We start from the raw sequence: 72,089 nt of genomic DNA, 5'->3' as shown, positions 1-72,089 counted from the left end.
ATTCGTGGCGTTTGCAAGCAGATATGAATATTTGCATGCACCTGCAAGTGATAATTACATCCTGCTGCCTTGCAATCTGCTCTAGCCGAATCAGCGCATGCTGCCGCCAGCCACATGCCACATGCCGTATATATTTACATTCTTTATTTTTTTTTTTGGCCGTTGCATGTTTGTTCTCTTCTTCGAGCATAAGTTGTGCATTAAAATAATTTAGTCACTTTTGCACAAATTGCGCAGGTGTAGCTTAACCCTACAGCAAGGATACCGTTGCCCATGCTGCTGCTTGGCCTTATATTTGTTGGCAAAAATATTCGACTTAGCCACTCATATTACTCAGACCTAGAGGCACATGCCTACAAAATCTACCAGGTATATATAGGTGGCTATAATATAAGGCTAAAAGTTGCCAATTTCCTTTAATTTTACAAATTGTAAATTTATTTTTCTTTACACTTAAAATTCACTGAAAACCTGCTACTATCTGTTTTCTGAACTACTCCACGATTTGTGAGAAAAACTGGTTGATATATGTGCAGGTTCTAAATTACTATCCTAATCAGCTGATTATCATATGGAAAAACAATCTCAAAAAAGTATTTTCGTATTTTGTCAATAGATGTCTTTAAAAATGGTAACAGGACACGAAAAGTGGATCGAATATGGCAATAATGTGCGTAAAATATCACGGTTCAAGCATGGTGAAGCTCAACAAATGGTTGCAAAGGCAGGATTGGCGCCTTGGTACACATCTTGGATGATTCGGAAAAACTTTGAAAGCTTCGCTGGGAAGTTTTTAAGCACCCACTATAAAGCTCAGACCTTGCACCATCGGACTACCATTTGTTGCGATTAATGCAAAACTCAATTAACTACTACACAAAGGTAGTCGCAGTTTTTCGCTGAGAGACCAGAAAAGTTTTACACTGACGAAATAATCTCTCCAGCGGAAAAATTGTAATAGTGGGTACATATTTGGTTCATTAAAGTTCTTTATAAATATAAAAAATAAGTTGAAGTTTGACTAGAAATACGAAAAGACTTTTTCAACTACCCAGAATAATCCTAATACTTAGAGCATATAATCCTAAATCGACAAACTTGATACTTATGTCTATCCGTAAATAAATGCACAATCTTGAGCAACGAAAATTAGCTGTACATCTGGTGTCAATGGAGATGTTGGACCGATCAGTACCCAAAGTTTGACTCTTCAGAGAAGCACAATAAAAACATAGAAAATGAAGCAAAAATAGATATATATATATATTATTATTATTATTTTTTTTTTTTTTTTTTGAATAAAAGGCGATAACTTTATTGTAGTAGTATTATATTCATAAGATAGACAAAAGAAATTTCACATTAAATAAAAATATATCAAAGATTAAACACATTTTTTCAAAGTTATAACAACATTTTTGGAAAAATTACAATTTTTTTTATATAACAATCAGCTTCACCAAGAGATGCTCCAAATTCATTAAATTATCTGAAAATACGTTTCTTACAAAGTAGTCCATCAGAGTGGACATTGTTTTTATACTCTTGAAGAATGTTGCTACAGAGTATCATAGTTCCTTGGTACCAAATATTTGGACAACAGTGCCCACAGTTGGCTTTTTCTCGCAAATATCGGTTAATGTATGTGATATACACATATTTGAAATGTGGCTCATGTAGTTTTTTGCAATGCCTAGGTCTGCCTTTCAACACGACATCGTTAAATTTTGTTACGGCTTTGTGATTGTGAAAAAAAAGTGTTTTCCAAAGCAGGGCTGCGTGCCGCAATTCAATATACACGATGATAAATTGCATGAATTAGGCTTCGAATTACTCACCATCCACCGTATTATCTTAATAAGACAATATGTCCTCAGGTCTCAACAGAATACTCGCTGACAAAAAATTTAGCAACAATAAATAAATGACCTCCGAAACTAAATCAATATTAAAACAGAAGCAAATCGTACTACAGAAATTTTAGCCTAACCTTTTTAAAGCATAGATCCCATATACCACATATGCTCCCTTGGTAGACAATTTTTAACTAAAAATATTATACAGTGGCAACTCTGCTACAGATGTAAATATGTGAATAAAATATAACTAAAATATATGTAAGCAAACCCTTCACAACATTTTGGTACACAACCAGCCCTGGACTTTCGCATGGCAAAGGGAGAAGCACGAAAGACGGAAATGTGCGCGAAATGCTTAAATTACCATTATGAATGGCAAAGGATTTCGGTTGGAAATTATGTTGACTACTATGAATACAGTAGCGTAAAAATAGCTTTCATAAAAACTGCGCTTTTCTCCTCACCTCTTCCGTCGCTCTGCCACTTGCCGACCACAGTACAGCTTAACTTAACTTGGGTGTAAGTTGCTTTACATTGCAGGAAACTTGGTCGTGTTGGTTCTGGTTGCCTCTTTATGCTCTTTCTTAACGCTCTTTACCACTATTATTTAGTTATTTTGTTTTTGTTTTTGTTGTGAGCGGAAGTGGCGGCATGTTGCAATATAATGAGTATTGTGGGCCATTCATAAACCGGGCAATGTGGTCTCTTGCACAAAAAAACAATAACAATTGCTTAAATGATAACATATATAGGCGAAAAATATGTATACAACATTATTCTATGTTAAACCAGCGGCATGTTTATTGTGGCAGCAATGTAATTGCACAGCTTTCTATTCACGCCGTCGCACGGCGAATAGCAGAAGTGACAAAATTATAAGCAATCTAAATTCTTAGATAATTTACGCATAGGGACAGATAGATAGAGATAGTTTTAAGTAATTTTAAGTGTACATTATTAAATTATTATGCTAACAAGTAGGTTGTTTTTCCTCTCCTGATTTCAAGACTTTCATTTTATAATATCCTAAGAACAAATGTTCGCACATCGTTAAAAAATATTCTCATACACGCTTTCTACTGTATCCCACGAATTTATGCGGGTAACGTAGCTACCTGTACAAGATTGGCAGATAATAAAGGGAACTTGAAAATGAATGATTTTTTTTAAATTAAAAATTTTCGACTCGCTTGTCACCGTTGATTTTTTTTTCAAACTTGGCATAAATATTACTTGAGTATCTTCCTCTTTAAAGAACTACCAAAAACCGGAAATTTCTAACAATTAAAGTTTGAAAACCATAAATTATGAAAAAAGTATTATCATTTAGTAACCACAATTTTGTAATTTCATTATCTATATTATAATCTTAGGGCTTTCGATTATCCAACTGACTACCATGAGAATACCTATTTTGTCTTAATGTATCGTCTAGCAGGTTGAACGATTACATGAGTTAACTAATGAGATGTATGAAAAAGAGGTTTGAGATTGAACTACTTGTAGAGAGTTCAAGTCCAACAGTCCAAGTAGAAATATTTTTTTTCCATAACCGACTCATGAGTCGTGTCTATTATTTTTTTCAGAATTGTTTGGCATTTCATCATAGAAAGACTTACGCCTAAAGAACTTTACAAATCTATCAACGTTATTACAAAAAATCGCACGCTTCACTGAACTAAAGGTCAACGTAACTGGCATAGTAAGGGAACCATTCGCAACACCATCACCCATCTTGAGAGCCAGCATTAAATATTGGATAAAATTAGAACGAATCGACCACGTCCATCAGGCAGTGAAGAAAATACAGCTGAGAGTGTACACGAAGATCGTGGCGAACCGATTTGACGCCGTTCGCAACAACTCGGACTGACCTATGGAACGACTTTGAGCATTTTACGTCGTACAAAATACAGTTTGTGCAAGAACTGAAGTCGCTCGACCTTCCCAAGCGACATTGTATCGCTCTGTGGGCTCTTGAAATGTTCCAAGAAGATCCGTTTTCGTGAGAAATTTTGTTCAACGATCAAAAGCATTTCTTGCTGAATAGGTTTGCAAAGAAGCAATAGCTGCGGTTTCAACCAAAAAACGGTTTGGTGTGGCTTATGAGCCGGGGGAATCATTGGTCAATTAACGGTGCAAACGTCACTGTCATAAACGATCGTTATGGCACCATGATAACCAACTATTTGATGCCTGAAATTGAAACTCGTGACCTCGGCGAAATTTAGTTTCAATAAGACTACATTTCGCCGAAATCAATCAATGGATTTGTGGAAAAGATACTTTGGTGAGCAGACGCTGGTCGATTGGTTACCAAAACATTGCACTGTTAAACATGTTTGTAAACTATAAAGTGGAAAATACCGCTCCGATTCAGGCCTTAGAGCAAAACATCACGTGAAATACTCGGTCGAGTCAATTAAAAGTGGACTCAACGGTTGGAACATCTGAGACGTAGCCGCGACCAACATTTGAAAAATTTAATCTTCAAAAAATAAATGCCAAAAACTGTTCTTTCGGATATTAATAGGAATCGAATCTGAAGTTTCTGTGTTTTTTCTTCAAATAAGTGAGGAACCTTCATATGTCCCATTATGCAGTTGGTTGATTTAAATTAATCCATAGTTTTGTGAGAGCATGATTCTTGACTCTAGCTCTCTAGTGTTGAGAATATTCAATGAGACGCATAACTATACCAGCTCATAACTCAAAGAAACAACTGTCACTGCGGTGGTTGCCTCTATTTTCGTTAGAAGTAGCTACAGCCTTATTGTCAATTATCTTGAGAGTAGTCAAAAGTATAACGCATTTTTTCCCAGATTCAATCATTCATTTATCCTAATAAAGTTCTTACTTAGTAACAAAAATGGTAAGTCAAGAGTATGTAGTGAATTCTCATCTGCCTTAAGCCACTATAAATTTCTGAGGAAATTAATCAATTAAACAATTACCAAACATTTCCTGTGTTCTTTCCTTCTGACTACTAATTTGGATTTTGTGAGTACGCACACACTTAAGCAATCTTCAGCCGCACAAGCCATTATCGCATTCGAGACAATGTCAAATAATATAATCACTTGAATAACTTCAACTAAGTGTGTGACTATACTTACTACATAATTTCAGTACAAAAAAGTTTCCTGAAGCAATTGCCCAGGATAAATGTTGTGAAACGAAGATATGTGCTGTGCCAGCCAAGAAAAAAATACATCATATCCACTATGGCTATGTGTTTCTTTGTCGGCTGCCAGACACAAATAACATAAAGAATGAACTTAGACTAATTGCTGTAAATTTAATTTCTCCAACATTCAGCACAAAGCGAACAACAACAACGCAAACCATAAAATGTTGCTTAAGTACACGGAAATGTGCTGTGGAGGTATGTGGTAGGCTTTATGAAGTCGCCATTGACAGTGGTGTTGACAATAACAGTTGTCACTTGCCGTTGACAATGCGTAGGCGGTGTGTACCCCCACCAAATCATATGCAAACACAACCAGGCACACGTGCCTTACGCACGTGCGGTAGCATTAACAAATTATTACCTTAAATTATGAGCATAATTAGGGACTCATTTCAAATGATAGCAGCTCATCGGACAAACAAACAGTAAACTGGCACAATCTAATTGAGTGAGCACGTATACAGGGATGCCAATTAAAAACATTTCAAATTCATTTTTAAGAACCGTATCAAAGTCCGTTCAGTGTATAAGAAAATTCTGCTAATTAATATTTGATAAATATAATATTTAAAATTGTTTCTGTAAATATTTCCAGAAGTAATAGCAAATTCAGCTGATACTAATCAAATTATAGTTAAATGGCAGCCCTAATACTTTAGCTTTTACATATAGAAATGAATCTACCGTTAGGCTGGTGCAACAATTAACTGTAAGTGTGCTGGTCATTAACTTTGCGGCTAAACTAATTTAATGTGATTAACTTCATAAATAACGTATTAAGGACCAGCTTTGACGATGTGCGCATATAACAATTATATAGGCTTACGTTTTAATATACGAATTGTATGTGCGCTTAGAACTGTTTACATACCTGTCGCTGATTTCTTATTATATAGACTCTTACAATTAGAGTAAAAATGCATGTTTAGGTTGGTCCACTTATTAGTTCTTCCTCTAATCCGATTCCTCAGATTTTCATCCTACTGAAAATTTTGATAAAAAATTTACTTTCAGCACTATATTCCATAAACTTAAAAAATTAACCAGATACTGCTAGTTTATCAAGATTCTTATCAAGAAAGTGGCTTTTCGGTATTCTGTGGCAATCTTGATGAAAAATAAAACTTCCTAATCCAGCGATTTTGATTACATTTTCATGAACAAAACAAAATGGACACATTTTTGTTCATTCAAGGCTGCTAGAACTCTTATAGAAATTAATATTTTTTGGTTATCTTGTGGGAAAAGTTGATCAATGGTAGCAACGGCATATTCCACGGGTCAGACGAAAAATTTTCATAAGTGAATTGTCTAGCGCTCCACACAAATATATCTCTGTCATCTCCTGAACTTCTTAAGTAATACATGCGATCCCTAGTTATATAATTTTCATCTTCATCTAAGAAAAATAATAAAGGTAAAATATTTTCTGTTCTAAAAAAAAGATTTTCGGAAAACACACTTAAAATAAAACCGATGTTTTATTTGTATAAAAAGCATGGACAGGAGCCTTTACCATCTTGTCAATTCATCAAAAGAAATACACACAGTTATTCTTGTTAAATTGTCAATCTTGTCAAATGCACAGAATAACAGGTATTAATTATAGTTACTTCTACTTTTAAGTGAACAGCCTCAAACTGTAAAAATTTAGTGAGTATATTGAAACAAAAAAGTCAGGTCTGCTGAAAAAGCATGGTAAGCCATTTTTATGTGCCCAGAAATATGTAGAAGCATAGACTCAGACCTCAAGCCCTCTTTTTATACTCTTACAACTTGTTGCTACAGAGTAAAATAGTTTTGTACACCTAATTGTTGTAAACTTCACCTAAAAGTAAACGAGTTATATACCACTATGAGCAAGCTTGGCCAGTCGAAAGGAATACGGAGTGCTTCACACCTCGATAATCGAAGAAAGCTGTCATAGACTTGATTTTTTACCTCCTTTGACGTGGTTTTTTTTCGGTTCAACTCACCTTTGCCTCGATATTCGGATCGTAAGCATAGAACCAAGAATCATGGCTAGTAATGATATGTTTCATGATATCCTGGTAGTCGGAAAGCTTTGTCACACAGACAAAATTATGTTAAACACTTATGATTAGTTTGATGTCACATAAGGCGACATCTGATCTTAAATTGCGAACTAAATTTGAAATATGATTAAAACGTACATACCTAGTCAATACCTTATATAGTCTAGTTGATCAAAATTTGCTCCCGTTTCATAGTTATATTATACATAACCTATAAAATAACTCATACATATCTCCTTTGCTACATATTGCGATGAGAGCGATGTTATTATAGCGTTGAATATTTTTTTTATATTCCAAAATGAGATGTCATACATTAAAAATCTCTACAAATTACACATTTTAGTCAACTGCTAAGTATAGCATTTTGTTACTGTCGACAAAATGTGGAAGTTTCGCGAAAACATTTTACAAACGATGGGATTACTGTCTCCACTGTTTCATGCAAACTGTTCTTCATTATTAATCAAAGAGATTTAGTCGGTTTGCGAAATAGCTGAAGGCGCATCTGTTGCCAACCAAATGATCAGGCAATGCCTCGGCAGATAAAATCAACTAATGCCTGCGAATACAGTTGCGTTCAAAATTTTACGTGTGAATCTTATATACATAATATTACACAATATAAAAGATACATTTTTAACTCAATATAATGATTTTATTTCAATAACGGTCGTGTTTCGGCAGTCAATATCCAAGTTGTATTCCTGCTATGAAAGAGCTACTCATAAAATCTATAAACACTTTAGAAAGTAAAGCGCTAGGAAATATATCAAATATCATTAACATATTTTCCCATGCCCTCCTTATGCACTTTATAGTATAAAAATAAAATAATCTTCTATTCATCGAGTTTGGTATGAATCTGAAATTACTTAGCCATATGATATCAAATTCCTGGTGAGAGAAATTTCATATGCACCGTGTTATTACAAAATTTTGCGTAACTCCGTCATTAGTTCAAAACATGAATACAAGGTGCGTTCCAAAGTAAACAGGAACTTAAAAAAAAAAACAGAATAAATGGTTTTTCGGAAAAAACAATTTATTTTATTCAAATCTTCTTCTTTTCGCACGGTCCAAAAGCATGTCGAATGAGTGGTTTAGCTCGTTGCCCGTTACTGCCGCCAGTATGACAATACAAGCCTTTTGAATGGCCTCTACGTCTGCATAACGCTTTCCTTTCATGGGCAAATGCATTTTTCCGAAAAGAAAGAAGTCGCACGGTGCCATATCAGGTGAATACGGGAGTGGTTAATGGTTAAAATGTGATTTTTGATCAAATAATCGAATACAAGCGTCGATAGATGCTGAGAAATTTTTGGTCGTCAGTCAATTTGTGCGGAACAAACCGTGGTGTGTACCAAAATGTTCGGTCAAAATGCGATAAATCGATGTTTTGGAGATGTTCATTGCATTTCCATGAATTTCAATGATGATTTCGGCTGATTTTTGATGAATTCACGCACAGTTTCGATGGAATTTCCGATTATCACGGATTTTGATTGGCCCACATGTTGATCGTCATTTATGTCCTCACGACTACTTTGAAAACGTTAAAACCACTCGTGCACTCTGCCACGAGAAAGGCCAAAAACTTGTTTCATCAATTGAAACGTTTCGGTAAAAGTTTTACCATTTTTAAAACAAAATATGAAGTTGTCGCTTTGTTCGAAACTCATTTTCGCACCGATAACACAAACATACTGATATGTAAAACGCAATAACTTCACTTGCAATCAATAAAATTCTCACTGAAAAATCGATGAAAATTGCAGATTCTAACCCACCAGTCGACATATAGTTGCACTAGATTCTAAAAGTCCTATTTATGTTGGAAAGCGCCTTTATATCTGTGATTTGGACACTAATTTGTGCGACTTCATTTCTAACAAAAGTATTATTTTATACGTTCTGACCTCTAAAACCTTTAAGTAGAAATTTTAAGTAGATTTGTGTAAAATTTTCGCTTTATGATTATTATTATATTATATTTAAATAAATACATTAAACGAAATAACTGTTTAGTTAAATATTGGAATAATTTTCTGAGTCACTGTGAAGAGAACGCCTTCATTAAGCAGCTTCTTGCTACAAATGTACATACATGGGCATAAAAACCATTGTAACGTTCACCAATTAATTTGGCTTTTTAATTTTCAAAACTAATTAATTTTGTTTTGGCATATTTTATACGCGGAAAACAAATGTGCTTAATTTGTGTACATAAATATTTATGATTACAGCTTTGTGGTAATATATTTGTTGTTATTTTTGTAATCAAGCTTTTGCTAATGCGCTGCTCATTTAACTTTTTTAGGATACATCAAGAAATTGCATTTGCTCTGGTATTTTTGTTTTACTGATTTATCAATGTGGTTTTCTCAATAATAAATAATTGGTTTGTTATTGTGGTTATAGGCATCATCATCGTTAGCCAATTAGTATAATTATATGTAAGACGGGACAAAAATTTTATATACAGATATGGGAAAGAACTTAATTGGTACTAACAGCCAGATGGTTATTACAATTTGAAAAGTAGCTTCAAGTTGCAAAATTTTAAATTTTGAACCTCTATGAGGTTCCAGCGCTCACAGTTAAATATGAGTACGAAATACAAGACGATATTGACGGTATAATTTCTGATTGCTTGAGTGTCTGAAGCGTTTCTTTCGTCAGACGAAAGAAAAATACTGTATTTTGGAATTACGATCCGGGAGGATACACAAAATGTAACAATCTCAATATTTTAATACCACACATATTGTGCTTTGCTTCAAAATTAGGGCAATGTTAAAAGGTCTGCTCGTTTGGTGTTTTAAAAACTTCTTTTATGCTTAACTAGTTCAAAGGGCGAAGTTTATTGCATTTATGTTGACGAACCACATGATGCCAACCTTCATATTCCTTTCGAGCCTATTATAATATAGTTTAAATCCTGACTGATAGATTCGTATAAAGTCAATAGTTAAGCCATTGATTCACATTATCGATTTATTGAGACTAGGAAATAGACTGATATAGACTTTTTTTGAGTACACATTCTTAAGAACAGTACTCTTGGTAATTCTAATAAAATTTCCTTACAAATGATCGAATTATTCATTGGATAAGTAATCAAGTAAGTGGTTGGTGCCTACAATATAATTCCTTAGTCATGGAAATTTAAAAATAATGTACAATCATACACTAAAACGGGACAATTCTTTTTAGAATAAAAAGAAAAAGGAAACATTTATTTTCATTTCATTACACCTGAAGTTGGACTCGTTAATTTGTAAATCACCGGTACTGGAACTATTTCCAGAAACGCTTTATTTCAGAGAGCTTTGATGATAGTAGGACCACAAATAAAACAATAACAGCAGCGGATTGCACAGTACACCTCGTCGTATGAATCACACTCCGAACTTCTAACATACTATATAATCATATTTTTCATCGCTTCAACAAATTGTCAACTGTTATTCTAAACAACGTTGCAAACAAGTCTCTTTAAGCTCAACTACTTATGAGATTTATATGCATAATACTTTAAACAAGAAATAATTTACTTTAATTAATTTTTTCATAGAGTATTATAAATTTTATATATTTAGCGTAACGCTGCAATTCTACAAGGGGCACAAAAGATTCTACAATGAATAAATACATATTTTTCTGTTATACACCTGAGTCTTTTGCAAGGCTACATATTCAAGTCTGCTTGCCACTTATTAGCTTTTCTTGTAGGTTAGTTCGGAGAGAAAATAAAAAGCGCAGACATTTTATTGTCTACAATCATATCTACTTAACGACAACCCAGTCAATATCATTCTCAACAACAACAGCCAGACATCGAGTAAAAGAAAATTAAGTCATGTTTGTATTGAAATAACCGAAGGCGCGGCAAATGCTATATCTGTTAAATTGACTGAATTCCTTGTGTGTAAATTCAAATGTCGACGCCAAATAATTCCAAGGCAGTGGGAATTGCATTATAGGCTATTACTGGAATTTATGATGGTGTAAGTGGTGTTACGGCTGACTGTGGCTTATGTATGAAAAATAATGAAATAAAATTATGGATTTGCTTTCAAATCATATCGGATAGAAAATAGTTTTATAAAAGTACAAGCAACAAATGGGCTTGCCGCGTATATATAATGTTCTAAGGAACAACACAAAATAATTCTTATAAATCATGTCGTGTTAGTTTTGTTTAGTATTGTTTGGCATTCCATCACGTAATGATTTACGTCTGAACAACGTTTACAAATCATTCAAATTTATTACGAAAATTAAAGTTCGCCCAACTTATGGTCAACATAATCGGCCTACTAAGCCAACTATTCGCAACACCATCATCCATCTTGAGACCCAGCATTCATTACCGGGTAAAATTAGACGCAATGGACCAGGTTCAGGATGCAGTGAAGAAAATATAGCAACCGTGGAGAATCTATTCGGTGCCGTTCGCAGCCTTTTGAATTGACGCATGGAAGGACGAGGCGCGTTTAACGTCGAAGGTATGCAGCTTGTGCAAGAAGCGACATCGCAACGCTCTATGAGCTCTTGAAAAGTCACTAGAAAATCCAACGTATTCGAGCAAAACCATCAAAATCAAAACCTTTTCCACCAATTGTTAGAATCCGTAATAAACTATGGATATGTTGCAGAATACAAGCTATTATACGCTGACTGTCGAGCACCAACTTACACAGCTAAAGCGATAATATCAAAGGTACAACTTACATATTAGTGTACTACAATATATATAACCATTGCTATGAATGAAAGATCGAACTATGAATTTAGTTTATTTCTTTTTTTACACTCCCTTTCCTAACTATTTTCTGGTATGTTGATAATTATTTTGTACTAATGTTAATTTATGGTAATCGAAAAAGCCATTTCGTATTTCTAATCAAATTTCAACTTATTTTTTTATATTTATACTAATAAATGCATAAACAAATATGCACCACTTCGGCCTACCACATTTTGCCATTTTTTCTCTTAGGACATTATTCCATCAGTGTAAATCGAATTTTCGAAATTGCTACACGAACTGATACAGCTTCGTCTCCGTAAACAAATTTCATTGGTGGCTTGAGTGGCATTTTTAACTTTTTTATACAAAAATTTCAAAATATGTGACCTGGTCTACGAAAAGGGAGCTAACGTGCGAAAACTAGTTTTCTGGGAAACAGGTGTTAAAAATCTCATCTTCCATCCGAATTAACTAAAATGTGAAAGTTGATTTTTTGGATTTTTTGACACCTAAGCCCCCTTTCCGTAGACCAGCGAATTTCTTCATTATTTCATTAATTTCACTTCATTTGCGCTCATTTATGAACAGCTGGGACAGTCAAAGAACCCAAATTTAATTTCTTTTGGTTAAATAAATCGATTTTTGTACTGTGTGGCTTAAAATCTAATACTATATGTTATGACACAATTTAATGCGTTTCACTGGAAATATACGACTGCAGCGAGATCTACTGGCAAAACACGAAAAGACTTTTTCGACTACCAATCTTATTGCTTCGAGTCATTCTTCTTTTCTTTGAAAAAGTCCAGACCGTGTTGCATAGTCCTAGTTTATTGTAGATGGCTCTTGACTCTAAAACAAGAACTATTTCGAGATAAAAACTATCTTTTAATTTATTCATAATTTTGTGTTTCTGGATGTTTTTATTTAATTTTTCGAGTGATCTGTTTTAAGAATTTGAAATCTCGTACCTATGTGGCGGGGTCCATTTAACCCTTACCGTTTCTGGGGCTGTAAAGAGCAAATATTTAATTGTAATTTGTTTCTATTCGTGGAAATAGATCAGATGTTGCTTAGAAACGGCATTGCATTGGTGTCTCACTACTCAATGTCTTTCCTACTTCGTTCCAATGTTTCTCTACTTTATGACTCGATATTCTTATTATTCAAGATGCACAATCGCAATTTGTTTAAGTACTTTTAAGACCTAGGTAAAAAGTAATTTGGAGAATGGTCAATCAGGCCGATCGGTAAAACTCTTAACTCATACCCGAATTGAATGTACCACACAGGTTTTATACAAAAATATTTCGCACCCATCATCTGTCTTGTAAACTTTAGTTTTTATTTTATAAATAAGTGATTAAAGCCACTGTAACTGTGCGTCCGAGCCGGGAGACGAGCACTCAGAAGGAACGTGGTGGTCATGGTGTCGTTGACAATATGCTAAAGCGGTGGTGTTACAGCAAAATACCGCGTAGCGACGACCCTTCTAAAATACCAAAATAACAAAAAAAAAAAAAAAAAAATACATTGAACAGCCAACGAGCAGGGAGTGGCACTTGGAGTGTGCTAATGCTTAGATGCGCACAAACAAATAACTTTGGCAACAAGAAGGCCCTAGCATTACAAAAACAATGATAGCCAAGACAACAACAAGGAGCACTACTGGCAGTAGTACTTAGATTCAATTGTGCCCTGCAATGGCAAAGAAAACAAACAATTTCGTCAGAGCGCAATAGGGAATTTTGTGGAATATAATTGGAATTTGAAGCTTTCGCCGCGCTTTCTGCATTTTACTACATCACACATACATACGAATAGCGATATACACTAACGCCGTGGTCCTGGTTTTTTCCGCTTCTTACTGACACTTTTCGCTGACTGCTTTTTGGGTTAACTTCGTATCGTTAGTCTTACGAATTGATTGTATGTTTTTATTTATTTGCTGCCATATTTGTTTGTTCGTCCACTTGCAATGCCTTTCCATTTACTTGCATACATATACAGGGTGATCGACCCATTGCTTTCTAATTTCGTAGTTAAGCATTCTCGTATACTAAATATGAAGCAATGAAGCTCTTTTGAGACCCTTTAAGATCTTAATGACGAACTATACAGGTGTAGTATAATTACATTGCATCTACTTATTAGCATCGGTGACACCATTTGTAATAAGATGTGGGACATAAAAGTTAGATTGCGGCATGAAATATTTGAAACGGTGCATTCCACTGAGATCTAAAATCATCAAGTTCAAACTGCAGATTTTCGGATATAAAAATTCATCTTTCATATCTCCACATAGCTAGTAGAAAAACATAATGACTTTTTCTGCGGTATTTACAGTTACATTTTGGCCAGTGATATTTTCCGACACCAAAATGTTACTCTCGTATTTCCAGAAGCAGACTTTTAACGAATCCTATATCTATATCTGTATCTATAAGTTAAAATTGATATTCTGGTAAACAATTTTAGGCAAAATCCTTAATAAAGCCACTTTATGGACCACCCTTTATTGCGCACGACAATCAAACTCGGCAGCCTCAGCAAAGCACAGTTTAGTTCGCGATAGTGGGCCACACGCGGGGACAATTGGACGAAAGCGTGCGGTGATAGCGGTGTAGTACCGAGAGTTTCAATGACCACATAAGCTGATTTGGTGGAATTTGTAACTGTTGTTTTGTCATCCACAATAACATAACTGAACTGGGTTGAACTAAACAAAGTGAGCTAACCTATGTACACTGAATGCTGAGGTTGGGCTGATCCGGTGGTGGCACAACACGCTGGCACATCAATAGCCCAGAATCAACAGCGATACGGTTATTGTTAGTTTCAGTGGTCATTGCATGAGTGTTAGAGGTTTGCAGCGCTATCCATGGAGTTTTAGCTTATCGTTCTCTTTCTCTATCTCTTTGTTTCTCCTTTAACGCAAGTTTAATTTCTATTTACGCTCTGTAGTGGGCGCGTTTGTTTGCAAACTTTCTTCTTTTTTGTATGTACGAAAATGGTTGAGAATAAAAAAGTGCAGAACGCAAATCTTTACAAGTCCCCTTGGGAGTTGATAAATTGAAATTGTCAAATGTACTTGTACTTAAAAATAATTGCAACTCAAATGTCGCATTACCAACTGTAATCGATTTTATATGACGTTGATAAATTAAAGCCAGCAACGAATGGTTAAGACAAAAAGTTACGTAGTGGAATTTCGACACAGAAGAACTGCAGTTAAGACGCAAAATGCTAACAGCAGCAAAGGAAATAGTGGGGGCGCAACAACCGTGGCATGGTCAAGAATGGCGCATACTAAACGGATTACATGGATCGTTGGCTCTGCAGGATCGTGTGCGAACTGACTGCTAACACGTTGTAGCTACAAAGCTTTATTGCCGAAGCCGTGGAGTGTCTTACTTACACTAACTTTTGTGGAGCGAAGAATTCGCTGTCAGTTTTACTTGTTTGTTTTTAGCTGCTTGTAATGAAATAAAGACGAAGAAGTGTATGCTTTTTGTTCACCATTCGTGGATTTCACTTGATTTACTCAGTTTCTATTAAACAATATTAGGGACATCAACAGCATTTCCATGACATTATACTATGTAATATTAAGCTGCTAATATATGCTATCGTCGATTTATTTTAGAACTTTGTGTACATATAAGTAGCGACCTTTTTCTAGACGTGTGGTTTTCTTTGACGAAATACTTTCTTGGAGTTAGTCTTTTTAACAGCTGTTACCTGAATTATACTCAGGATAGTTTGTTATTTTGTAATAAGCAGACCTACTCCAGAACAAAGCACAATTCGTGCACATTTATTACCAAAATAATGGTTATACTGACAACAAAGCAATCAATTTGATGGATTTGAAGCAAACTTTTGCTGAGCGCGTACCGTGGCCTCCAATATCGTGCAAATTAAAACGCGGCTAGAAAATCTTTTATGCGGTTATGTGAAGTCGCTTATTCACGCGGATAAGTTCGAGACGATTGACACCTTGGAAGTGAATATTCGGACCGTTGTGGCTATATGGTCGAAAATTCTGCCTCTCGGCTAGAATTTTTTGGAACCATTCTAAACGACTCTCCAGAAATAATGTTAAATTTTTAGCCATTACATTAAACCATATGCTATTTACATCTACTTGAAAACCACACGTCTAAAAAAAAACACCCTTTAAACCTTAAAGACATTTCACTTATATATGATACTTAGTACTTCTCTCTTTTTAGTCCCAAAAGGAAAAACATACTTAATTCACCTCGAATATTACGAAAGAGTAGATGATCTCCTCAATACCACCTTGTATCATAGCTAAGGTTACACCGCCGGCTGAATTTTCGTAGTTAGCAAGGGCGCTGATTCAGTCTTGCTTATTCATCCTCCTCAAATTAATGAATACCGATATTGGAGATATTTCAATAGGACGAGTAGCATTTATGGGTGTTGTTCCCCAATTCAACCAAATTGCTTAATTGAAAGTGGGTATGGTTAAAAATATTTCGAGGGCACGAGGTTATTAGTTGAGCCTTGAACATGAACTGTTATTAATTTTCAACTTCTATTGCTGCTGGTTGTAGCCCCATTTTTATCAAATAGCTTATTGATGTTGAGCTTAAATTATTCACAAAATATGCTCTGTACGAATATTAGATATTATGTTTTATAAACTATAAACAGCGGTGGTCTCGGTTGCCAAACGAATGCCGAACAAGTCGATGAGCTTGTCACACACCTCTGTAACACGTTTACTTTCAGCGAGATCAAGCAATGCAGAAATCAGCGAATCTTTGAAGGTTGCTTGTCAGATGCTATTTACAGAAATACTATATACGCTAAAGAAAAATATATACTATCACTATACTATAACGGGTAGTCAGGAAACATAATCAGCATGATTGCCAAGCTCTTTAACGTATGCTCAGACTATGCTGCTGTGGTTCCCAATGAAAATGTGCAAACATTTTCAAAAAGGTTTCATTATCGACCGATTAGTCTGCTAGTAATTATTTCGAAAATATATTTGAAAGAAGACTTTTAGTTCTGCAGAACGAGAAATAAATCATTTCGCATCGCGAGTTCGGATATCAAAAATTTTGAAAATTAAATCATGGCACAATTGAATAATACAACATCTGAAAATAGCGGCTTCGCTGGCTAGATCATGTTATCTAGATGAAAGTGAACACTCCAGCTTTGAAGATTTTTGATTCAGTACCCTCCGGTGGAAGATGAAGAAGAGGATGACTATAACCCCGTAAGCGGTGACTTGTAAAGAATAGTCCATGTTTTACTACCAGATGTTAAAGTCATACTTGACCGATTACGTTCTTCGTCAGATGTCGTAGAGCTGAGTCTCAAAAGAAAAACCTATATGTATATAATTGTCGCGCCTATGTTCTATATTCTTTACTCAGAGTACTGAATAGTGATAAACTCTGACTCCACAGTTATGGCAACATATGCAGATGACAATGCACTGCTGGCACGGAAAGACAATTCAACCGCTTTCTCCAAAAAAACTGTAAACGCAATGGTATATTGGCATTAGCTGACAAGTGACTACTGTAATCAAAGGAAATGGGAATTTTGTTCATTTCATTTCCTTCAAAATAATATACTCCCGCTGCAATACACTTATGCCAACGAATTTTCCAGTCATCATATCACTTGGAAAAATCATCCGTCGTGGTCAGATCAGAGCCTTCCTCGATTCAGCTTTTATATCCTCAACTGAATCAAAACTGAGTCCACGGAGTGTTCATGTGGATTTGCTGAATAGCCAAAAGTTACACAAGGTAAATCAGGTGAATTTCGGCACGATATTAGTTGAAAATGTGGCAAAATGATCTCGAATAACCAATGATCAATATGTGATGGCGTATTATTGCATTTCTTTGTTCAATAAATTCAGACATAGTAAAAACTCGAAGAATTCACTTTTAGACCCTGAAAAATGATACGTGTCTCAAATATTAATGAATATTTTGACGTTACATTTAACCTTTCCAATTTGATAAATTTGATCACAGTAGAATACCTTCTGGTGCGAAATAGTATGTGAACGAGTGACCTTAGAGAGTCAGTTGCTAACAACATGCACAAGCGCAAAATATCATGAACTTACATTGGACTAGAGACGTTATCGGGTTATCCGCCCTCAGTCTGAAAAACCAGCTGCTCATCTATAGGACAATACTTATAGCGATCTACTTGTAGTCATATGACATTCAAATCTAGGGCAATTCAGCTGAATCAAACTAAACGTGGCCCTCTCTTACAAGTTTAATGTACATGTCTCCTAAACCACTTAAGCTGCGACAGCCAAATTTTTTGAGTACAAATCTTATAAGAACTTCTACCGACAGTGTAAAAGTGGATGAATTCGGAAGATAAACCTGCTCAGTTCCCATATATCAGTACAGTTAAAAACTACTAAAATACCAGGTACATGAGATGATATGAGAAAGCTTTATAGGAGCCAGTGTAAAAATTTAACCATGGACGTGCACCGCCTACATTTTGGTAAAATCCCACATCTCGGGACCCGACCAACCGCTTTCGACAAATTTAGTACGTGACATTCTTCTTACATTCTTATGTCACAAGAATGGTCGAAATCTAACAACAACCACGATTACTTCCTATATAGTACAATTATAAATTCTCTTGATTCGTTCAGTTTCCAGTATAGAAATCAAGAAGCAGTTAATATAATGGAATAAAACTTTGAACGAATAGTATATCCAGTATGTTTCATCTTATGAACAAAAATTTTTTAAATCCAATAAATGGTTTTGAAAATAAATGATATGATGTACATACCTCGAATAACTTCTATCTATTGTCATCTAAAATTGTTTTGTAGACTTCTTTGATGTTTTCGTCGTTAACAACCTCTTTTGGAAATCCACTGTATTCGAAGTTTCTGTGCTCATTTTACCACCTCTAAACTTAGAGCCACTAGTCACCAAGCCAAGTTTTTGCTTCAACGGTGTTTTATCCCTTCTAAAAGCAATATTTTATCCACACGCGAAAGTTTTTTTAATCCACTTTTTACACAATAACCAAAGTTGTTTCGCTCAAAATGGTTTAATTCACAAACTAATAACCCGACTGTCAAATTTATCCACATGCCTTTTAAAAATTTGGGCTAACTAAACATTATATGGATTTAATTCAAGTAGCGTCATCTATGGTATGTGTGTCAGGTCAGGAATTTTACAATTGACCTGTTACAAATATTCCAATTCCTATTGGATGTAAAAGAGAACAGTTGACTTAAAATTGGTAGCAATAAGGTTTCAGCTTCAAAATGTTCAACAATTCTTACCACACCTAAATTGGAAAGAAAGAGGAACAGTGTAGTGAGCATGAGTTAAATTGAATTGTTAAAAGTCACAAACGGCTTCCTCAATTGTAATTCGAACACTTATTCAAACAGTACAGCAAACACTTAGAGCTGCAAAGCACTTCAGAAAAATCTTGATTAGCAGCTCACATTGAGTTTCCTGTTTCCTACACCACTTAGACACTTGAGATTGGCAAATACACTAATGTTCTTAGAAAGGCACTCACCACTGATCCCTAGCATACATTCTAATAAAAATGTGACTTGGGATTTGTTATTTACAGGCGTTTATGTCCATTTGCATTTGTTTGAAAAACATTTTTGCACTCATTCAAAGGAGCGAAAGGCCAATGCATACTGCTAGTGGGTTGTTCAACTCAGTCAAAGGTCCCAAGATATTGAGACACACTTGGACTGAATCAATTCTGCAGCAGTGTTGTTTTACGCCTTACATGTAAGGCAAGTCACTTGAATATACACTTGTAAGCTTGCTGCGCCACACGCTTTTTACCCATACAACTTTTGCTGATTTTTTCGCTTCGTCCTTATTTAACTGAAGAGCGGAAAGTGTAAATAATAAAAAGCAAATACACAAATACAAGCAGCATAAAAGCTAAGCGCAAAGGGCATACACTCCAGGCGGAACGGTATTACCACTTTTACAAGCACTTGTGCCTTTCTGCATAAATATTGTGAATATGTGTGTTTATGTGGTTGTGTTGGCGTGTCGAGACTCGGACGTGTAACATATTTGCTAAACAAATGTGTGCTTGTTGGGCAACACTTAAGTGTCTAAGTTGTAGCCCTCGGCCAATGCAAGCCGGAAACAATGCCCCGAAGGCTACAAATAAATATTTGTTATATGTATTTGAGTATGTAATATAGACAGCACATAAATATATATATGTATAACTATGTACGATATTTATAATATATAAATATACAAAGGGAAGGGTTTATTGCAAATATTTGTTATTGCTGTATATACATAAGTGCTATCTTAGGATGATTTTTATTTGTTTCAAAGCTTTTTTCTATAAGTTTTCTTTGATAACACCTTTTATACAAATATGCATGTATGGATGAGTTAGCTATACAGTGCTGGTACTTGAGGAAATGCTTACGTCTGCTAAAACTACTTGAACATTTACAGAGCATGAAGCATGAGAAGATGTGTTAGACCTGATGTAATATGGAATATCTTTTTCTTAAAAGAAATTGTATCATTTTCAGAGAGAAATAAAAAATCTAAGGAATGAATATGGAAAGTTTTATTCGCTAAGATAACATTTTATTTCAACTTATAGTATTAGCATAAAAAAGGATGTCCACTAAACTTCGTTCCCCTTCTTCTTAGTAAGGCTTTACTAAGACCGCAACTGCAACCGCAACTCTACACAACGCATACATGCGATCAAGCTTAAAATTCTTACAGACATGTCAAAACTTTCTGAAAGGATCCAAGGTTACAACATTTTCTGTTCGCTGAAGTTTAACAATTGAGAAATCAATTGGGGTAATTGGACCATTGGCACGGCCACAAAATGCCATAAACCGAAAATCTATAAAATGTTTTACCTAAGAACTGAATTAAGATATAACATTTTAATCCACGCAAAAATTATAAAAATCCTTCTGCAAACAGAGGATAACCCCGCTCATTCCCCATATAATGGTACTGTTAAAAACTACTGAAAGCACGATAAATCAATAATTGAATAAGTCAGAAACATTTAATTATACCACCGAGATGGTATGAGTTTTGTGGGAGCCGGTGTGAGAATTGGACGGTGGACGGTGGATGTGGCGCCGCCCACTCTTTCGTGAAATTAAATATCTCGGGAAAAGACCGACCGATTTTGACTAATTTTAGTATTCTCCTATAACGTAGTATGTGCTGTCTACGCCATTAAAGAAGAAGAGCATTCTCCTTATATTCGTATCTCACCGTGCGAAATCTAACTACAAGCACGCCTACTTCCAATATAACACAATTTTAAATTCCACTTGACTCTCACTTTCCGTTACACAAATCTTGAAGTAAGTAATACATATGATGATACATTTTGCGCTAATAATCATTTTAAAGTATGCCCCCTTATAACCGAAAATTGTTCAAACCCAACCAAATCTAATCAAGCCCCTAGCAACCGGACATGTGGGCTACGGTATCTTTATTTGCTTCTGATCTAAAATATTAATCAATGTGTGAGATATACTATTGAAATTCAGACAGAATCATTTTCAGACAAGAGTTTTAATATGTGTCAAAAATAATATAAAGATTTTCGAACTTTTAGGGGATTTCAAGCCACTATTTTATTTATTTCCTCTAAACAATATCTTGTGTCTAAATTAGATAGAATTGGACGAAAACTTGATCTTGCCCCCATATAACTATTACCAGCATGAGAGCTGACTTTGCTCCATATGATTGGTGATTGTACGTAAGATACTTTAATGAAACTCAGGCAGAATTTTTTTAGTATGTGCCATGATAATAGTTAATAGATAATATCGTGTTGAGACCACCTCAATATCATACGTATAACGATTATCGTGTTCCTAACAAACCTTAAGGTGAATTTGTCGGTCAGTGTATAAGTTATGTACAGTATATATAGTATATTTATATATAAAATTGCTTACATTCCGATCCTATGGTCGTCGTGTTACATCTTAAGATATTTACCTGGTGTTGATTCCTGCAAGTTGCAAGAGTGTTAGATATTTGATTTCACCTGAACTTAGCTCTTCTTTACTCGTTTTGTTTTATTTTTATTATAGAAGGAAGCATCGAAAGTCCGAGGTATGACACCTTAATATGCTAAACCTAAGTATCTTCTAAAGTATGGATTGAATCTAATTTTTAATAAATATCTCAATTTTATTATAATAATAGCTGCCACTTCGCTGACAGCTTTCCATTCAACATAGGACTGTGTGGTAAAATTTTCCACGGTGAGACTACCTCCAAGTATGGTTTCCAGCTTTTACTTTATATGTACTTGAAAACCGAGGGCAATGATAGAGTACGTGTTCAGAATCTTCTACACACTCTACACTCTATACACTACAGGTCAGACATTGTGGAGTAAAGTCATGGTCACTGAATATTTGGGTCACGTGGAAACCAAGGTCTCCATGTTGCCTGTCTATCCACGAATGTATGTCCGAAACTAGTCTGTGGGTCCACCACCCTTAGTATGGAGTTTGCCATGGCTGCTGCCTCATTGTTATGCTTTTGATTCTCTTCTCTGTTTTTACCGCTGTAGACGTATCTGATAAGTTATATGTTCACGCCAATTCGTCTCGGAGTCATACTGGCTAATACCTTATCAGGGTCGTTTGATAAATTTAGAAAGCACTTATCACGCATTTCGCAGAAAGTCTATGCACTGCGTTAATTGGTCAGTATAAGGGACCTCATTACCTTCCCTATTAAAAATCGTCCGCTGGAACACACACAGTCTCTATTTGCCATCATTATAAATGAAGCTTTATAGATTTTATTTGCTTTACATGTCTTTATTTAGAAGTGCTCCTTGAAATCGAGTCTTAAGTCCACTATTAGACTCAGATACTTTAACTGTGGCTGTGAAGAAAGAAGGAAATATTATGCCTTAAAATGTAAAACTAATCATATAGAGTAAAGTCAACCGAATGTTCGAAAATTCTGATATCAGTTATATTGGAGATACGTCAAGTTTTTGCTCAAATTTAACTATTTTTGCTACAAAGATACACTGTTATGAGCAAAACACGGTATTTTATTTCTATATGCGGTACAAAGTCACCCTAAAGTTCGAAAATCTTTATTTTAAGGGGGCTAATTGAAGAATTGGCCCGTTTGAACGAATGAAGTGGATTTTAAAGTTTTGCCATATTGGAAGTAGGCGTGGTTATTGTCGATTTCACAACGTGACATAGAAATATGTAAAAAACACATCACATCAAGTTTTGTCAAAATCGATTTGTCGGATCTCGAGATATGGGACTTCGCTAAAAAGTGGGTGGTGCTACGTACATCGTCCCATTTTCACACAGGCTCTCGTAAAGCTTTCTCCTACCATTTCGGTGGTAAAACTTGATGCCTCTTGAGTATTTAGTTATTGATTTATCGCGCTTTTAGTAGTTTTTAACAGTACCGTTATATGCGAAGGGAGCGGGGTTTTCATCCTATTTCGTCCATTTCCACAGTATTGGTAGGATTCTTATAAAATTCGTTCTTTTTTCCAAAGGTGCCCCTGTCTAATATGAGTTTTGCATCTTAATTTAGTTCTTAGTTATGGCACTTTGTATGTTTTTGGTTAATGGCGATTTGTAGGCGTAGCAGTGGTCCGATTTCGCCCATATACGAACTCGAATTTTTTTTGTGCGTACTAAGTTTCATCAAGATTTCTCAATCCTTACTCAAGTTACAGCTTGCACGGATGGACAGACAGACAGTCAACCTTATTTCAACCTTTCTCGGCTCCTTAATCATTTATGTATATACATGTGTATATATAAAACTCTAAGTCTATTTTGATTAGTTTTAGGTGAAACGTACAACCGTTAAGTGAACAGAACTATAACTCTGTAGCATATGGTTGCAAGAGTATAATAATAGCTCATTAAAATATCAATCAGATAATGAATTGCGTGTATTTCGTATTGAGCTTTTATTCGAAATATTTTCAAAACTCCGAAATATTTTTTTGTACAACCTTTTCATTTTACCCGACTTATTGCACATTTCTCAGTATCAACTACTTCTCTTAGTTTATCAATAGTGAACTTTGTTTTTATAAAATCGAATTGTTCCTCTGGGAATCCGCCGGCTATTTGGATTGCTAACTCCAAGCGGTTTCTAACGCTTCGGTTTCATACACTTTACCAATCAGCGTGCACAGAAGCCTATACCTAGAACCAAACGTACGTTACACGGGTCGGGGTACTTCACTTCTATTATACTCGCATGGTATATTTTAACAAACAGAAGCCATGTTCTCTTAGGGCTATATTTGGTACATTATCTATTCCAGGCACTTTGGCGTCTTTAATTTTTTTCGCAATTAACATAGCCGCTTCGTTTCGCTTAACATAGAAAATGGGTCATGTGCTTCCACAACGTTTCTTATAATTGATACTTTCTTAGGTTGTTGCGACTAATTTTACTTCGACATACATATTATGATTGCTGTTCCCCAGTGGTCTAAGCTTCTTCACAAAGCTTTCCAAAACAAGATCTTTTGCTACGGGTAATGTCTGACTCTAGCTATTAAAGTATTCAACGCAGTACCCGCCGGAGGAAGCAGAGGAAGAGGAAGACCTCCTGGAAGACCAAGTGGAGAAGGACCTGGCTTCGCTTGGAATATCCAATTGGCCCCACGTAGCGAAGAGAAAAAACGACTGGTGCGCTGTTGTTAACTCGGCTATAATCGCGTAAGCGGTGTCTACGCCAGCAAAGAAGAAGAAGAATGGCTGACTTCAGGAGCTTTTTTGACGGTTAAATGCTTCTCAGAGGCGGATTTTGTTTTCAACTCCCTGCAAGCGGGGTCTAGATGAGTAACAGAGCTTCCTTCGCTTGGCGATTTCTTCGTTCCACCAGTATACTGACTTTTGATTGTTATTATATCTCTTCGTAAGCATAGTAGCGTCAAATCCTGCAATTAGTTCCCTCTGACTGCGAATACCAGACGCTTTCAAAAACATTAGTATTAAAGTCCTTTTGCCTTTGATTTCGAGAGGCATTTCAGCGACAGAGTGTGTAAATGTCTGATTGATTTTAAGCCTAAGAGCGTCGTTAGCAAACATTAAGACCATTATGGAACCTTTGTTTCCCTTTGGAAAGGTATTTTTCGTGTCACTGTTTAAAATTAATGACTTAAAAATTCTAGAACGAGGCGACCACGATGATTTCTACTTCTAATATTCCAAGCAGTAGATCATGCGTTAAAACCTCCTATTATTGTTGGCGATTTCCTTTTGGTATTTAGAGACAGTTCCAGGACGTAATCTTCGAATGCGCTAACTGTTGCGCTAGGAAAAGCATAGCAGCTTACAAAATATATTTCTTTTATATTCGCCCAAGCAAACCCATATGAATTAGAGCACAATGTGAGAGGTTGTCTTTTGAAGGACCATATTACTGCCTTGCCACTTGTATTTAAAATCCAAGTGCTTTTTGAATGGAGAAACTGTATCACAATTATTGTCGTTTTCATGGAATAGAGATAGTTTTTGTAGAAGATTAAATTGAGTAAAAGTTCTTAATACCGTATATTCAAACAAAATTAAATACCTATATCAACTTGATTAAATATGTAGACATCATGTATAATAAAAAACATATATTTTTCGTCAAATCCTTACTATAACTGAATTATTCTCCGACTTTGAGAGGGGATTTCGACCCCTAAAACCTTGTGGATCTATTGTCAACCATATTTATAGATTTCGTTTGAGTGCTAAACATAGTTACATCTAAACTATTTCACCGTTCACTCAAGAACTTCAACAAAATGAGAAAACTGTGACTTTCGTTCTATCTGTCATTTCCATTGAATAAAAGACGTTACTCAATTCAATACCCCGACGCAACACACGCTTGTGTTTACATAATTATTCCATTTCGAATGTGTGTCACCGGCATGTGTGCAACGGTTTGACCAGTTGCCCGACCGTAGAACAAGTGGGTGGGAATTGAGTACCAGGCAACCCAGTCGGCAGGCAGCCAGCCGTCTGCACAATTTATGATTCATTGTAATTTTATTCAAAGCCATTGAACACTTCCAAATCGTTTGTCGGTATTATTCATAATAAAAATGCACATTCGCACAAACAAAATTCACATATGCATATAAGTTTGGACAACTGTTTGTATGTGTGGTAAGGTGTTTGTATCGATCTGAGGTTTTTTGTGTTTGCAACCGTTTGTCACCACAATTAAATTGTTTGTGCATTTACATAAATCGATTGAGACATTTCTCTGTGCACGTGCGAATGTACACACATACAATTATAAAGATTTATAAAATCGCACTTGTATGTATTGCATATATTGGAGCGATTTGAAGTCGCTTGAAAATGTTCGATCGCATTGCGGGCGGCACTAAACACACACTCAACGTACACCCACACTTTTGTGTGAGTGTACATCCTTGGTACTCTAAATTGCTAAATTTATTCATTGATTCATGTGTAGTTGGAAATTGGTAAATGTTCTGGAAAAGTGAAATCACCGCCAATACATTGCTAATATTTCATTGGAAATACAAAATTTATGACTTTTTTGGTAGCACAATGTTTTTAAAGCTCCCGTGGACGCATATATCTAAATAAAGGCATACACCCCCACACACACGCATACATATGCATTTCTATAAATCTGATTGCGACTGTTTGTTGGGCAACTGATAGGAGTTAGGGCAGGTGCTTGGATAAAAAATATAAAACGGTCATCTATATAGAGGGGTTAACGTCATAAAAATCGTTCGCAGTCAACATTTGTATATGTATGTGTATATTTATTTACATATATGTATGTATGTAGTATATGAACTGTCTCTTATACACATCTAGATGTGTATAAGAGACAGTCTATATAGAGGGGTTAACGTCATAAAAATCGTTCGCAGTCAACATTTGTATATGTATGTGTATATTTATTTACATATATGTATGTATGTAGTATATGAATGTCTCTGCATTTGATATGTGGCGGAATTCAATAAAAAGTGATTTATAAGCGATTACAATATAAGTGTTGTGGAAATAGCACACTTTGAATTTAATTATTGAGCTGCAAATTTAGGGAATTGTGCGGTCATAAATTAAATATTGTTTCGCTCAAGTGGTGGTAGCTCATACGACTAGTTGCACCCAAGACATGATGTAAAAGTGCGGAATATTGATATTTGTCAGAATATCTCAACAAATAATTCTCCAAAATGTACATAACTTCGAGTATTGAATTTTTACTAGTACTTCAGTGGTCCCGTGTGAAAGACGTGAGATGGGAGTAAGTTAGGTTTATCGGATTTAAGTTCCGCACTTCTTCTTTCGACGCTTCCCCCTACTAAAAAAAACTTCCTACTATACTAGTAAGTTTTCTGCATCAAAAGTGTCAGACACCGAGGTAAGAACGATATAAAATTTATCGTTAGACCGTTAATTAGTTGAAAGGAGATTGACATCAGCTCTAAATTTTTGAAACTTGCACACTTGTTGAAAGCAGAACATTTGAACTAAGTTTTTTTATAATTCTGCTACTAAACACGACAATAAAATTTGTTTTCCAAATTATTTCAAAAGATATTCGCTGCAAGAAAAGTCACAGACAATATTAAAGCCTACGGCTATAAGTACCGCACTTTATTGTATTGAATTACAGAATGCTGGAAGCCTAACCCGCCACAAAATGTTAAACGACTTGTAAAAAATTGTCAATTGGTTTTCATTTGGGGCGTTTTATATGTGGCGGTCTCCAAATCCAACCCACAACCCTGAGTTGGGATGGTTCACCTTCTCACTGTGGCTCACCTTCAATTCGATGTTCTTTAGCTACCCAGTGAATATTTGGTATAATACCGGAAGTCGTGAGCTACTTAAGTCATATCTAAAAAATCGTTTCTGGCCACTCCCAAGTGAATGGGGATCAGAGAACTTTCTTCACTTGCGTGAACTTCTACACATGAAAACACCCTCCGCCCAGAGCACACAAAAATTATGTAGAAATACTTCTCCAGCCTGCTGAAAGGCAGTGAAGGTATAACACCAGGTGATAGCGAACCTGATTCCCCAATCGATGACGATAAAACGTGATATAGACATGAAGAAGTTCCGAATAGCAATTACCAGTCTGAAGAACAACAAAGCGGGGGGGCCGATGGAAAGAGAATCGACATGGACTACCTCTTTGTCGCTTTCAAAGCTGCTTTTGACAGCAAGACAAGGAGCTACCTCTATGCTGCATTGTCTGAATTTGTTATCCCCGCAAAACTAAAACGGCTGCGTAAAGTGACGTTGAGCAACACCAAAAGCTCTGTCAGGATCCGGAACGAGGTTTCATACAAGTCGGCTCTCTTTCGTGTGACTTCTTTAATTTAATTTTAAAGATAATAATTCGAGCTGCAGAACTTAATCAGAATATATCATCTTCTATAAGTGTCAGTGCTACTGATATCGTTGGCCTTAACAACCGTGCCGTTAGTTCTGTTTTCTCCAGAATGGATAAGGAAGCGAAGAAAATGAGTCTAGCAGCGAACGAGGGCAAGACGAAATATCTCCTGTCATCAAACAAACAGTCGTCGCACTCGCCTATCTTGGAACTAACTTCAACACAACAACAACGATAGTCTCTACGTCCAACGCATAATATCTCTTACCAGCAGGTAAGTAGTCAATTGATAACTAAGTAGTCAATTGATAAGTAAAGTCTTTTCTCGACGAACAAAATTCAAACTTGGTAAGTCACTCATTATTCCCGTCCTGCTATATGGTGCAGAGACTTAGACGTTTTCGAGAGAAAGGTTCTACGGAAGATTTATGATGCCTTACGCGTTTTCCACGGCGAATATCGCATTCGATGGAATATGAGGTATCCGACGACATTGACATAGTTCAGCGAATCAAGAGACAGCGGCTACACTGACTGTGTTATTTAGTCCGAATGTACGAATACTCTCCAGGTCTGAAAGTGTTCGAAGAAGTACCCGCCGGTGGAGCCACCTTGAAAAATGACTGGTTCGCTGTTGTTAACTGGGTTATAACCGCGTAAGCAGTTTCCACACCAGTTAAGAAGAGAAAAAGAAGTAAAAAATAGGTTATTATCCCTGTAAATTGATCCAGATTTCTGTACATCGCGTAGTAACAAAAAAAAACTTGTAGAAAATTTTTATTTATTGAGCCAATACCCACCACCTGGAAAGAAGAAAAATATGCCATATTTTGCAGTTTTTTCGATAAAGGCGAAAACGCGAAACAATCTATTTAAAATGTGAATAGTGCTTTGGAATCTGATACTAAACCAAATAATTTCACGGCTTTTTAATTTCGACTATACCATTTAGATCATTTTTATGTCGAGATTCACCACCTTCTGTGAGCTTTAGACGTGGGGTTTTCGAGGACGCAAAAGCTTTTCAGGATTTTGTGAAAGAGTTGTGACCTGAAAGCTAAAAAAAATCCAACTCGTGCAATCTCGATTTTCACAAGAAAATTTCGCTCAGCACTGAATCTCACTTTTGGTTTAATGTTTATTAGAGTGTAGTTAGTCCGCAAGCCATTGTTGCAACGCCCTTTCATCCTAAAATAGTCACTGTTTGGTGTGCTCTATAAGCAGAGGGTTCATATTCAACAGGAAATGCTACAGAGATGTGATTAATATATTTTTCTTGCCCGGGGTGGCCTCCAAGATCGTGCGGAGGCCGCTGAACTATTATATCTTTTGCGAGGTTAGGAGAGGTACTTGTTCGCTCGGATAAGTCCGATGCGATCCTTGGACTTTATTTTATAAACGTTTCACCTCTTCTTGAACGCAAAATTACTAAAAAGTATAAATTTGTATATAAAACAAGATAACGAGAACGTTGATCGATATACTTATACACCATGTCAAGAAAGTATCGAGAATTCTTCATTTCCCCATCTCATATCGCGCTTATAAGGAAGACAGGTACATTTTTTTACCTAGGTTGGTACGACTCTCCTTAATTGTGATGTCAAAAATTAGCGCGATCTGCCAAAATTGTGTTTAAGTCAGTCGACCTCAGTAATGTTTGACGAATTTTACAAAATTTTTAAAATTTGTCCAAACACTCAACAATTATCATTGAGCAAGCACCGTATTCACCTGATTTAGCTCCGGGGAAATCGTTTTGAGTTAATTTAAGACATCAAAACAAATTCGACACGAGAGATACAAAACAAGTTTATGCAACATAAGGCTCCTGAACTAAATTTTCATGTGCGAATCATAACTTAATTTCAACGAAATCGATCAAAGTTCAGAAGCAAATAGGTACTGGTGATGAAAAGCCAATCACTTGCGATAGCGTCAAGTGGAAACGGACGTGATTGAATTGCGGTGATCCAAAAACGGGTTGACTGTCAGGAAAATTTTGCTATGTGTTTACTGGGATTCATTGGGAATTAGCTAATATGTGCTGCTCGGCTATAGTCCACTTTAGTATGCAGCTGTGCTGTAAACAATTGGAGATACTGAAAGAAACAGCTAACTTTGGCCAATGAGAAAGGAGGTGCATCCCTGCTGTTGTTGTTGTAACGGGTGCCTATTACCCAACAGTAGAAAATGTGCTGTTTTGACGGGGCCAGAACAAAGGAAGAAGGGTGTCACATGTGTAGGGTTAGCAAGATATGTAAAGAGATTACTAGTGTCATGCGGGGACTCATTGCACGCTGGACTTACATTTGATATTCTTTCTTTTCTGGATAGGTAGTAGTTTAACCTGCTACAATATACACAACGGAGCTGCGCAAGGGCAATTTCCACAACCGCTAAGGGTTTTTATTTTTGAGAACTTAATATACAGGGTTTTTCCGGTAAGTAATAGGATTGATTTTTTTTCGCCGCGACTGTACTTCGGATCGTGCGCGCAACGACTGGACTTCCTAGCTAACAAACGAGCGGCTGGTCTCCAAGCAACTGGAGTGTCAGGACAAATCTTCAAGCATAATGTTTCTGTCAATGGTGCAAGCCAAAAATGCAGATTTCATTAAAGCAGTGAGCGATGCTTGGAGGTCTTGCTGCTATGCATCGACATAAAAAGAGCTTATTTTGAAAGTTTTGTTTTTCAACAAATTTTTTTAAATCGACTCTGACCTATTACTTTATTCTATTATTACACCGGTAGTGACTGATAAGAAGCTCCGTGAAAGCGTATACTATAAGACTTTTATACCTACCGCCAATAACAATAGCATACTGGTTGCACCATATTTTAAATGTAAGGGGATAATTTTCGGACTATTAACGAGTTCAAGCCAAACTTCGAGCTGAAATCATAGCTTCATCACTCGAAATATTCATACAATTTCGAAGAAGGAAGCACTCACTCGCTCTAAACTTCCTGGTATTGGAAGTACATATATACATAAATCGGGTGAGCTTAGTGAGTGCTAGTCAACAAGCAGCACTTTTAAGGTTATGAGGTACCTAGGTCTTTCTGGCACATTGCGGAACACCAGAGGTTTATAAACCTACTTACTGTTAGCAGGTTTCACCTTGCCAGGATTTCCAAACTGTCATTAAGAAATCGGCATACATGTGACGAGCCACAAATTTAAAACTAAAATTGTCTTAAGGACAGCTTTGCTGTAAAAACTTAAAGACTTTCTCCTCGGTTGCCCAAACTGTCGTTCGCTAAATTGAGTTTAAAATACCTTGGCTGTCGTACTTTCGGCGAACTCTTCACCTAATTCATTCACTTAATTCTCTCAGCCAACATAATACTTGCTATTTGTTGCGATAATTACATAAATTCCCTTTGCATGTGATAAATTACGCCAACCATTACTTAATTGTGTATGAAATATATTGAAAAGCTGACATTCGACCAAAGTTAAGTAATTAAATGCGTTTCATTAATATTACGGTACTCTATATGTGGCCGCTCATATTTATGAACACATAACGGTATATTATTCATATCATCACAAATGCCATGTAAAATCAAATTAATTTATTTACCATCAATTCGTTACATCAAAAGTAGTTAACAATTAGCAGGTCTAAAGGGTACAAATTTTACAAAACTAAATTATTTATCAAACACGCTGTTATTTTCCCATACATCACCAATATTTGCTTGCACTATGTATGCCTGGGGCTTTTGACAAAACTTTGCGAAATTTCAATTAAATTTGCACAGAATCATATAATTAAAGTTTTATACCAACTTCGTAAGCGCAAACTGAAAACACCTGAATGTGTACAGTTAGCTGACAACTGTTGGTCATCAATTTCCACGTCGATTGTATGTTACTTCAGAGGTCTAAAAAGGTTCAAGCCAGTTATTAATCTGCTTTCGTTATAATAGGATTATTTTGCCAAAAAGCTTTACGCTTTATACCAAGCACAAACATTCTTGGTTTCAAATTTCAAATACAAACACAAATTATGGTAATAATAAATATCTAAGAAATATACAAAAATACACATGTGTAATATACGAATTCTCATGCAACTCTGGGCTAAATAGACAGTTTGTTTGTCAACTAGTCAAGAATGTATAACCTAATGGCAAATGCAACTAATTGCATTACAGTTACTTGCAATGTGAGCGATACATTTTGTCTAATGATAGATGTGGACGAAAGCTGCAAATCATGCAATATCTCTACACAGGTGACAGCACAACGCTCAGTTCCTTTTCCGGCAGTGAGCTTACACGCCAACACACACACAAACGCATCTAGACACATATATGTATTTATATATGTATGTACGTGTAGATTATTGCATGTGCGCATATTCACTTCCTTCGTAGCTGACATTTGCTGACGTTCGCATTTTATGTATTGAACTAAGTCAGCTTGTCAATAACAAATTGAATATTTCCCGTTAGTTACCGCTGCAAGCAACTGTCAGCACAAAATTGACACAAAGTGTGAGTGAGATGGTAAATAAGTAGAGCAATAATAGAGTGCGACATTCAAACAGTCAGTCGTCATGGCTCGATGTGGAACATTTTTGGCAGCCTTACAGAGGCTCCTTATAGAGGAGCAGAAGACATTCGATTTGTTGCCTATGCAAATACTCTGCCGTACCAAGCATTCTATGGTATGTACTAGTAGCGCTTTGTTATTCGTGCAACATATCAATACTTGTTATGTGCATGCTATGGCGGATCTGAAGTATCCAAAATATTTGGATTTCAGAATTATTATATTTACCTATAAGCGGTTAACATTTTCGGAATGCATAATGTCATAGAAAGCGAAAATTTGCTTTCTTTTGCCATACGTCTAAAAACGAAGTGATGTGTAGTTTCAAGATGCCCAGAATATACAAGGTGCGCTCCAAAGTAAATCTTGCGCCCCCTGGTACGAAATCTGTATATCGACTGGTGCATTAGAATCTGCTATCTTTATCGATTGTCCAGTGAGAATTTCATGTATAGGAAGTGAAGTTATTGCGTTTTAAGTGTCAGTATGTTTGTGTTATCGGTGCAAAAATACGCTTCGATTTTTCAATTGATGAAACAAGTTTATGGCATTAATTGCTTATCCCGTAGCAGAGTGCACGAGTGGTTTCAACGTTTTCAAAGTTGTCGTGAAAACATAAATGACGATCAACATATGGGCCCAACAAAATCCGTGATCACCAAAAATTCCATCAAAACTTTGTGCTTACGAAAGAACTGTGCACTGCTTGTTCCACACAAATTGACTGACGACCAAAAATTGCTCAGAATCCGTCTCATCGATCGACGCTTGTGACCGTGTTCTTTTTCGGAAAACTGCATATGGCCATGAAAAGAAATATAAATATAACATGAATTTAGAGTAGAGTACATAGTGCAAATATCCATAATTCTAGAAAAGGGTATACGTTTTGAACAATGTCTCCCGATTTAAACTTTATTTCCAACGCTTCGACACTAGCATATTTTACTAATGGAGATTCTAAGGAGGCTATTTCGAAGCAGTAGATCTTCTGCCACCCTTGTGGCCGCCACCTATGACTGGAGGAATCAGCAATGATCACGATGCCTAAAACTAAAGCTGTTGGAAAGTTCCCGATAGCGTACTCTTACATAAAAGCTCACTAAAACTTTTAAATCAGCCGTTATAAGCTCACCGCCCCTCGCCTCCAGTAAGACTTTTCCTCCAAAGTCGTCTCGATGGTATGTTAGGCGACAGAAAGAGCTAGGTTCGATGACCTATTCCAAGAGTGTTAAGGTTGGAAATCGTTTAGGTACTCAGATTATCTCAGTTTGAGCATAGCCTTCGTGTCCTAACGCCTAGCGGCTATGACTATCGATGCTATATGCACCAACACATTGGTCACATTATTTGGTGTGGTTTGCAGTACATCACAAATACTGTTGATAACAGCCCGTTCAACACTCGCCAATTATTTTGCGAATATAGTCTTTTCCAACGCCTTTCACCATTCAAAAATTCCGTAGAACATTATACTTAACTATTTCCAAGAACCAAAGGAATACCACCTTTTACCATTGGCTCCCTGCAGCGATACAGGGCAACCGTTGATTTCCTTCCTCCTTCCTCGATCAGTGGGTTTACTCGAGAGCATCCTGTCTTGAGTGAGCCCTAGGTGCTTAACTCAATCAAGAGGATTTTGTACCTTGTAGTGCATGAAACCAATTCGGCCTTTCTATGATTTATGGAGAGGGTGGTTTCAGCAGACTAGAACTCCCCCTTGTGGGGTAGCCCTACTCAGCGCCCTTTGTGTCAGCGCGCTACCCATACCGCCACGTACGTTCTATACAGAGAAAAGTGCTTGAAGTAACTTTTGCTTAATGAAGGAGAAAGGTTTGTTCTCCAAAAAAATTAATATTCCATATTTGTCTACTTTTTTTCTCTTTAATGGAAATTTACATTTTTGAAAAAAGTTTATCAAGTGAGCTATTCATAATTGCAAACGGATCTAAATTCGTAAAACAGAACTTGGTTTTAGTGAAAATAATTAATTTTTTTGTTTGCATTCAGCATCTGGATATGTTTCTATGTTTGATTGAACTCCGTAATATTGCTTTTACATGAATCCTTTCTACAAAAGAACAGAGTTCAAGACAAAGAAAGCAAAGACATGGCAAATCTAGGATGGCTAATGTAAAGATCCATGTAGCTCATTTTAATTCAATTGCACTCGAAAACTTGGTATTGCAATATTTACTTTATGAGAATTAAACTATGAAATCAGTAAGAAGAAAAGACCCCAATTGAATTGTACACCTATACTAGTGCGCCAGTGGATTGGGCGCATAACAAGGGTTAAAATATAGTATTATGATTTACATGAATATATATCGTTTGTAAGCAAATATATATGAATATATTCATAAACGAGTATTCTCTACATTTCAATGGAAATATATGCATATTCCAATCCACATAATTTGTGGTCGTTGAACAATTGTCGCAATTGATTATGCGCTTCCGTTAGAATCGTACTAAAGGCAACAAAGACGTCTTCAAAATATATTTGATTCGAAGTGTAAGGCTTGCGATAATTAATTATAACAGTAAATTGTAATGGATCACATACACATATCGTTATAAGAATATATTTCAGAATTATAAGGCTTGAGTGAATACGCAAGTATGAATGAAAATATTTACATAACAAGAGAGAGCGTTATGTAGAAATACGAAATCGGGTGCTAGCACTTCCATTTGACGATTTGCGCAGCTTCTCTTCCTATTTGTGTTTGCCGAATTATTACTATATACGCCATAAACAGATTTCTCTAAATCGCAGTAACGGTGGGGCTTGTGAAATAAGTGTTATTTTCCACAAAATATATCAAAGACTTTTAGAACAATTTTTGGAAGTTGGAGTTTATTAATTTCTTATGAATCACCTCCACTGTCAGTCATTTCTTTAGCAACTTTTACTCGACGTCGTTTTTCTAAAAATTTCGGTCTAGTATTGTAAGCTCCATAGGATATAGGATAGAGGTCTTAGACCGGAAGTCGTGATCTGCTGAAACCATATGTAATACAATCGTTTCTGGCCACTCCCAAGATATTGGCGCTCAGAAAACCTTTTTTCTTTGTAGAAGCATGCCCGAAGATTGAAATTTAAATATACTTTGCTTACTCCACAAAAAGCGAGACACAACAATCTGCATCAATTACCAGGGTATAAGCCACCTTAAGATCGCCTTGGACAAAATATCTTCTGTCATCAAGCAAACAGTAGTCGCACTCGCGTCACTGTTCACAATCGAAGTTGTAGATCATTTCATTTATCTTGGAACCAGCATTAACATTTACTACAACAAAATCAGCCTCGAAATTTATCGCAGAATAACTCTTGCCAACAGGTGCTGCACTGAGTAGTCAATTAAGAAGGAAAGTCCTCTCTCGACGAACAAAGACTCTGTTTTATAAATCACTCATCATCACCGTCCACGCCCATTTTCCAATTTTTACACAGGCTCTTTGAAAGATCTCTCATACCATCTTGATGGAAAAATTGAATGTCTCTGGCGTATTTAGTTTTCGATTTATTGCGCTTTAAGTAGTTTGTAATAGTACCGTTATTTAAGGAATGGATATGTACATAAAGCGCTCCGGGCTCTAGGGCCACTCCAACTTAAAAAAAAATTGCACGCAGATGCCCCTTACCACTGCAACGCTGTGTGCGAAATTACAGTTTTATATTTTATTTTAGCGTTATGGTACTTTATAGGTTCTCCTTAATTGACGTTTTGTGGGCGTGGCAGTGGTCCGATTCCGATTATCAACAAACTCCGATTGAATTTCTGTCAAGGAAGATGTGTACGAACTTTCAACAAGTAAATAAATTAAACCATTAGTTTTTGCTTTTGATTTTTAAAAAGGATAGCGGACTCGTGTCCGCGTTTTTATTATAAAAATGCTGTCTTAAGACTAAATACAATTTTTACTTTAAGTTTAAATTAAACCTACGCTTGTACCGGGTCACGTTCCCTATAGTCAGCAGTTAATTGGATGCGCGTGTGAAGCCGCTAATATTGCTGATGCGACGTCAGCTATTGCTGGATTTCGAGTCTCGTACTGAGTTGCTGACCGATGGTGAGAATTGTCTGAAGTGCTGTTTTAACTTGTATAGTATACATGCTCTAGTTGAAACTATTAAACCCTGTAGCAGCATGTTGCAAATATATAAAAAGCACTGCTCCATTGAAATCTACTCGTCCGAAAAAAAACAACTTTTATATATGTATACATCTTTGTACATACATATATAAAAAGTAGGTGTCATGTTGTTTGTCCGCGATGGACTCTGACTTCTTGCTGATTTTAGTAAAATTTAGCACACTGTGTCCAGTTCCAATCAACTTAACAGATAGGATAGTAACGACAGTTCTATTGAATGGACGCCCTATTAAGCGGACATCTCCATTAACCATGCACATTGTTGATGTGTCTTAAGTACAATCTATTTAGCGGACAACTCCATTAACTGGACAGAAAGGCTGGTAACCAGACGTTGAGAAAGCAGCCTTAAATTCGTTATTTTTCCAAAGAAACATATTCAAGATTAAATTCTAATCCCTTGGATACTTATACCGATAAAAACCTCTTCCCCTTTATTCGCAAACAAAATGTTCACTGTATTGAACAGTTTATTATATGAATAATAGTATAAAGTGTATACCACAGCAGCGCGTGGCCGAATCCCTTAGTAACACATAAATGTATATTCAGAGAAAATACTCACCAAACAGTGCAAATTCTGCTAGGGAGATTTTTTTCTCAATGAAAAGCATATGGTTCCTGGTATACTGATTATCCCAACACACATACATGTATGTGTGTTTATGGTTCGTTTTCTTTTCACAATCAAGGCAGCTGTCCGTCCATTTAACGTGCCATTTACAGCTCTTACCACAATCCGCTTATGACAATTTGGTATTCATCACATATTGAAAAAATTAACGTATGTCATAGTATATGCGTTTTTGTTTTTGTATGCAATATGGCAAAAATGAATGTTCGTAAAGACACTTCATAATGACAGATTTGTCTTGGGAAAAAATATTTATCACCACACAGGGGACTCGGATTGACTCTTCTTTGTTTTAAGAATCTTAAAGCCAATGTTTTTTTTTTTTTGTATCTATTAGTTTTTTGTGTTATAAACAACCTTTGGGTGAAGAAAACTCTGCTTCTCAGTTCTCCGTGCTTATTTCCGATATGAACAGTTTGTTCGTCTGCCACAGAGCGCGGCTTGTACTCATGAAGCAACTTTTTTCGAGTAACAGCATTTTTTAATGAAATAATAGTGTTCTATTAACACATGCACAATGAACCGACCCGTTTTTCCACATCTCTTAACTGAGTGCACGAGAGCCTTCCTTACAAATTAAAGAATTTAATAAAAGCTAAAGCTACTAAAACTTTTATAAACTAATATTTGATCATCATCGGTAGCATCTAAAACCATTAAACCTAATTCAGTTTTTGGAAATATATTCTGCAATTAATCGATACTATGACTCCTAAAACACTTATGTCATTACTTGTATCTATAGCACAATATATTTCTGTATGTACAAGTATACAATAACATAAAATATAATCTCAGAAGCATCCCACGTTTTCTTAAATATACCACATAGTTATTACAAATTCTCTTGTTAATTATAATGAAGATTAATTACTCTTACATACTTGTATTATTTGCTCGTGTTTAGTAAGTGTCGCCAAATCTCAAAACAATAATCTGCTTACAAATCCACAAAGATGAATCGAAACTCAGATTGTGAACACCAGAAGTAAGGACATGCAAATGTCAGATGCGTGTAAACAGAAGGCTCTATCTGTTTGCGTAAACGAAAAGCTCAAGAAATATTATAAGATCCGCTATCTTTTTTATCTCCCATTATAGATTAATAGAATATTATCTTATATAATATATCCTTATACTATGTTCGGACCGCCATTGAAAACATTTTGAAAACACATTTGTATGTTGTGGAATCTAAGTCGTTCGGACCGACAATGTGTGTTTTCGATAAGATTTCACTGACAACTATTAAAAGCGGTATTCTCTTACTCTTGCAAGATTGCACGATGATACAAAATGCAAAAACCCTTTACCGAAATATGCAAAGCCAAGAGAGCACCCATTGCAGAATCTAGTGATATATGATGGCAGGGAAATAAACATGGGTTTTGGTCTGAAATATTTTACAGCCATTGCAATCAATTTTCTGCGCGTGTTTGTTGTTATGCCGTTGCACCAAAGAGAAAATTCTGCAATTTCTGCACGGTGCAAGGTTTTGCAAGAGCAAGAGAATCCTCCTCATATGAGAATATCAAGCGAATGGATGGAATGTGGAATGTAAACAAATATCAAGTGCCAATTTAGGGCCGGCAAAACATGTCTTCCAAAAACATCGATTAAACTAGAGCAGACACCGATTATTATGAGTGGAATGTAAGTTTTCAAGTAGTTTTCAGCGAAAACTGTGTTTTCGTTTGACAGATTTTACATGGACGAAAACACAAGTTTTCGTGCGAAAACCAGTTTTTGCCACAAAACATGTTTTCGTTGTCGGTCCGAACATAGTATTATAATATCTATGTATATGCATACTGATTTTCACTATTACTTACATGTCTATTCGAATGGCTTTGGTTTGCTTATAAAGAAATATCTTTTCCACCTTCGCCTTTGCAGCTGGTTTTCCTAATTTTTTGAAAGACAACTGGCAAACAAATGATTGCATACCACTCAGAACAACTTTCTCGCACGTCTTAAAAAAATTATACAGTCTACTGCTCTTTACTTTGGAGCTCATATACGTAAATCCTCGTTTCATCATCGGTCGTGATTACATAGACGTGTTTCGAAGCAACATTATCGAATTTTTTTAATACTTCTCTCGACCAATTTGCACGAGCCTTCTACAAATTATGTGGGCTCCACCGTGAACTAGTATTTTTACAGTCAAATAACCATGCAAATTCGAATATTTGCAGGTCCCACTAATGCTTTTAGTTGTTTCTATCTCACGGTAGATCATATCACGACCTGGTAATATTAGTTCGTGCAGCAACGATAGTTTCCGAAACAACAACTGATATTTGACGACCGTTACGAAATTCATTTGGAAATGATCTACGACCTCGATTGTATTTATCATACCATTTATAAACACGGACCATTGATGAAGTTTCATTGCCAAATATTTAATTAAGTTAATCGATGATTGTTGAGTTAAACCATAATCCAGCGAAAATGTTTAAAATGTAATTCCATTTTTATACCCTGAACAGGGTATATTAAGTTTGTTACAAAGTTTGTAACAACTCGAAGGAAGCATCGAAGACCCTATAAAGTACATATATAAATCATCAGTATGTTAAGTTGAGTTGATTTAGCCATGTCCGTCTGTCCGTCTATATGTATATATAGAGACTAGTCCCAAAGTTTTTCAGATATCATTTTGAAATTTTGCAAACGTCATTTTGTTTTCAAACCGCCGATGTCGAGCCACTATAACCTATAGCTGCGGAATCAAAGACTTGTATGGAAAACATTCGCATTTGACGTTGTATTTTCACGAAATTTGACATGGATTACTGCTTAAGGTAATAATATAGTCTCCGAAAAATTTGTTCAGATCGCATACTATAGCATATAGCTTCCATACAAAATGAGCAAATAGTTATTAAAAGAAATGCACCTGTGAAGGGTATATTAGCTTCGGTGCAATCGCAGTCAACGTTTTTTCTTATTTGTGATTCCATTTACTTTTGATAATAAACAAAACCGCCCAAAATCATCGTATATACATATTACATGAGACTGCTACAATTTATGGACCATAGTATGTCTAAACCCAAAGGTTCGTTTAATTTTGATGTATAACATATAGATTGGCGCCCGTTGAAATATACCCTCTGAAATTTTTCACTATTCACCTTGATGCTTGATTAAAGTATTGTTCACCGCAAAAATCATTTGGAACACAATGTTAAAGTGTAATGTAGTGCTTGTCCTATTTGCAAGCTGTAAAATAAGCTGTCAAGATAAAGATATGTAACAAATTTGGGTTATATTTTTCGGGTCAATGCTAATTTCAATCAGATTTCACATAAAAGGGAACGGTAGTGCTAACACAACTTTTATATGCACAAGATTGGTTTTAACTCTTATAATTTAGTCACTAAGTTTTGAATCAAAGTAATTAATTCAAATGATTTGTGTTAGGCTCAAAACTCTGGTTTTGATCAATCTTTACTAGTCCCTTGATATGATAAGGCTGTGGCATGCAAATGTCCAAATGCTCGACGGAGATCACACGAATTAGTTTCAATAGCTTACATAGACTATTGGCCAAACTTACTACTTTAAATCCAAGTAAACTAATAATATGTATTTTAGGTTTATGGGAGCTATAAGAAATTAAAAAACGGAATCTTATCCAATCGAAATACAAAAATCAATCCATAGGAATCAATCATTTCATTACCTTCAATCATAGGGAAGAGAATAAAACTATTCAGCACATGAAAGCTTTAAGCAAATATATAAGGATATATTACTTAAATTTTTTATTTTCAAAATATTTTTACCATACTTCAAATAGGTCAAACAACTGAAGAGATATCGAATTTCACTTAAAAGTGATCGACGCCATGCTCATTATTCGACCCACTACTTCTCTCTATATACGAATGTTGTATTATTAACTCATTTACTAAAATTGCTTAACTCCATGAAATCTTTCTTGAAATACATATAAACTAAATTACGTCCATCATCCTAAAATATTACAAATAATCATTACATGAAAATTCTCTTTATTAATCAATATTGATGTTGAGAGAATTATTAATAATTAAAGATCACGTATTGGCAAACAATTTTAAAAATTTTTAATTTAAATTTCACAGTGAAACAAATTTGTCGAAATATTTGTTGGTTGGTATTTACTATATACTATCAAATCAAATATCTGGTGCCGAATGTATTCTGTTGTTGAAAAAGATCTTCGGCAATATTGCTTAACTTGAGTTTTTTTTTGTTGTTTTTGATTGGCACAACTCATTCAAAGAGTTGGTACACGTATTTCTTGGCTCCATAAGAAGGTTAAGTTCGAAGATGGGCAAAATCGGCCCACTGCCACGTCCACAAAATGGCGAAAAGCGAAAACATATAAAGTGTCATAACTAAGCCATAAATAAAGATATTGAAGTGAAATTTGGCACAAAAGATCGCATTAGGGAGAGGCATATTTGGACGTAATTTTTTCTCGAAAACTACTATATCTATGTCAACCAAACTCAATAGAGTCGTTTTCTTCAGGCATTTCCATATACAGTTCCAAAGTGGAAGAAATCGGATAATATCCACGCCCACCTCCCATACAAAGGTTATGTTGAAAATCACTAAAAGTGCGTTAACCGACTAACAAAAAAATGTCAGAAACACTAAATTTTACAGAAGAAATGACAGAAGGAAGCTGCACCCAGGCTTTTTTAAAAATTTAAAATGGGGGTGGCGTCGCCCACTTATGGACCAAAAACAATATCTCAGGAACTACTCGACCGATTTCAATGAAATTCGGTATATAATATTATATTTTCTTAACACCCGGATGACATGTACGAAATATGGGTGAAATCGGTTCACAACCACGTCTTCTTCCAATATAACGCTATTTTGCATTCCATCAGATGTCTTCTCTATATAATATATACATTAGGAACCAATGATGAAAGCGAAATAAAACTTTACACAAATACGGTATTTGACCTGAGGTATCCCTTGTGGAAAAATTTTCGTGGTCGGACTATACCTTTTTAAGGTCCCTGATATCGAACACGAAGAACTCAGTGCCTAACCTAACCTAGCCTAATTTTTCACCGAAAATATTTTCATGTAATTCAGAGGGCATCATTTTTATACTCTCGCAATAAAGTTGCTGATAACGGTATATATCGTCAGATATATAGTTACATATACCAAAGTGGTCGTGTAACGAATAGAGTTGAAATCCGGGTGTCTGTCTATCCGTCCGTGCAAGCTATAACTTGAGTAAAAATTTGTATATATTGATGAAACTTGTCATGCTAGGGTATAAAATGTTCGGTGACGCCCGACCGTAGCCCTTTCTTGCTCGTTATATTATATATTTACTAAAATACCTCCTCAAAAAATTCTCAAAGAACAGTGTGTTTTCTGACCTACAAATGAATATAACGCTTTTGTAGGGATCTTTCTCCTGAGCTATTTTACAATATAGTATATGTTTGTTAAATATTGCGCAACTCAGAGATAAAAGAAGTTGTCTGAGTTTCCTGATTGTGATATCGTATCGGAGTAACGCGCTTGCAAATGAAGCAATATTGAGTGGAAGAGAGAAAGATATAACAGTCAACCTTCTCCGTTCCGAGAAAATGCTTCAAGGACTGCCAGCTTGGATAATACAAAATATTGAAATTAATCCAGGTATTTCAAGAGCACCAGATGAGAACTTTTTAAAAGGGGCTTTGGACTTTACATCCTTTAAACAAAGGAAAGTCAATGCAAGCCCTCAAAGTCCATTGTGCGATAATTACTGGTTTTCCCCAAGGCGGGTTTGTCATAATGATGCGCCTTAACGAATATCCATCTATATTATGTTGCATAACAGCACGCGCAAGCAATATGGTGTACATAAGTAAGTATATAGTACCTACGTACATGTGTGAGAATTTTCCAGTGTGTGGTAATTGTGAAATTGTCCTAAGCGGATTGTGGTAAGAACTGTAAATAAAACCTTAAAATAATAGGCAACAGTCTGCACTGTGGAAAGAAGAAAACATCATACCATCTGGTAGCATACAGAAGATATACATACATATGTAGGTATGTGTTGAGATAATCCGTATAATGGGACCCATATGAATTTCCACCAAAAAATTCTGACAACATAATTTCGCGGTATAGTCAACGATTTGAGAATAGAGACAAAATTATTAATTATATACTTATAAAGAATAGAAAAAATTGGTACCGATATCACGAATTTTAGGTTGAAAGACGCTGGTCTTATGGCCTATAAAATCTAGTGGAATTCAGGATTGGCTGCATTACAGTTATCCTAAAATACAGTCATAATATGCGACCTTCAAGTTATTATTCGTTAGTCAAAAAAGTATTTTTCGTATTTCTAATCAAATTTCAACTTATTTTTTTAAATTTATAATGAACTCTAATGACTCAAATATGTACCATTTTGGTCGACAACTTTTTGCAATTTTTCCGCGAAAGATATAATTCCATCAGTGTGAAACTTTTCTGGTTCTGGATTACAAATAGTCAGCATAACCTTTCGATGCATCAATCCTGGCTTTGCGCCCATTTTTTTAACTTCACCAAGCTTGGATCATAATCTTTTTCACACATTATTGTCGTATTTGATCCACTTTTTGTATCCTGTTAACATTCGCTTCAGAAATTGTTCGATATCTCTTCGTTTCAGCAGAGAATCGCAGATGTTTATTCGGTCCATTAAATTTTTCATAGACAAGTCATGTGGTACCCAAACATTAAGCTTATTTTTGTAGGCAGCCTTTGATGATGATTGTTAAGTTACTTAGTGATGTCATGGCTGTTTATGTGACGGTTCTAGTCAATCTTTTTCATAATTTCATAAGCGAGGTGCATTTTTCACTTCGAAATTTCCAGAACGGAAGCGAGCGAACCATTATTGTGCTACAAAAACTGATTAAGTATCTTCACTGTAAGCTTCACAAGTGTTATTGGTGGCTTCCGTGGCATTCTTCCTTTTTTTATACAAAATTTCAAAACATAGCGAATTTCTTCTTGAACTGTAATTTTTTTTTGTTCAACTTGTCCGGATTTAAGTTTGTTTGGTTAAATGCAGCTTAAAATCTCACCTTACCAACACTATATGGTATGACACAATCTAATTGGTAGCACTGGAGATATACGACTGCAACGACATCAATTGACAAAATAAGAAAATACTTTTTCGACAACGCTATATAAATATGATGATACTTCCTTAGTGCCGCTAACCACAATAATTTCAAACTCTCAAAGGCAACGAAAATGAAAACAAAATTAATTAAGTTGAGGAAACACCAAAAAAAATAAGAAAGTAATATGTATATATACTTGTTTATCAAAGAGTAATGCAATCATATTTCTAAATTAAGCGCCAAACCAAACACTTCTGTTTGCCAATTGATACCTTGCAATTTAATTAAGACTTGAAGTGGTACAAAGAAGAAGAAAATCGTCATTACTTTCCTCTTTCATTTACACGTTTTTATTTCGAATATTTTCACTTTCTTCTTGAACAAGGCTGTTTGCTTATTGCCAAGTTTCCACGAAGCTGTTCTTATATGTTCCGTCTTCTACCGGTTTCTCTAATTGACGGTACTTCAATAGGGCAATAGAAAAAGTATCAATAAACTTATTGAACACAAATGAATGAGTGTAAAATGTTTCTTTTCAGCATGTTTCAAGTACGTTTTTGATTATATTTCATACTTGTAATTTTGCTAGTTCTGATTTTCGTCGTTGACCACAAGTTGTTTGCCTATAATAGCAAAAAATTTATTTACACAAGTGTATTTCAATATTTACTACAGTAGAACTTTAACTAAGGCAAATAACTGGATACTCTTATATTCATATTTGTTTAAAGTAGACTTACTGAAATAATGAAAATGTTTTTTTCTACATACTGACAGCGCTTATGGCACTCGCGACTTGGCTCTCACGTGACTGTTGACAGTCATAATTTTGAAGTCGTAAATAATCCCGTCTATCTTGGAACCAGTATAAACACCACCAACAATGTCAGCCTGGAAACCTAACGCAGGAAAACTGTTGCCAACAGGTCCTACTTCGGACTGAGTAGGCAATCGTTCACCTGTGCTCGCTATTCGTCGATTTCGAACGTTTAGTTTCTGATCGAACGAAAGAAAATATTGCTGCCATTCAAGTAGGTGTTGCTAATGACCGCAACTTGTTGATTCCAAAACATTCGCAAGAAGAAGTCAACTTGATTTAGTGGAAAAAGTACTCGGAAATTGGGTTCATCGAATTAGTTCTTTACTGATGTTAGATTCGGAACTTATTGTACCGATTTTACGTCACGTTTTTTAAAGAAATCATAATTCTTTAATTAGAAACCCTGTATATAGGGGACTTTGAGCGGAAATTTTTTCAAACGACCGCAACTGAGCTCGGTTCTAATGAATGAAATGAAATGAAAAGGATGAAAAAATTTCATCTATGTAGTCCTTCAAGGATTTCTTCACTTGAAGGCTCACAACGTCACATTGAAAGCATTTGAGTTAAATTGTGATAAGCATTCGAGTCAAGCCTGGATCAATACGTGCAATGGAGCGAGCGATTTTTTTTTTTTTCAAAAATAACTTAACCATATAAATGTTTGTATATATTTCTATAGTAGTGTAAACTTAGCAGTTAGTTATATTATAATTCAACCTAGGGTCTTAAAATAAAATACCACCTAGTAGTGATTCAAGCAAAAAGTCTTTTTCTCTCATAATCAAATTACTTATTTCGCTCTATGTGTTTTGCCAACTTTTATTGCTGGCATTTTGGTTAGCATCGCTAGTGGCTGACAGAGGGACCCAGGAGAGATGGTGCTAAGTATGGTGGTGGTGGTTTGTAGCGACTAGTCCTTATGTGGGTGTGCATGCTGACCGCAGACAAGGACTTCAGCGCAACAACGGCAATTGAAATTTATGTAGAGCTGCACCACAAGCATAACGGTAACAAGTGCGCCATGACTGTGGCAGAAACGATAAAATGGCATGAAAGTCATTGTCACGGTAAATGATTTAATTTTCTAGGCGCATCTTGTCATTTGAAGTCGTTAAGTTATTTGCTTTGTTCCTGACTTTCAGTTTTATTTATTTTCATTCTTTTTCATTCAGTCTTGCATTTATGCGGATGTTGACGTTGTCGCTGTTGTTAGTTATTTATCTATTTTAATTTTTTATTCTCTGCTGCCGACAGCCATTTCATTATTGTCATTGTGCAAGTTTTCCCCTTCGGTTACAATTGCTGTTGCCATTTTAATCCTTATTGCTGTTTGTTATTTGTTATTTCTCAAAGCGTATCATATCTAACAAGGCTAACAACAGTTAGCGGAAACCACAACAGCTGAAAAGCAAACTGTGGCGTAGACAAGTGGCAAGAGATTTAGGGGAGAGGTTGCGAAAAACATCTGAATGAAGTTCTAACGCCTGTAGAGGCCATCCTTGAAATCTTAATAGCGAATGTTAACTAATTAGTCTATAAGGTAGGTGGAACAAAGCTGTTTCAACTTTAATTTTAATTACAAGTCTGGAAAAAGAATCTCAGTCGAACACAGATTGAATGTTAAACAGATTTACCTAATGCAATAAAAGTAGATTTGTAAAAAAAAACTTTGCTGAGCATATTGGGGTGGATTCCGATCACCATATTTTAGTTGCTGAAAGACCAACCCACTTGGTACTTTCTTCTTCTTTACTGGCATAGAAACCGCTAACGTGGTTATAGCCGAGTTAACAATAGCGCGCCAGTCGTTTCTTCTTTTCGCTAGTTGGCGCCAATTGGAGATCCCAAGAAAGGTCTTCTTCTGCCTCTGCTTCCTTTGGTAGGTCTTTTGAAACTTAAGCGACTATTTATGATTTAGTTTACAGCATAATGATTGTGATCTTCAAATATTGCTGGTATTGGTAAAAGAAAATATTGATGGTTGAAAACCATTGGTTTTTGGCTTAAAACAAAAATTGTTCCAGCTAAACTATATAGAAGCAATTTCAAAGAGGCTGCCGTACTTTAATTGAGTATGAATATATTCAATCAAAAATCATGTACTGTGTATTGAGTACTGAAAGCAAGAAAATTTAACGAAACCATGGTGTTCAATTAATTCTGTCGTTGAAAATAATTATCATACAACACATTACCAAAAATATTTATGGCAGATCATTATTGTCGAGTTGACAGTTTCCAAACTAAACCATGGTACTTGTTGTTCTATTCGCCTTTATTTCTAAAATATATATATTTTTTGCTAACTAATACAACGAGAGTTTTTTCTGGACTTGTGTTTTTTATGAGACAGTCCTTTCTTCGTAGTTGGTCTGTTTGACAGCCGTTACTTGATTTATAAACAGACTTCAATTTCAAATCGACAAATTTATTACCAAAATAATGGACAATGTTTGTGAGGACGATATTTGAAGTAAGATGCATAGACTTTTGTAAAAAATTTCAAAATTGCCAAATCATTAAAAGACCGGATTTCAAGTGATTACGTAGCCAGTCTACCTTGGAACAATAACAGATACAAATACCGAATGAAAGCAATAGCAGACTTTAAATTCCAAAGGTTAACTGTTAAGCGGACAATTCAATCGAGTGCGGTGCAAAGAAGTTGAACTATGGTGGCGCCAATTGGAGATTCTCAGCGAGGACAGATCCTTGACCACTCCTACAATGGAGTGGAGGACTTCCTCTGCTTCTCAGGGTGGGTACTGCGTCGAATACTTTCAGCGCTGGAGGGTTTTCGTCCATTCAGACGACTTGACCTAGTCAGCGAAGCCGGTGAACTATGTCAATGTCGTTGTATATCTCATACAGCTCATCGTTCCATCGAATGCGATATTCGCCGTGGCCAACGCGCAAAGGAAATCGCTGAACCTTTCTCTCGAAAACTCGTAACGTCGACTAATCAGTTGTTGTCATCATCCAAGCCTCCAAGCAGGACCGGAATAATGAGTGACTTATAGAATTCGGTTTTTGTTCGACGAGAGAAGACTTTACCTCTCAAGTGCCTAACTAGTCCGAAGTAGCGCCTGTTGGCAAGAGTTATTCTGCATTGGATTTCCAAGCTGACATTGTTAGTGATGTTTACGTTGGTTCCAAAGTAGATGAAATTATCTACGACTTCAAAGTTATGACTGTCAACAGTGACGTGGGTGCCTAGTCGAGAGTGCGACGACTGCTTGTTTGATGTCAGGAGATATATATACTTATACATTCATATACATATATTGAGAATACTGTTGTTGAGAATTGTTATACCAATATTAAATTATTCTTACTTATGTTTCCTTGAGAATCAGTTGGATGCCCCTAACACTGATTTAATAGTACTATATTAGACAATTGCATAACTGGAGATAACTAGCATGCCAAAGCGGACAGGAAGAAAAAATGGAGCTACTGAAAAATCAACGGCATAACATGGCAATAATTAACGCCACAAGAAAGACAAATTTTTTGCAATTATCCTGCTAGTACAACAACAAAAGCGGAAATGTCGCAATAAAAGAGAAGCACACAGTGAGATGGAAAAAATGAGACAAGCTTCTGATTGCCATGCACACCAACGGTGGTCAACCTAAAAGCGAAACGCAGCAAGACGAAAATGAGCGAAATGGGGCGAATGAGGTGGATGGCAAACGACGACCTTATCGCAGCACTTAATGTTCGGTAATTAAGTTGATGGTTCCATATTTACATTATATTTCCGTTTTGCCTAGTTTGTTTTAGACTTTTTTCTTTTGGGCTGTATCTCTTTTGTTTTTGCTATTTTATGCCATTGGTACAAAGTTTTGCTCGCATTTAGGGTCAAAGACAAGTGTCTGGTGCGTTGATAGTATGCGGGAGGCGGAGGAAATCTCTTCCTTCACTATTACTATTGTTGGCATTTGACGCGCCGCATTTTTTCCTTTTACATTTCCTACCAATTCTTTCTTTTTTCCTTGTTGTTGTGCTTATTTTGTATTTACACTGCTGTCTTTATAACTTTCATACATTTCTTATTTCTTTTAATTTCTTTTGTGTATTTTTTTTTTTTTTTTTTGTTTGCGCTCGCTGCTTTTGTCAAAAGTTATTAAGTTGCATAAAACGGCGAATTACAAAACGCTTTTAATGGTGGAGGAGAACGCATAACGGCGACAAAGGCGACGACGACGGAAGCCACGATGGACGCACAAAAAGAACAGCAGCACCTTGAATAATATGAGAATTTACTTGGTAAGCAAAATGAAGAGGAAAATGAGCATTCCGGTGGGGAAATGGCTGCAACAACATAACACAAACAAATGCAAAACAGCTACAATATGAATAACAAATCATACAGAAGATCAAATGGAGTGAAAGGAGATTGTGAGTCTTCGGCGCTCAACAATGTTACAACAAGCGAAAGTAGATTAAAGTCGTAATTTTTATTCCTAAAATGTTTTTATTGCACGGTGTTTGCCATGTTGAATCTGGTTGGTGGGTTAGAGATTTTGTTTTGAAGCGGGGTTGGTTTTATATTTGCGTGAGTGGAAGTTTAGATTTTTATTAAAGGTTTCTTGCAAAACTCAACCAGTTGCTATGCGTGCGGTATGAAAATTAAGGATATATGCGTTAAGTCGCCGCCGACAGGTGCGAAGGTCTTTCATCTTTGAAACATACAAGCACGTACCCAAATGGACCGCTAAGTTGTTGCACGCACAGTTCGCAGTCTGTGGGGACCCTTATCACTTTCGGAGCCCATTAAAAAGAAGAGTTATTGCAGCTGGCGCATTCACTTATCTATCTGCATAAGCTTTTTATTACACATGATTTTACAATTCCTTTTTTTTCTAGATTATTACACTTGGGTTTCCCCATGGAATACTTCATTATCCGCTGACTTTTAATATCATATCGTTATATAGCCAAAATAACTCAATCTAATGTACTTTTTATTCCAAAATTTAGCTGTGCATAAAAAGTTTTTAATCACCAGATTTTCGTTTTGGTTTTTTGTTGTTGCGCAATTTTATCATATGTCTCTCTTAGGGGGGTGATGAGCGGTAGCATCTTTATTGCAGCATTAAAAGTTTGTAACTGTCTTTAAGCGTGCATTTTAATTAAGCATTTCTTATTAAGTAGGGGCGCATTAAATTGGTATAGATGCTGTAATAAGTATTAAAAAGCTACATCGAAAGCCATTACATATTTTTACCACCGTGTGCAGCAGTCATTATTACGAGTGGAATTTCACTCAATTAAAAATCTTCAATACAAAACTTTACCAGTGGATTCTAAGCAAATTTATTATATTCACCGTCATTCCGATTCTTTATGAGAATTGTTTATCCATTATGTGTTCTAAAGTTGTATCCTTAAAGATACCATCTGATTGGTCTTGATTTATCGCTTGGAACTGCAACTATCAGCCATTATTCTATTGCAGCTCATCATCATTAGATTACTATTGAAGTCTGTTAAATTATGAAAGTTATCGGAATTTGGCGCAGCGGTGTCAAGGGCGCTGGTAAAGGCATTTTTCTCAAAACCACGTTTTCCGAGTTGGTGGAAGTATTAATAAGCTCAAAAATTTTGTAAATGGCATGAAGTTTTTTAGTCGTGGTCATCGAGGTTTGTTCATACGTGATATCAGAATTTGAAAACAGAAGCTTTAAATTCCTGGAAAAGGGAAGTATATTTTCCTATTGGGTATTGTATTTGTTATCAAACATCAACTCCTTTTTTTATTTTCCCTTTTCCCATTATTCCGCTAGAGACATTATTCCATTAGTAGAAAACTTTTCTGGTTTCTCGGCGGAAAATTGCGACAAGTCATTTTCATAGGCTTGTCTTGAAACCAACTTTAGTCCGATGATGCAAGGTCAGGTCTATATGGTTAATGCATCAAAACTTCCCGGTCAAGCTGGTCTAGCGTTGTCCTGGTGGAAGACGAAGCCGTTACTGCTGATTAGTTCTGGCTGTTTTTTTCGATTGCTTGCTTGAATCTCATCAGTTATTGATAGTAAAATGTAGAATCAATCGTTCGACCAGGTTGGAGCAGTTCATACTGAATTATTCTTTCCAATCGCTCCAAACACTCAGCATAACCTTCCTGGCGACTATTTGTTGAGTTTCACTTATCTTGGACAATTATTTTTCTCCAACATTATTGTTGTATTTCATCCACTTTTCGTCTAGTTTTACCATTCGATTCAGAAATGGTTCGATTTCATTTCGTTTCAACCGAGAATCGCAGTTAACATCGGTTCATTAAATTTTTCATACACAATTCATGTGGTAACCAAACATCAAGCTTATTTTTGTAGCCTGCCTTTATTAAATGGTTCAAAACCGTTTGATTGTGAATGTTAAGTACTTTAGCGATGTCATGGCTGCTTATGTGACAGTCCTGGTCAATCTTTTCCCTAATTTCATCGTATTTTTCAACGATAGGTCAGCCAGAGCCATTTTTCACATCGAAATTTCCAGAACGGAAGCCAGCTAACCATGTTATACTACACAAACTGATACAGCATCATCTCCATAAACTTCACAAATTTCATTGGTAGCTTGCGTGACATTCTTCCCTTTTTTATACAAAATTTATCGAGTTTCTCCATTATTTTCACTCATTTTTGAACAGCTGTAACTTTTATTCAACTTTCCCGAATTTAGTGTTTTTTGGTTTGCTTAAAATCTCGCCTTACCAATAAACACAATGTAATTGGTAGCACTGGAGATATACGACAGCTACGACATCTATTGGCAATACACAAAAAGGTTTTTTCGACTACCCAATATATTGGCGACTCGAAGCCTTAGCGCTCGATTTGCTAAAGTGATAACATTTGTAGAATTCAAACTTTGCATCTTCAAAACCTTTTGATCTTAATCATGTTTGCCAAAGAATATGTGCACACTGTTACTCCTTTTTTGTTGAGTGTACAGTGTAGGCGCATTTCTGAAATATCGGTTGTGCTGGTAACATATGATTTAGTTGTCTGATCTGATCTATACCGACAAATGAGTAAACGAATAGAGATGCATCTATGTATATATTAAATTTTATTCGGTTGTCTCAAAAACCGAGGAATACATTTTTATAATCCTTGAAAAACAGGTCGCTTTAAAACTCGCTGGCTTGAAACCTATTTTATACCCAAAGCTGCTTGGGCAAATTCTTCAAAATGATCCACATAATATTTTACGTATATATGATTTGATTTAAAAAGAATTAAGTAAGTTTCAAGTGGAATATCTTCCGATGTTGGTAAAACTTGAAATTGAACTTAAAATAATCGCGATGGTCTCATCCATTATTCCGAATTTTATTAAGATCCATAACCGATAGATGCGATATAAGTGATTCCCATTTTCACACAAGGCTATGTTGTGACTATATTATTACCATAATGAAATTCTCTCGGAATCTTAATAATATAACTCTCAGATTGACCTTTCATATTCTCTGGGGTTCACACACATACGATATCTGGTTCGTGTAAAGCTATGGTCCGATTTTCAAAATTTATGGAAGTGAAATGAAATAGTACTATCCCACAGACAATATTTGTGCCAAGTTTTAGCTATATTTAGTGCTATTTTTAAACACAATACACTCAGTTGTACAGGCGGCCAAACAGCCAACCTGGATTTCAACTAGTCTCGGCATCGTATCTATTTATATTTTTTTAATTGTATTTATCTCGTTTAGTTTTTGGTAATAAAAACCGTTAGGTGAACCAAACTATTATAACTGTAACGTCATGTAGCGAGATTATAAAAATGTTAAGTTAAAATTCAATTTTAATAATTATGTGAAAACGTGTAATCGGATCTGGTTTGCAATCCTGTTTGATATCATATGAACTTATACGTTAGGGCATAGACTCATTTGGCTTCATTACTACATGTTTATTCAGGTCTGAGTTATTTATTATGAATTGAACTTAATTAACTTAGATGAGATATAAGTATGTATATTATAGATATTAAGCAAAAAGGACGACTTAATACATTAGGTTTATGAGAAAAAACCAACCGAATTGTACAAAGTCCTTATATTATTTGACTTCCGTTTTTTTGCTCTTTACTCAATGACTTATAAAAACATTACAGTGATCGGCTTTAGTTCAAATATGCGCCGTTTCGTTCAATAATCTGTTTCCATCTAGACGGCAACTTTATAATACCCCCTCGTAGAAGCGAATTATTTGCGAAGAACTCGGACGGCCACTTTTCACAAGCCTCTTTTGAGTTCAGCTTTACATCAACGAAATCGTTCGCCATGGACAGGAACAGGTAGTAATCAATTGGCGCGATGTCCGGGCTACATCGTGGATGCCATAAAACTTCCCATCCGAACTCCTGTAATTTCTGACGGGTCATCAACGAAGTGTGTGGTCTGGCGTTGTCCTGGTGGAATACTACACCCTTCCTGTTGACCAATTCTGGACGCTTCTGGTCGATCGTCTGCTTTTAAGCGTCTGGTCATACATATGGGAGCAGCTCATAGTGGATGAGTATATAGCAAAACATTTTTCCGTTTTCGCTTGATATTGTCGTATGTGATCAATTTTTCGTTGTCAGTCACCATCCGCTTCAAAAATGGGTTGAGTTCGTTCCGTTTCAGCAGCATATGGCAGGCGTTGATTCGGTCCAGAAGGTTTTTTTGCGTCAAATCATGCGGCGCCCAAACAGCAAGCTTTTTTATGTATCCAGCCTTCTGCAGATGGTTTAAAATGGTTTGGTGCCACGAGATGCCACATGCCAGTCTAACTCGATGTTTTCCATGATTCGGTCGGTATTCGTCGTCACAGGTCATTCCTCCGCAGTTTGAAGCGATAGAATGCCATCCCCCAAAACACCATTAATCTCACTTAACGTTTCTCTATCAGATTTGGTTGTAACGAACGAAAACTTTAAACTAACGCAAATTTCGGCATTAGTGAACTCGTACAACTCGTACTAACACACGTTGAACGCAATATACAAACTTATATGGATGTTCGGTAATTAATATTATCAGAAAAAGATTATCGCCGTATTTCACAGAATGGCAGAAATTTTAGGAAAAAAAGTCTGTCAAAGCCATGTATGTATACGATTTCAACTAAACATGTCAGGACGTTTGTCTAATTTCGACACTGGCTTTTATGAAATTTATTGTTTTTAATGTAATTAAATAGTGTTAAATGGCTTTGCGAGTATCCCTTTAAAAATAAAATTTCTGCAAACTTTTTTGTTGCTAATATGAATGTTATTTTTTTCTTGTTTTCCTTTGCAAAGTTCTCTTGTTCTGCTTGTACAACAAAATATTTTTAGGAAAAAATATTAATATTGTAAAATAGCCAGGGAGAAACCAAAAGCGAGTAAAGGTGCTGTAGTGCAAATACAGGTATAAACGTATAACGAAGTTCTTGGAATAACTCCAACTAAAAGCGGAAGTCGTAGCAAAATATTGGAAATGCATAAAGTACAAATAGCGAAGGAAGAATACTGATTTTATTTATGTGTACAGTAACACATGCAAATAATGGTACCAATTTAGGTATAAAAACAAAAAGTAAATATGAAATAAATAAAAAAAAAAGTAAAAGTCTGATAGTACTAGAGAATTACGAAACAATTGTAAATTTCCTCAAAAAGAAACAAATTGTTAAGCTAATATTTAGTACAAATTTCTCGAATTACATACATATATAAATGTGCATAGTTTTTCTTCGACAAAGTAAACCTGCTATTTGTTAATACTTTATTATATTGGAGTGTACAAATTTCAGATTGTTCTCTTGAAAACTCAGGAACTTTTTCTTCTTTGGCACTACAAGCTTGGGTCGGTTTGGGCCGAGAACACAAAACTCAAAACTTCGAAAGTTGCTCTACCTTTTCCACCTCTCGTAAATGTGCAGAGAGTCCGCTGCATTTATGAGGTTTTGGTCTAACCAGCGCATTCATTGGATTTATAAGTACTTAACTAGTACTCGTACATGTCGCCGTAGAGGTCCCACAGTTTCTTTTCTCAGATATTTATCGCTCATGCGGATAGCTACAAAGAACGTGCGGAGAACAGTTCTCTTGAATGTTGGAAGTGCTGCTTCATTTTGGTTTGTCATCCTTGGTGTTTACGTGTCATATAATAGAAGTAGAACGATGAGAGAGTTATGAAGAGTAATATTTTTTACCAAGAGAGCGATCTTTTTCACAACCGATCTGATCACAAAGTAGCACTTGTTGGCAAGAGCTATTCTGCGCTTGATCTTCAGTAATAGATTGTTGTTGGAACTTACGCTGGTTCTTAAGTATATAAAGTTCCTCACTTTTTCAGATTTGTTGCTCCTAAAAGAGAAGTAGTTCCCACGACAGGAGGAATCTTTGTGTGTGGTCTCCAGGTATTTTGTTTTTCCCCTGCTTGCACCAAGTTCAAACTCTTTCGCTTTTTTTAGACTGAAAAAGATCTATGATTTTATGATCTATATTGTCAACATCATCTTTATACCTCAGTAAAATTGTACTTTTACCTTTTGCAGCACTATATTGAATTCTAGATTTCCAGAGTTTTCACACAAAAAAAAAAAAAAAAAAAATCGCTTTACTATAATCTACAATTTTTTTTATATTAATCTACCTTATTGGACTAATTTAATTAAAGTATCTGTATATCCATTCGTAAGCCTTCTAGACTGAACTAGCTCTAATCAGCTTTGATGGCGTCATATTGGTAAACACATAAGAACTATTTGGTTATCACGAATTCAATTGCGGCATAAAAATAAAGTTCGTTTAATAGATCTAAGTAAATTGAATAACTTGATAAGTTTCTTGAAGAAAGCTTTTTTAATTTAGAGTTTACAATTAAAGACTTTGAACTCTATATACGGATATCATTGCTTGTGCGAATGACTGTGCATTATATCGGTATATGTGGTTTGGGAAATGCAAAAGCATAATAACATTAGCAAAAGTAAATGCAGCAATAAAGCAAAATCTGAAAACAATCTCTCAGTAATACACATACGAGTGGTGGCGGAGGTGGTGGTAGCGCCAACAGAAGCATTTCCGTCAACAGCTGTACACTGCTGGATGCTGCCTGCTGATTGGCATTTATTTCCAAGGCAATCCCCCACTCTAGCTGCGTGCTGCGCACATGCTACTCCGCCTGTTTTGTACACGTTGCTATGGTGTACCGGTAAGCTTATGCGCCTAGCTGTATATGTGTGTGTGGCAGTGTGCATTATAGTGTATGCATATATTTACAGCAACATTCAGCCGCAAGCTAATGATGTGAAACTCTTCAACTTCTTTCAGCTACACTTGCTGGTTGGTAATAGAAAATTGTATTATAATTCCATTGCAATCGATTTATATGCCCGGTAACAAGCAACAACACCCAGGCACAAACAAGAATAAGTTAGCTGAAAGTGTGGCAAGCGGAAAACAAGTAATGTGCATATTTATCCTTACAAACATTTTCATTCATTATAGTTTTGATAACTTAGCAGATATTTTTGTTTTATTTTCTGCTTCGCATTTATGAGCATTTCTTATGCTACAGAAACTCCCAAGAATTTTCTACTTTTCTATTGTTTCCATCATTTACCGTTCATAAATAGGTGTGTGTGTATATGTAGGAGTTGTAGATCTACTTTTATGATCCATAATAAGATTTCTTAGCGGAAAAATAGAGTAGTGTTTAACTAATCAACCACAGTTGCAGAGTCCGAAGCGTACATCTCGTATTATACTCCGCTGTACTCGTAAATTCATTCAGGGTTCATTTCTGTACTATTTTCTACGTCGTAGTCAGAGTCTTGTATATTCCATCTCTTAGTAGCATACAATACTTTATTTTCTTATAGCTTTAGTCGAATCAAGTGGAAATTCCGGCATAAACTTCATTACGAAATGCATTATATCATAATTCCATAGAAGTAAAGTAATCGCATAGCTTGTTTACCAATACTTTCTGTTACACAACATGCATAATATTCTCGGAACATTTCTTGTGTATTATAACACTGATTGCAGTAACAACTCATATTCAACATACCATATCAAAAAGCATATACCTTGTAAAAATGTGACGAGTTCGGAATGACTCCACTATTAGTCGCAAAAGAACATGTGAGTAATAGCATGTCTGATATTTTTATGAGCTCTGCGAGCTATAGAAATAGTAATCATAATCTTTTTTACCAGAAGTAATAAAAACAATTCTCAATTGCCTACTCAGTCCAAAGTAGTTCCTTCCAAGATAGACGAAGTTATTATTAATGTGAAAAATGACGTGGTTGTTGAGTGGCGAGTGTCCGGCTGTTTGTTTGATGACAGGAGATACTTCGTCTTGCACTTGTTCATTACCAGACCAATTGCATCATTATCCAGTCAAGAAAAAACAGAGCTGACAGTGCGAATGTTGAGGTCAATGATATTTATATCATCGGCACACGCCAGTAGCTGTATACTCTTATAGAATAAGGTATAGTTTTGCGGGGATACCAAATTCAGGCAGCTTTGAAATCGACGAAGAGATGGTGAGTCGATTCCATTTTCACAGTTATTTTGTTTCTTAGATTTGGTGCACGGTTAATATCTGGTCAGTTGTTGATTTCCCATGCCTTAATCCACATCTTTCAAACAGTACGCTTATATGCGATATTATGGATGCTTATCCCATGGCAGTTGGCGCAGATTGTGGGATCTCTCTTTTTGTGGACTGAGCAGAGCGCTCTTAAATTCTAATCGTTGAGCATTAGGGTGATTCAAAAAAAAAAGTATTTTTTTTTTCGTTTAGTACTCTGAAAAATGGGTTTCTATACACCTTTAAGGAAGCCTCTCCACGAATGAGTTCTTAATTATAACAACTTTCTATTTTTTCTTATAACAATACAGAAAACTTTATATCTCGCTTCCAACTACTTGTAAAAACATCTTGTTCCTTAGGTTTTGTAGGAATTTGAATGTTAAGATGGGTAAGTGCTATTCGAACTTTTTCAAGCGCTGCATACTCCCCCATTTTGCTCTGGTGCGTTTCACTTCCCTCTTCAACTCTCGGTATCTATCACATCCCTCAGGTGTTGTGGTCGATTGTAACGTTGCGAGGTAGGCAGTCTGCTTTCTCCTCGTCGTACCAGCTGTTCTTTTGCGTTTTCGGAACCAAAGGTTTCGGTTGAAGCTACACTTGTTGACGAGTGCTCTCAGAGTGCAGGTGTGCAAGTCGAATAGTAAATCGTTCGGCTGCCTGTTGTGATTGCAGCTTCTCGACGTCGAACTGTCATTGGGTTTGTGGACGTGATTTTTTTGCTGCACAGAGGCGGGTGTGAATCTTGGGTGCAACAGGGTAGTGGTCCGGGTCGATGTTAGGACCTCGGAGCGTACGCACGTCTAGAGAACCATCTATCACAACATGATCAATCTGGTTGGTGGCTTTTCAATCCGGAGACAGCTAGTTAGCTTGAGGTATTTCCATGTACTGGAATCTAGTACTACAGATAACCATATTTCGGCCCTCGCCGAAGTTGAAGCTAATAACCCATTAGAGGATCTTTCCTCGTGAATGCTGAATTTACCAACTGTTGCGCCAAAGGTACCTTCTTTGCCCACTCTGACGTTAAAGTCGCCAAGCCCGATTTTGACATCGTAATGGCGCAACTCTAATAGGTGTGCTCCCAGCGGTCTTAGATGGCCTTTTTCATTGGATGCTTATTTTTACATGTCCCAAATCCAAAGCACAACCCGGAAGGGTTGTTTCACCTTCTTACTTTAGCTCGTCTTCAAACGGATATCCTTAGGTTGTCCAAAGGATACTTGGTCAAAGACTGATAGACGTGACCTGGTTGAGCTATATGTAAGTGAGTCGCTTTTGGCCACTCACAGGGGAATGGCGATTAGAGAACTTTCCTCACTTACGTGAACTTCTACAAATGACTCCATCCTCCCAAGTTTTATGACATTATATTAGTTGCTTCTTGATTTGTACATTGGACGGGGAAGATTCAGATGGATTTAAAAATTATGTGCACTGTTACATAACAATGTGAGAAGAATAAATTATATGAGATATGTGTCTTTACTCCGACACCTATAAAGCTTTCTTGTAGCCCCTCGGGTGTAAATATTTATGTCTCTGTTGTGTTCAATTATAGATTTACTAAACTTTTAGTAGTTTTTAACGGTATCGTTATATGGAAAGATGTCTTCCAGTTTTGCAGTGTCAGTAGAAGTGCTTAAAGGGTTTTCCCTGAGCGAATTTAATTTTTGGAATTTGAGTGGGGTGGGACCACGACCACGTTTTCAAAATTTTTAGCTCATATTGGATGTTGTAAATATTTGTCTAAGAGCGTTATGTGGGCGTGGTACATGTGTACCAAGCTTAAGATATATTAATTTTTGCTCAAGTTGCAGCTGCCACAGACGAACAGACACGCACTCCAATTTGAACTCGTCTCTTAATCGTGATCATTTATATACGTTACATTCTTTTATGACTCTCGTAGTTGACTACACTTTATATAATATATATTCTTATCAGACTAATTCATTTCTCATTGTAACCTGGAGATATGTGTTGGTAACTAATTATTTACTCTCTTTACTCTTTGTTTACACTCTTTAAAAAATACTCGCCCAATTTCTTGCAGGGTGTTTACATAAAAAGTTTTAGTATTGAGTTAAGAATATCCAATCAGTTTAATTAACCACATGCGTTCTTAACATGTGTAAGTAATAACTCATATCTGCAAACGTAATGTCAGCACTTGCTAAATTTACTGATGCAATAACTAATTACTTTCGATTATTAGATGATTCTTCAGAATGACTGACAGCACATATAAGTGAAACAAACAATGATGAACAAGAACAATGAAAACGCACCCTACAAAACTCTAAGTAGTAGCACAAAGACACTTCCCTTCACGTAGCCTTCTAACGATCGAATTTTATGTTTAGTCACTAAAATAATATTTTTGTACTATTTAAAATTATTTTCGAATACTGTTAGTTTATGTTATGGATGTTATTATAGGAAAAGGCAAGAGGAATACATGCAACAAAGGTCGGACTAGATTGCAAAGGAGAATGTAGCAGTCACTGGAAGAAGATAAAGTAGAAGTATTGCAACATTTTATCTATAAATATATTTAAGATATTAGGATACATACTATGAATTGTTAGTTTCTGTACAAAATAATATAAAAGAAGTGTTTTTATAACATAGCACCCCACATTGGCCTGCGAAAATGGTTCTCCTCAATGAGTTTAGAACTCTCGGAGCAAAAGACTGAAGTCTTGCTCATAAGTACAAGAAAAGTGGAGGAAAGTATATCTCTCACCATAGGTTAGTGCCAGATTCATTCACAGATGCACCTGAAATATTTGGGAGTAACAGTAGGCTCAAGGCTCAAATTTAAGGACCACCTAGAATACACTGCAGGTAAAGCGAATAAAATCCTGAATGCCTTATCAAGAATGATGGCAAATTAAGGCTGCGTGCGTTCCAGCCGGCGTTTTTTACTGGCAAAGGTAATGAGATCGGTTGTATTATATGCGGCTCCAGAATGGATCCAGGCGCTAGGCATCAAAGCATATGCTAGACAAATAAGCACAGTGCACAGGCAGTCGGCACTACGGGTTATAAGTGCTTTCCGAACAGTTTCAAGCGATGCTGCTGAAGTACTAGCCAGTATGATGCCCATTGACATCCAGGGTGACGAATAAGAGCGAGTGTACAAACTATCGGAGCCAACTACAGGATCCAAAACAAGAGAGAGTGAAAAGCTTAACTATGTGGCAGCAGCGTTGGCAAACCTCACTCAAAGGACGGTGGACCTACAGACTCATACCGGATATCCATTCCTGGATCGACAGACGACAGACGACATGGAGACCTGGATTTCCACCTAACCCAAATATTAAGTGGGCATGGGTGCTTTAGAAGCTATCTATACAGATTCCAGCACGACATTAGCAAGAATTGTCCGTCGTGCTCAGATTGCTGTGAAGACTCTGAGCATGTTTTATTTTATTGCCCGCGCTTTATAAGTGCAAGGGAAAAACTAAAAACTGCACTCGGTGGTAATTTTAGGGTGGAAAATTTGACAACACTCATGTGTCAGTCCACTGAGAACTGGAGAGCTGTCATGACAAAACTGAGGCATATAGAGCAGAGTAGGCGTCCGTCAGTCCGTGCCATAGAAGAGCTTTAAATGCCTTATCACTCCCACGCTTTTGATGCTTCCCCCTACTTAAAAAAAAGAAGAAAAAAACTCACCACTGACACGCAACATTCACCACATTACGCTTACAACCCTTTACACTACTCACGAGAGCAGCACACATCGACACCTACACACACCTTCACCAATGACAGTCACACCATCCTACTCTTCACCAACGTGGATAAAGAAGGACCGATTACCAGATTCAATCCAGTTCGTTCTACGACACTACCAGTGATCGGTAATACCTTTTCACGTCCCGCTGCTATCTGCCGTCATCTTTTGCTAAAACCAACCGAGTGTTTAAAATATTGTACTTAAAATCCGTGCATTATATTTTCAACGGATTGAATAAAGGTTTTTGTGAAAATATCCACTCTGTTAGGTATTTGATTCCTTTTTTTACTCTTATTGGTGAAGTGAAAAAATAAAAGGTAAGTGCACTACTATAATAGTGCTATTTCTATATTATCACCCATTTGTTCGATTCGATTTTCAAATCAATAAAAAAGCTTTTTTTTTCTCTGTATATAATGCTCTTGGTTGATGACAAAAATATGAGCCTATTTGATATACATACTGAGTCACTCCTTATTTTTTAGTAATCTTTAGTTGTAGTGAGTGTAACTTTATATTCGCATCCGCTGACAAGTTCGGCTACATGTGACTTAGCTTTCTCCGGCTTTCACTCTTAAGCTTAGTATCCAACTCTCAAGAAATGTAAAAACTTCATATAAAAAAAAAAACGCTTAAGAAACGGTCAAGTAACTTTCCTGCGATACATTTACTTGCAGTTGCAGCTCTAAAGAAATCTAGTATTAATTTTTAATATATTTTTCTAATAAAATGCGAATATGGCAAACTTGGTTTTGCGAAGAAACATGAAATCAACAATTGTTTCTTGAAGGAAATTCAAAGTAATCGTTAAATTTATCCGAAATTAGTTAAATTCATTATTATGAAGTATGTATATTTCTTTTTGAATTGTTGTATATAACTTACCAATCATCAACAACATTCCTTAAATCGCAACGAGAAAATGTATTTTCTCTCTTGCTCTTCTATTGTGGATCATTCACAATGCGTAACCAGCTTGAAGAAATAACGTATTTATTTCTTGAGCGATTACTTGAGAGCTGGATACTAACCTTTAACAGCAATATGTGTGAAGATTCCGAAAAGCCTTGCTACCGTCTGAAAGCAAATATATTCTCCTTGAAACTTTATCCCTAAAGTAGAGTAATATGAAGTTTGCCACTAAGTTTGTTACATCCAGAAGGGAACGTCGGATACACATATGATCTGTCCATACATTTATATATAAGTACTCGAACTAGTCATTAATATTTTGAGAAGTCGATCCGAGATTTTTTTTCAAGCTCTTTTTTCCTCAAGAAGCTGCACATATGTCGGAAGTCGAGAGTGCGAGTCCACTGTAGAAGGCTACAATCTCCGAACAATTTGATCTGATCACACGTCTACAGTATTTAGGTGCCAATCAAATTTACACACATGAAAATTCAAGAGTAAAATTCAAGAGTAAAGGTTATTTACTTCTTTTATTATCTATTAGAACTAGCAAAGCGTTTTTCTTTGAATGTTAATACTTGGGCAGTTACGTTTTCATATTTAGTTATTCTTATTGTTGCAATAAGAAATACACCTGTGAAGGGTATTATAACTGCGAAACAGCCGAACGTGTTTTCGGTTTGTTTTACAGACTAAAGCCACAATATCTAGACACTGGCTCCTTCAGCAAGAGAAACTGGTTTATATTATGCTATTAAGTGCAACAGAGTAAGTGCTGCTGGACATTCTGAAAAGGATGAGGGAACTTGCTGTTGCTCACAGCTTTATATGACAACGGCATTTCAAATCGAGTTTAGCTTGATGTTTGTAATAAATTGATCGTTTTAAAGAGAACCAAAACCGATTAAAGGAAAAAATATTTGTCTTGTATTGTAAACTTCTCCTCATCACTTAAGCGGTTTCAGTGGTAAAAACTTACACAGAATTGTAGAGGTACATAATTTAAGCATCTTTAGACCGCAATAAACACAAATAGCTTTGAACTGCTGATGGTAAACTTGCTTTTGATAGAAAAAGCATGCCTTTTAATTTATTTTTATTTTCGCACCGCTCATTTTAACTGTAGGGTGTAAGAAACTCTCAAACAAAACGTCTATTTAAATGTTGCGACGTGCCAACAACAATAGGAATTTCCACAATAAATTATTCGTACACTCGTAGACGACGAGTCTAAGCACTTCTTTATACAAATACACTACGCAACACACTTAAGAGCTTAATATGACACAAATACTCATATTTATTGTTGTTGTCTTTTTATTTTTGTTTCGAGCATTTCAGCAACCTCTAACCGCAAAAAGCACCGACTACATAATAACAACACACATCCCAATTTAATGATTGCGATATAAACACACATGCCGACATAGGTGCCGACAAAGGTAAAAATATATATGTACGCATAGTATGTGCCTTGAAACACACACGATTTCCTAAAGAATGCGTGTGCTCTTTTAAAATGAGAAATATGAGCGCATTTGAGTATGACAGATAAGGATTTCACTGTCACAAAACATTTATTTGAAGTTAAATGTGAATAAGCACAGGTGTCTGCCCAAATGGTGGTGACCGTCTAACTTGAGCACACTTAAGAGCCGCCACTTAGCACTTGATTGCCACAGCGTCAAAATAACTACTGCCACCAAAAAGGATGTGGTATACAAACAAACAGTAAAGGTGTTGGGGGTATGTGTTTGTACACTATTTGAATAATATCGCAGTAAACAGAATGTACAACAACGTCCTTGAGTTCGTTTACAATAAAACCAAACGTTATCAGAACACCAAAATGGTATTTTTGGTTGTCACAGTTGCTTGCCACCTAATTGGCCCACAGTGATGTATGCAATATTATAAATATGTGTGTCTTCCTAAACGCTTACGCATTCAGCACTTTTTCCCCTGTTGAAGTATACATATATACGTATATGTATTTGAATCAAGGATGACAAGCACGCATACACACAGTTAAATACAAATATTCGTGTATGTACGAGGGCGATCCGCCAATAACGAATGGCGCCACAGAAGTTTTCTAACATGTACCACATTCTCATATACGATTACCCTTAAAATTTCAACCAAGTCGGAGTCGTCATTTTGTTTTGACGATCTCGGAAAACGTAGAATGGAGAAAGGACAATACGGTCGGCGATTCGATGCTTGTTTTTGAAAGGGAAAATTAGCTATGTTGGGTTCAATAAGTGTTCCCAAAGCTGCACTTGGACTACTATGTATATACAGAACTTTGTGAAGACTTGAAATATAAGACCTAAATTCATTACAAATCTGCTTAGGCAGTATATTTCTATTCGCATAAGTTCAGCAGGATATCTGAATGTTAAGCCTTCATTTCGCAATGACGGGACGCTCAAGAAGAAAATGTTATTTGTACCTAGTCTTTTGTTAAACAGCCTCTACAACTATTCGATAGGGCAATGACCCTATCACTATGGAAAGCCGTGCCTTACTAAGAGCGAAGAGCTTACCGGATTTTTGGAAAACTACCATGGGCCAAAAACAATTTGCTCCGCAGGTTGACTACCGCGAAGCCCAGCTATCCAGTAGTAGAGCGCACAAAAGAAGCAGAAAATCGGAAGATTTACTTATAGCAGGACTTGGGTGGCTTTCAGTGAGCTCAATGCTTTTATCGCCGTCCTGCAATAAGAGTGGATAGTCGCTTTTCCGAAGGAGTAGATTTACCGCGACCTTATTGGCAGTAACTTCAGCCTGAAAAACGCTGCAGTAATCAGGAAGTATAAACTTTATATTGATATTGGACGAATTAGAGCAAAAAAGCCTCTGTAAGATATTCGAAACGATTATCTCAATCCCATTGTGGTCTATAGAGAATATCTTCAAAAAAAGGATTTGAGATAATTGGATCGTTACTCAATAACTACAGTGGAGACTATGTTGAGAAAATATTATTTTTTTCAGTTTCTATTGTGTTATGTATGTTATTTATTCTTATTGTTGTTTATTCTATTTATATGTATTGAACCTTCCTCATATATGAAATGTCTAAGCGTTTGCTCAGCCATTAAAGTAGCGCCGACAAAATGGAGACAATACATATGTTTACACCTTAAACGTAATTTATTTCTTTTCGGTTTATAACAAACAAAAAAATATATTTTATGGTATAACCCTTTTGTTCGCACGCAAGTATGTCCTTTTTAAAAATAAATGTAGGGAGGGTTTTACAAAAGTAGAGCGTGTTTGTTAATACTGGAGCCTATAGGTAAGTAGTAGTAAAAGTGGCAAAATGATTAATGTTTCTAAACAAACGAGTCGTGGGCTACACTTCAATACATACGAGTACACAGAAATATAGTATATATGTACACATACACATTTAAATATGTATGCAAATTCTTGCTGGTAAATCTAACTGCTGGCGCGTTTATACGCAATATTTGCACCTTGAAACACGCAAATCCCACGCTCCGTTCTATTATTTTATACACTTTTGGCACTCTCCACTATTGTCAACATTTTTTCTTCGTTGAACGTTTGCGTTCTTGAATGAATTCGCAGTCAGTTTGGCTGGGATCCATTTTTTGTTTTTATTTTTTTTTTTTGGTTCGTTTTGATATTATTACTATAAATGTATATTTTTCTTTATTTTTCACAACTATGAGAGCGAATGAATGGACAGACATAAATTGAATGCTATTGCTGAAGTATTATATCGAAAAAAGTTTGGCATTAAGGTATCACATTGGCATAAATAACAGTTACAGTCTCGTATTTGAGTACTTTACTAAATTACATGAATAAAATAAGTTAGATAAATGTCAAAAATATGTGAAATATTAAGGGGTTTCCTCGAGTAAAAAACAGCCTCTTTCAACAATTTTTCTCTCTCTTGCAAGAAATTAAATAATTTATTCGAATTTTTTGCTGTTATAAATATACACAAAGAAATTCTGAAATTTTTGGAAAAAATATTTTAATCTCGGCCATTGCAAAAAAGATGTGAAAAATACGTGTTCCAATTAAAATCTTAACTTAGAACTTGAGCGCAGGATAAAAGGGATAACCTTAAAATATCGAAATTCAAAATGCCGACCCATCAAAATACCGACAAATCGAAACATTTGGACTGTCGGGATTCTAAATTTCGAGATTTTGACTGTCGGCATTACGTTACACACCCAAACATAAATGATCAGGATGACAAGAAAAGTTGAAATCCTGGTGACTGTCTGTCTGTTCGTCTGCGCAAAGTGTAACTTCAGTGAAAATTGAGTAAGAAGCAGTAGCAAGGGTACCTCTAGGAAACATTTTTTGGTAAAATGGGCCCGCCTTCTAATAAATTTAATTATAAAGTTATAAAAACAAAATTTAGTGAGCGCAAATACAATAAGAAATCTAGCCGCAGGTATGAAAAAAAAAAAGAAATCGTTAGATAACTACACTCACATATGTCGGCACCTGACCAACCGATTTCGACAAAATTTAGTGCGAGGAATTTTTCTTATATTCTAATGTAATACTATGAAAATAGGCGAAATCGGACCATAACCACGCCTACTTCCAATATAAAACATTTTAAACCCCATTTGATTTTTCTTTCCCACCACTTAAATCTGGTAGTAAATAATGTAACGGAATAAAATTTTGAAGTAATAATTCCCTTAAAGTATGGCAGCTTTTAACTAAAAATTGTCCAAATGCAACCAAAACTGTTCAAACCCCTAGATACTAATATTATAATATTTGCCTGAGCCCCCATATACTTAGTATCAAGTTTTTTGAACTTCCGGTTGACTTTTTGGTGTATATTTCGACCAACATTTCTCAATGAAAATTGGAGAGCGTATTCTACTCATAATAGTGTATGTTTGGGTCTAAAATAGAGAAATTTAAGCGAAAACTAGACATAGCGCCTTTGAACTAATATCAGGATTTTCGAACATCCGCCTGATTTTATTCTATGTGATTGGTTTTTTAGTATGCGGTACTCAAAAAAAATAGATGAAATCAGTTCGATAGTACCAGTACTTTCATGTACTGCCTATAATAGTTTTCATTTTTCTAACAAACCTTATGCCGAATATGTGGGTTAGTTTATGTGTTATATTTAGTACATATATATAAAATTGCAATGGCATTTACTTAAGAGTTTCAATAGTCCTCGTTAAACAATTTTCATACACATATTATATAATCGCTACGAATAAAAATAATTCGCTTGATATACCCGCATTCTGACTATTCGCCTCTTGCTCGTTTTACCTGCCCTTTTTCTATGAACCTAAGGCGCATAATTTTGCAAATTACAAATGAGATTAAAACGATTGTTTTACCCGAGCGATGCCCGCCGCAAACCGGTCAAATGTTTTACTACTTACTGGGGCTGTTCAGATTACGCTAACAGCAGCTATGTCAACAACTGCTTAACCACCTTGGAACTTAGAAATATTTACTTGAAACTCATTTGTGACTGTGGTAGGAAAGTTTCTTTTCTTTCAATTTACTTTCGTACTACAACTTTTCGACTTTTCGCTTTAGAAACTTAAATGCCAAATTGCTTAGGCAAAGTTGAGTCAGCACCAGAGTTCACAAAAAAAAAAAAAAATGAAATGTCACATTAAAGAGCCTTCAACAAAGCATTCCGTATGCCGGCATTTTTAGTCTTTTTCGCCTGTTGCCACGTATCAGACGGCAGACCAGTCACCAGTTTGCGACTGTCAGCGTCTTCCAGCGAACTGCTGCTTTCTTCTGTACGAGTGCATTTCCAACATCCGACGGGCATCATATTTTTCAGTAAAATTGCTGAAGCTAATCTGGCCTAGCAGCATATCCTTAGATGAATGCAAGGGAACAGGAAGTGACGGCGAACGAGAGGATTTGGGTTGCTGAAAGCAAAAATCTCTTTTCACCTGAATGCATCAGGATAATAGTTGCTATTGCATATTATGCAGCTCTACATGCAAATGTATATGTGGGTGTCTTGGTAGCCAGCCTGGGCCAACTCACCTCGGTGGCATTTGACTTTTCTACAATAAATCAATTTAAATCTACTTGCTGTAGTAGTAGAACGTAAATCCGTTTGCTGAAAAGTAGAAAATGTGAAATGTGAACAGTTGAAATCAGGTTTGATAATCCATAAAGCGATTTAGCTCGACTTTTACTGCTCCCACAGCTCCTGCCATAGTCCTCTTGTTCACCTGTTTCATGCTTTGTTGGTGCTGCAATTTTTACTTCGAATTTATCTTGAAAACATTTCCCGCTACTACAATATTTTCAGGCGCTTTGGGCATAAGTTATATGCATAGATATACATATTTATTATATATATATATATATATATATATGGTATATTTATTATATTTTTCGTTGTTCAGCCAGCCAGTCAACCAGCTAGCACTGCCAGTCGCATACGATCAGGTATTTGCCTTATTGTGCCTGAGCAGTAGGCCACATACATACACATAGCCATTTTTATTAAGTAACAAGATTTACTTATACTTCCATTGAGTGGCTGTGTGTGTCTGCTAGTTCTTATGTATTGTAGCTCCTCTTAGGCATTATATGGCAGTTATAGTAATATTGCAAAATCGCCCGCTTAGCCGGGATTGCCTGAATGATATTTTGTGATTTTTGGTTTCACTTTGATAATCACGAATTTGCGTAGCGAGCTGTAACCACAATGTAAAGTAGTCGCATATTAGCAGACATAAAAATGCTGTAGTACATAGAAATACTTATTATCAGCACTCCTCGCTGTGCAGGTCATCAGCTGAATATTAATATCGTTACCTAAGTGGAGATTTGATCGCTGAAATGATGTTGCAAATATTTAAATTGAATAGGATAAGCCTAATTGAACCAGAGTACTACGGAGTTCAAAAGTGGAAATGCTTTCAAAAATAAAACAACAATGTGGAGGTCAGCACGTCTTGGCGCAAACGTTAATGTACAAGGAAATATGTACATATATTATATGTAAGAAGTTAGATACAAATATTGTAATAACACCATGTTTAAACGAAGGTGGGGGTTCTTTGGGCACAGGGCTTTTAGAACCGACCAATGGAAAAATGAAATAAAATCTCAGCATTTTAACGCGACGGAAGTAGCATTCACCTCACCCTATGGCCATGATATTACCGCAGCACACTCAGTTGTTGGAATGCTTTACTCTTCAGCTAAAATGTTCGATAAAATCTGGTACTATATCCCAATTATTGCCCATTTTAAAAATGTAGACCACATATAATATATCTATTTTCAATAAAACTATAAAAACAGAAAACGAAAACGATGCCATTTTTTATTCTGCTGCTTTGATATTTCCCTTCAGTAAGGTTTGCCGTTTCCTTTTCAAAATTTTCTACCGAAATTTGGAGTTAGTAGCCACAATTTTAAGACCACTACGTCTAATTTATGATCACCATAATCATCCTGTCAGATCAACAATTTAGCGTCTGGTGGAAAAATTTGAAACCGCAGGCATAGTATAAAATGTTTCCGTGCCAGTGAGACAAACAAGTGATCGTACTGTCTGCTCAAAGTCTCTCAAGCGTTGGGCATGCCTGTGACGTCGTTGTGGCGAATTTTGCAAAAATATCTTTGCCTAAATCCTTACAAGATCAAATTAATACAAAAACTGAGGCCGCTTGACCACCAGAATCGTCGTATGGCAACCTGAAAATGATCCGGGTTTTCATTGAAAAACTATCTTCAGCGTAGAGGCTCATTTCTAGCTGATGGGGTCGTCAATAAGCAAAATATGCATTATTGATCAGACAGAAATCCACCCGTACACCATGAGTCACCACTGCATCCCGAAAAAATTGCGACAACGTCATTTAGTCGTGGTTCTTCCGTGATGAACAAGATCGGCACGTTACTGTGAATGGGTATCGCTACCGCTCAGTGATAACCAAATATTTCTGGCTCCAAGTAGATGATATGGACTTGAATAATATTTGGTTCCAAGAGAATTTATTGAAAACCTAGTTGGTGAACGTGTTATCTCACGAAATGGTCCAGACAAGCCGCTTCGGTCGTGCGATTTGACGCAATTAGACAATTTCCGATTTATGCTTGAAAACCATCGACAATAGGATTCAGCACCTGGGCTTTTGCAAGCGTGCCAGTGGTGGCCATGCAAAAGAAATCGGATGACATTCACAATGACATCGAATGTACTTCCAGAGGAATAAAGAATTTCATTGCTATACCAAACCCTTATATGTTTGCGAATGTTGCTGTCAGTCTCAATGAAGCCATGAACTTGGCTTTCTGAAATTCATTGTATTTTCGAATTCGTTCCTTATATTTTAGACCAGTTCAAGCCGATGAAACTGTTGAAGGTTACTTCCCTACATCAATACCTCTGAGACATACGATTTCAGGACTTCAGACCACGACAGCGTACATTAAACGAAGATGGCTGCCATCAATACAGAAAAAAATCCTAAAAGCATTCTGAGATACATATCTTAGAATTTGACTGGCCTTGAACTCGACTAGTCAGAAATTTGTTAGTCTTATTATCGATTACATTATAAGGTTTGATGATTGATACATCACCATAGCAAAGCATTAGGCCAGAAATGAGTCGGAAACCCATTTTCGTATGGTTTAACATTGGATGACCTTAAGTGAGCTTGAAAACCGCTCGGCAATCACACGTAACATATGTACTTAAGCATTTCGATAAAGAGTAAACATATTAACTGAATTTGACTCAACGGGGCTTATTATGTTCTAGTTGTGGAGTTCCTAACCAGTCTTTGTTCAGTGATTACATATGCGGTTAGGGAAAAAGTTCTATCACGAGAATTGTGGAGATTTCCCAGGAAAAAATATTTCAGTAATATTATTTCGTCACTTTTCGTGTTGGGTCAGCTTTCACTAGATCAAGGTCGAAACAAAGTTTTTGGTTAAGTATTTGCGCAATAATTCTTAGATCTCTTTGGGTGAAATAATTAAATAACCTCCATATGTTGTTTGCTTCCTTACATAGAAGACACACTATAACTTCGGCGAACTTTAATCGATTTGAAGGCGGATGTAACTACATATATATCTAAAAACTATGTACATAATTATACCTTTTTGTCTTATTTTGGGAAATTTTTCATGTAGGCATGCCATG

Source organism: Bactrocera latifrons, unplaced genomic scaffold (assembly GCF_001853355.1).
Source record: "Bactrocera latifrons isolate USDA-ARS-PBARC rearing strain unplaced genomic scaffold, ASM185335v1 scaffold_330, whole genome shotgun sequence".
In the NCBI taxonomy this organism is placed as follows: domain Eukaryota; kingdom Metazoa; phylum Arthropoda; class Insecta; order Diptera; family Tephritidae; genus Bactrocera; species Bactrocera latifrons.
Note: the sequence above shows the minus strand (reverse complement) of the source record.